The 72089-nt window shown below is 41.4% G+C and overlaps 1 protein-coding gene across 1 annotated transcript; it reads right to left on the bottom strand.

Annotated features, from left to right (window-relative positions):
- Positions 1 to 17580: 17580 nt before the first annotated feature.
- LOC126285228 (cytochrome P450 6j1-like) lies at positions 17581 to 54740 on the bottom strand. Its single transcript, XM_049984527.1, has 7 exons — positions 54353 to 54740; positions 49395 to 49654; positions 47457 to 47559; positions 43976 to 44197; positions 41321 to 41564; positions 35325 to 35436; positions 17581 to 17694 (listed from the first exon to the last, which is right to left on the bottom strand). The coding sequence occupies exons 1-7, from the start codon at positions 54738 to 54740 to the stop codon at positions 17581 to 17583; spliced, it is 1443 nt and encodes a 480-aa protein (XP_049840484.1).
- Between the last annotated feature and the right edge of the window lie 17349 nt (positions 54741 to 72089).

Below are 72089 nucleotides of genomic sequence, written 5' to 3'. Positions count from 1 at the left end.
TGAGCTGCATTTAAACAGCAGGGAAAGAGACCCTTAGTTAGTGCCGCCAAGAATTGCGCAAGAGGCGTGCGATAAGAATGTTTTCATCGGTACTACACCAGAGATGCAGTGAAGCCTGTTATCTGAGGTCGCCGCGTTTACTTACACGGCTCACAGCAAAGTCAACTGTTCTAGTAGCTGCATGAGCATGACAACGGTTGTTTATTGTCAGCCACGAGATTGCACCGCTCACGTCGATTCAGCTGATTTCCTAAACGGGGCTTCTTCTGACAAATGAGTCATGGTGAGAATCTAGAGTTAACCTTCTGCTTGAAGCCAGAAAACTTGCATGAAAATTTTGATTTTGGAAAGTGATTCAGTGTACGTGAGAACTGTTTCTCCCGACCGCTGGCCAAAAAATGGGGTCATTTCACCTTAATTCCTGTGGTACAAAATGCTCTGTAAGTTGAGTCTGATACGAAAACATAGGTTCACTCTTCACGAGACGAAGGATTTTCCTCTATCGTTGACGCTGCTTCTCTGTCGGTTTAACCTCATCTTCTTCAACAGAGAGCCTGGGGGGGAGATGTTATAAAGATTTACATTTCGGTTTTCTATTGCAACAAATTTCCCAGTGCACTACAAGTGTCTGTGAACTGCTGAGTCAGGTAATGTAAATAAGGCACTGTCGGAGAATGTATCCCAAAACGGCGAAGGAGTTTTGGCACATAAACAGAAGGTTGTAGGCATGTTTCTACATCTGAAAGATTATGTCTATTCCAGTTTCGCACCAATCGATACATTGCGCCAATATGAGGATGCAGATCAGGACTTCTTTAAATACACACTGCAACTGTCATCAGGGTTAGTTATCTTTGCGACTGGAGGTGGTCAGTCGATGTTAGTCAAGAATGCCTTTAACGCCGAAACGACGCCATTATGAACACCTTACTGTGTTTGACTGAGGTACTGTAACAGGCAACGAGAAGCTGGATGTCCCATCTGCGATCTGCGGTACTGCAGAAAAACTTGCAGGAATGTAACCATTGTACATGACTGCTGCCAGCGGTGGTCACTAAAATGTACGGTCGCAAGAAAACCAGTCTCCGGACGACTACGTCTCACTACCTAGGGGAAATACCACCGTCTTCCGTGTATGCCTCTGGCGCATCGTACTGCATCTGAAGTAGCAATCTGGGCAGAAGTTGGTACCATAGTGACACAACGGACTGTCCCAAATCGGTTACGGACAGCTCCGACCAAGACACCCTTTAGCGTGCGCTCTACTGACCTGAAACAACCGCAGTTCGTGACTTCAGTGGCGTCAAGTGAGAGCTCGTTTGAGGGAGGGGTGCAGGTCTGTTGTGTTTTCCGATGATATCTGGATCTCCCTCGGTGACAGTGAATGCCATGTGATGTTTAGAAGGGGGCGACTTGAGTTCCAGCAAACAACCTGTCGGCGTGCTGGACGCACTGGACCTTCTAACAACCCTACCACAACAAAGGTCAAAAATTAATTAAGATTGTAGTATTGCTATCGCTGCTAAATATTGCATTTTCGGGCAACAACAAAGTTATAGTATGTGGCAGGTGTCATTAGATCACAGTTAATAAAGTCATTTCTTGAAATAATGGATAAACAAGGCACATCCCCCGTGACTCAGAAGCATGAGTGTGGTGTAGACGCTGTAGGAAGCATGCATAACAGAAGTTCAATAGTTCTAAACTTTGTACCGTAACGGCTCTCCTTGCACTTCGGTTTGCTTGGTACTACTGGTGATATACTGAAATAGTGTCGAACTCTTGATTTCGAGTATTGTGTCCATGAAGTGTGAGTAGTTCATAATGAATGAAATGATAAATTATCTGAAAAATTAGTAACTCTCCTGCTGGAGTGTTCAACAGGTCATTGTAATCACAAAGGCCTGCTTCCATTCCCAAAAATCCAGCAAGGCGTTTCACACACGCTACGATACTCATAACGTAGCACTCAAATGTTTTGAACATAAAAAATTTTTGCTGTCTTATATCAGAAATACTGTTTTAAGCAACTGGCTTGTGCTGCTGGGACTGACCTCCAGGTTAGATAGGAGGGTGTAATTGTAAATTTGGAATATACAGACGTGACAAAACTCACTGAATACGTTCTAACATACGGTCGGGATTCCATCTTCCCAAATGTTCAAATGTGTGTGAAATCTTATGGGACTTAACTGCTAAGGTCATCAGTCCCTAAGCTTACACACTACTTAACCTAAATTATCCTAAGGACATACACACACAAGGAGGACTCGAACCCTCGCCGGGACCAGCCGCTCAGTCCATGACTGCAGCGCCAAAGACCGCTCGGCGAATCCCGCGCGCCCGTTCTTTCCGACATAATACGGAAACTCAACATGACATGGACCTAACAAGTCACTGGAAGCATCTTTTTGCCTCTGTAGCTGTCAGTTACTGCAAACTTGTTGCCAGTGCAGGGTTCTACGCATAAACTGACCTGTAGATTATGTACCATACATTTTCGGTGGGTTTCATCTCGGGCAAGCTAGGTGGCCAAAGTACTCGCTCGAATTGTCCAGAATCTTCTTCAAACCAGTAGCGAACGCCTGTGGCCCTGCGACTAGACGCCTTGTCATCACAAAAAGCTCATTATGAAGGCCATTAATGGCGAAAAATAGTCTGCAAGTAGCGAACATAACCATTTCCAGTGTTCGGTTCAGTTGGATTAGGGGACCCAGTGCGATCCACATGAACAGAACCCACACCATAATGGAGCCACACCAGCTTGCCCAGGGCCTTTTTGACAACTAGCCACCACACTCGAACCCTACGATGATAACTTACTAGCTGAAATAGGAATTCATCTGACCACTCCACCGTATTTCAATCGCTTAGGGTCCAGCCGATACGGTCGCCAGCCAAGGAGAGGCGTGGCACGCCATGTCCTACAGTTAGCAAAGGCACTCGCGTCGGCCATCTGCTGCCGTAGCCCAGTACCGTCATATTTCGCCTCACTGTCGGGCGGTTATTTCACGCAATGTTGCTTGTCTGTTATCAGTGACTGTTCTATGCAAACGGCGCTGCTCTCGGTCATCTGAGTTGTCCGTAGTGAGAGGTGATGCCTGAAATTTGGTATTCTGGGCGCACAATTCAATCTGGTGATCTCCATATATTGAATTCTATAACAGTTTACGAAACTGTTTCATGGATCTATTTCCAAACACTATTCCAAGTTCAGAGTCTGTCAGTTCACGTCGAGCAGCCATAACCGTAAATCTTTATATATGAATCACCAGAGTACAGTGCACGAACCTCGTATACCTTGCGCAAGCGATACTACTGGCGTATGTGTTTGAGCATATCTTTATGATACTGAAACGCCCTGCTAAACCCGCAGGGCAGGACAGACAGTTGGAATTGTGGAAAGGGGCCAAAATGAGTACACATATAACTTTATGCATTTCTCCAAACATTACAGTAAAAATTCATGAACTTGGTTATGGGCTGAATACGCAACACAATCTTATCTTAAGGGCGCAACCACTTTAACTTTTTAAAAAAACTGCTAAACGACCTAACTCAAAATTCAGGCACCAAAAAGAATATTTAGAAGGCTTCACGTTAAGTAAGTTCTATAATTTGGCTGAAGGCCCAAAAATCTAACACTTGAAAAGCAACAATCTTAATTCAAAAACGGCTGAAGGTCGATGATGGCATGGACTGGACTAAAGTCTGATGTAGTGCTGGAGGGAACCGACGCGAAGAAGCCAGCAGGACTGTCAGCAACTCTAACACTTGAAAAGCAACAACTTTAATTCAAAAACGCCTGAAGGTCTATGATGGCATGGACTGGACTAAAGTCTGATGTAGTGCTGGAGGGAACCGACGCGAAGAAGCCAGCAGGGCTGTCAGCAAGTCCGTAAGAGTACGAGCGTTTGGAGACCTCCTCTGAACAGCACCTTGCAAGGCACCACGGATACGCTCAATAATGTTCATATCTGTCGAGTTTGGTGGCCAGCGGAGGAGCTTAAAATCAAAAGAGTGTAGCAATTCTGGACGTGTGGGCTGTCGAATTGTCCTACTGGAATTGTCTAAGTCCGTCGGAATGCACAATGAACATGACTGGATACAGGTGATCAGGCAGGATGCTTACGTACTTGTCACCTGTCAAAGTCGTATCTAGACGTAGCAGAGTTCCCCATACGATTACAGAGTTTCCACCAGCTCACACCTGTCGGTGTCCCAGCATTAAAATTTGAAGCAGTTTGCGGAAGGATTACACTTCTGTTACGTTGAACGATTCTCTTCAATTGCCGATGGTCCAGTTCTTATAGGATCTTTTTCCCGCCGCAGCGATGTCGGAGATTAGAAGTTCTACCAGATTCCTGATATTCGCGGTACTCTCGTAAAATGGTCGTGCGTAAAAATCTCGATCGCTAATTCTGAGATGCTACGTCCTATCGCCCTTGCACCATTATAACACCACGTTCAGACTCGCTTAAACCTTGATAACCTGCCATTATAGTCACAGTAACTGATCTAACAATTGCACCAGAAACTTGTTGTCTTATATAGGCGTTGCCGACCGCATCGCCGTATTCTGCCTGTCTGCATATCTCTGTATCTGAATGTGCATGCGTATACAAGTTACTTTGCCCTTCAGCGTACATACTGCTGTTGCACTATTTTTATTGGCATTATATAAATTACATGCTTATCAGCTAGACCGAAACAAATTATATAGAATCTTCTTAACAATTGTTAAGCTTTCACTTCGCTGTAACCTTAGAGAAATCTTTGTATATTATGTTCTTTATATTATTTTAAAAAACATTAACAGCTGTATACCAATAAGTTTGTAACAATGAGAAGCCTTTGCTGTTAGATTTAGAAGCATCCGACACACCTTTCATTTCAAGGTTGTGGGTTACTCTGTAATGTTAATTAAATGAATAAATGTGGCAGATACTTGCAGATGACATTCTGGCCGCCATGGGGTGTGTTAATTTAAAAGTAACAGAGTATATTACGAGTCGAGGCTCTAAGGGATATCAAAACTGTCCTGGCGTCTTACTTACTAAACCGCACATCGCAGCTAATTTAGTTTGATATGCCACTGGGGTTGCTAGATCTTCAGTGATACGTTGGTAAGGTGACTGCTAAAACGTTGCTTTAATAGCTTGGTAATTATATAGTAAATAATAAACACGAGCTAATCACTTAACTGGCACCATGTTTCTTTAGTACGAACGAAACTAACATTGCAATGGAAAGTATCTGAAGACATTATCATGAAGCTCGATGTTGACGACAGTAGCTTACTTTTTTTCTTACAAAATGTTTTGTTGTCCACGGTATATAATCATCTGTGGATTTTCTTCTGAAAGGTTCGAGAAAATGATGATCTAACTCTGGACATAAACCGCGCACTCGGAAGATTCCGTCTCGAATTGAGTGAGAGATAGGCAGTTCTGGCTGTGTAACTGTAACCGCTGTTACCTTAGTTTTAGTTCTTTATGGTTTGTTAAGCTTGATTCATAGATCTTTTCTCAAAGTCGAAAGACACGGTTCCATGTCTCTTCTCAAATCCCGCTGGTTAATCTGTTACTTAAGCAACGCATAGTATGGAAGAAAACTGTTCGAGCACAGAATGATAACAAAGCTGAATTGACTTATCACAGAATCATTCCTAAATTCTCTACAGCTTTTGGATAATAAGTAACAGGGGTCCGAACATCAAAAATGTTAAAAAGAATTACGATACTACTTTTCGTAATATCTCCATAGGCTCTAATTTTTGTATGAGCCCGTTTAAAGTACACTTTCAGTGCGCTTGAAGAGTCAGATTTTGCTGCTGCTGCTTTTAATGCAATGCGAGTGTGTATTTAAGTATCAGATTAAGTGAGCCGATATCATAGGGAAAGAGTCGTTCAGAATGGCGATTAAACGAAATTTGTACATTTACACCTAATTAGAAGAAGATAAAATTTCTTAGGTAAACCGTTTAACACAACAACAGACATGAAGCGGCGCAAAATGGAGTGATAAGCATTGCTATCGGCACTCTAAGTTCTGGTAAACAGAGCGGAACGTGAAAATAAGACAGAGATAACGAGACAGTCTATGTTGTGATGATAAAGCAAATAGGGAATGAGAGTGTCATCATTATGAGAGCATTTCCACACGTGCTTATTCTGCTCTTACTTGAAAGACACGTGCAGTCATCACAAACTAGAACCTGCAAGAAACGATGACTTGGAGATAATTATTCACGAGTAACTATTACCAAATACTCATTTTTGAGACTAAAAATGTTGAGGATATGTGGTTATAGTACAAGAGTATTCTACGACGCTCGGTAGACAGTTATGTGCCTCGAGTTTCGATAGCCATATAAAGTGGCCAGTTATAGACCTCTTAGATCTTAAGACAAATGAGCAATTTTTTTTCTGATCTTCACAGAACTTCGTGCGTTGGCTGATTGCCTTCGTCTGTTCGTTTGACATCACCCTCCTAAGTTGCGAATTTCGTTGTTGGACACGAAATTTTGTCGTATTGATCAGTACTCTGAAACTTTCCCTGTTCTGAATGGTGTCTTCTGCGACGTTATGATTTTGAAATCCTTTATTGTTATTTATAATACGAGTACTGTACAGTGCCCTTACTGACTGACTCACCATCTCCCACAGCAAACCATTAAGGATAAACTCTTGAAATATGGAGACGGTGTTAATCTTATATTGTAGGCGTCGTTCAATAAGGGCTTTTTCGAAATTGCTCCCCTATGGGATGAAATAGGGCATGAAGGTTTTTTTGATAATATGTCACAACTAAGACAATTTTGTATCTACAGCAACCGAAAATTCGTGTTTGGAATCTCGCTCAGACATAAAGAAGTATATGTTTCAGCACTTTTGAAACTTGGGGGTGCAACAGTGGGTGAAATACCTTGTTTTTAAATTAAATCATTATCAAAGAACAACTAGAGCGTTTTTAAAGCTACATCTACAAAAACTAGTAATTGAATTCTAGGTTGCAAGTTAAAAATTAGTCTTTCAGTGTTTTTAGAAATTCTGCCTCTGAGGGGTCGAAATATGGGATGAAATGTTTTATGAAAACATTTCGTTACGAAACCATTTTCAAGATAAATCCATAAAGATTTGAATTTTTATTCTCGGCTACAGTTTTAAAAATTACATGTTTCAGTAATTTAAGAATTTCAACCCCTAAGGGGGTGAAACAGGGCCTGAGTGACTCACTGATTCATCATCCCCCGACCTAAACTGCTCATGATGGAAACTTGAAATACTGAGGGTGTTGACCTTATAAAGTAGGCATCGTTTAGAGAGATAGTTGTAATTCCTTCCCTAAGGAGGTGAAACAGGCAATGAATTGTGCTTTGAAAAATGTTGTTAGTAATGAAATTTTTAAGCTAGAACTACGAGAACTGGTATTTGGTTTCTCGGTCAGAAATTTAGAAATACGTGTTTCGGCATTTTTGGAAATTCAGCCCCTAATGGGGTAAAATAGACAGTGAAACATTATGTTGAAACTAAATCATTACTGAAGTAAGATTAAAGCATTATGATATTTGACTTCTATGGAGAATTTTTAAAAAAGTACGTGATCAGCTCTCTCTGACAATGCAACGCCTCAGGGGATGAAAATTTGTTCAAAACTATTTCATTATGAAGGAATTTGTATTTTACTTCTTGGGCGTTAGAAAGTAACAAAAATTATGATTTAGTGTTTTGGAAGTTCAACCTCCATGTTGAATATATTTCATTATTTTAGAACACATTTAAAGCCTAATCTACTAAAAGTGGTATTTGAATTCTAAATATATGTGTTAGGGAACGAAATTTTTTATGGAATTGTCACTTGAACTCAAAAGGCAGGGTTCACAAAGACATCCAATTCCAGGTAGCAACATCACCTTGTGTGCAGAAGTATTTTCGGAAATGGCCATTAGCACAAAAATTTTACAGGATGAGCAGTTTGAGAACAACGTAAAAATTAGATTAAGGAAACATATCTGTGACAGACTATACGACGCGATCAAAGTAGTGGGCCTAAAGCTAGTACGAACTATAACTCAATAGAGACCAAATTGAGGTAAGGACAGCCATGGTGAAGCAGAAAGTTAAATGAAATTCGATTCTGTGTTAAATCAGTAAACGTGTCGAAGTCGTGTGTTTGAACATACACTGATCAAATTCAAATGGCTCCAGGCGCTATGGTACTTAACATCTGAGGTCATCAGTCACCTAGACTAAGAACGACCTTAAACCTAACTACCCTAAGGACGTCACATACATTCATACCCGAGGCAGGAACGTGCGACCGTAGCAGAGGCGCGTTTCCAGACTGAAGAGCTTAGAACGACTCCGCCATACTGGCCTGCTACACTGATCAGCCAGAGCATTATGACCTACCTAGCATCCGGTGTGTCCACCTTTGGCACGGGTAACAGAGGCGACGCGTCGTGGCGTGGAAACGAACTGCGAAATTAAAGAATAATTGATCGTTTTTGGCGATAGATATCACAGGGTAAGAGTAATTTGGTACGTAATTGAGATGTAGTGAATCTTTTCAGTGCATGTGTAGTGCAAAGTACGCAGAGAGTGGATGAAATTTGCAAAAGAATAACATTTCCTAAAGATGATCTCTCACGCGGTAAATGGTGTGCATGGACTGGAATCCTACGCCAGATACGAGAATAAATGAACTGTTTTCACAAGTTTTCTTTGGGGTTCGTGTAGTTGTTTTCCGAAAAGTTGAATGTTTTCTCTATTAAAGTTTCAGAAGCTTTGAACGAATTTATTTTGCCCGTAACCCATATACAATAAAGTACTTGATAACATGAGGTTAATCGAGTTGACGAATTTGAACCTACCTCACAAACATGGCTATACAATAGCTATACAATCGAGCTATACAATCGAGCTTATATGGATATTTCACAGTTCCTTTTACAGGATTCTCGGGATTACACGCAGAAATTAGGAATGCAGTAGGCATTCTGGATCAAATTTGGCCTTTGTTAATCGGATTGTCTCCATGCTGTGGCATGAGCCTGTCGACGGGCAGGGGCAGGGGAAAAACATGGAATCAGTGGTGTTTCTTACCTTGGCCAAAGGTCCATCCTACTAAAGTTACATGGGAGAGTTACCACCGATGTTGCGTGGTAGAAGATGCTTCGTACAGAAGTTGCTCTCCGGGGACTGCTTTCCGCTAACGTTATGTGCGAGAGAGTATTTCATAGTGATGTCACATTCCATAGAGTGCTTCAGGGATATGCTGTGTGGTGGAGGGTGCTTCTTACCTAATTTAGATATCAGAGGAACCCTACACAGCTTTCACACACACACATTCAGATTACGCTCTCTCAATAACAACCCAGTAATATCATCCATTAAAAGAAAAATCTAATAACAGGACTGTATTTTACCAGTCATTAAAACCAAACATCCAATCAGTTTTTCTCTTTACCCCACCTGCCTTCAAATCACAAAAATCACAGTGATTGTAGCTCTGTCTTTTCCTCCTCTTTGGAACGCACAATGGATTCTCAAAATTAAACAGGTTCACGTCGAACTTTTCCACGACATTTATCAAAATACATGTGACACTACCGATCAAACCTACAGGTCAAACTCCAATTCAGATCGAGAATAGTTCGAACCTTGTACCTCTCTGGGTGTAAGGCACAAATGAAGCGTCATAATGTTATTCTCACGTATCAACTGTGTGTAATATATAAGAAAATACAACTTAATTACAACACTACTTTAACATACAGATTAAGTGGTGTATAAAACATGACTTTCCAACCCTGACATTAACTGCCGTTTTCTCTGCTACTGTTATACAGCAGAGCAATCACACATGTGGTTAAAATAATACGAGAAGGGAAGGCAGTAATAGTAGACCGTTCCTCATATCCTTAAGTGAGGCTATGTTACTAGTGGTACAAAAAGCATCTTTCATCACCGGATGGAGTACCATCTTAAGGGGAAGATGACAATGCAACATGATTGTGACGCCAGGAAGTATTTTAATGGAAGGTTTGAAAGTTTTCGTTGTTTTACTGAACAAGTTTAACATCAATATTTATTAGGAAAAAACGAAACCGAACCTTACATATCACTGCATGAGACAGTTCAAGCTGACTGATCAAAGCAGATCTCGAATTTATTACATGTTGCTGTAAGACAACAAATCTTTAACCTTATTACTGTTTTCAAAATGTATGGTTGTAATCTTTCATATACTTTTTCTAAATCAACAAATAAGGAAATCAGGCATACACAGATTATAACAGCACAGTGACTGTGTGGTAATAGCATATATTAAAACACATCGAGACAAATATTTCAGGAAATTCTTTAACGTGAGTACTGATGCAAAACTCTACACAAGAATGTATACGGGTGTCTACATCAGTTCACTTGAGACAAATTGGAACTCTTTAAAACTTTAGCGCAACTGGTGCATGAAACCTTACATTGTGACAGAAAATTCTACAGAAGGACATACAGAGCGTGTAAATCAGTTAACTTGAGACATGTGGAAGTCTTTCAGCAGCCGGCACAAGGAACGAGTTAGCTAATGTGGACGCAGTTTCGTGACGTCTCTTCCTGCTATTTCATTTGAAGAAGACGTCTCTTCACACGAAACACAGAGTAAGTTCTTCGGTGTTTCGGTGACGTAGCATTTAAAGTAGGACCAACAGGAGTCAAGGACGGTCACTATGTCGAAAGCAGAAAGCCTGACGCACGCAGAGAGCAAGACGCCGTTTGGTATTTGTCGCGGTCAGTAGAATTCTATATTCGGGTGTATTATGTTGCATCTTACCACCACCACATTGAAGGTGTCGACAACGTATCGTTATTACTACAGTTTGTTGTAAGACAACGACTGGAAACGTCGAAACAATCCTAAAGGAATTTTCTTAATTACTTATTATAACATTATAATTTGCGTGTTAAGAGAGTAAGCCGTTTTAAACTTTTCTGAATATTCATGAGAAACCTGTCGTTATAAGTACCGGGTGATCAAAAAGTCAGTATAAATTTGAAAGCTTAATAAATGTCGATAGGGTGGTAAAAATTTACGCACGTGTTTGGAATGACATGGGGTTTTAGTAGAAAAAAAAAAAAGTATTGCTAGACGCGTGAAAGATCTCTTGGGCGCGTCGTTTGGTGATGATCGTGTGCTCAGCCGCCACTTTCGTCATGCTTGGCCTCCCAGGTCCCCAGACCTCAGTTCGTGCGATTATTGGCTTTGGGGTTACCTGAAGCCGAAAGTGTATCGTGATAGACCGACATCTCTAGGGATGCTGAAAACAACATCCGACGCCAATGCCTCACCATAACTCCGTACATGCTTTACAGTTGCGTTCACAACATTATTCCTCGACTAAAGCTATTGTTGAGGAATGATGGTGGACATATTGAGCATTTCCTGTAAAGAACATCATCTTTGCTTTGTCTTACTTTGTTATGCTAATTATTGCTGCTCTGATCAGATAAAGCGCCATCTGTCGGACATTTTTTGAACTATTGTATTTTTTTGGTTCTAATAAAACCCCATGTCATACGAAGCATGTGTGTCAATTTGTACCTCTCGATCTACATTATTCGGTAATTTATTCAGTTTTCAAATTTATACTGACTTTTTGATCACCCGGTATTTGTAAATTAATAACATTTCAGTGATCAAATCCCATAAAATGTTATAGGATTAAATTAAAAGTCTCTAATTATGAAGCAACAACCCACCATCGTGGGTAGAGATACCACGTTACAGAACAGAGGTCGCGTCACCAGGGGTTTGAGCCCTACTATACTAATTTTTCCCATCTTCACGTTTCCTAAAACGTTGTCGGACTGTCTTACGAAATTAATAGAACCAATTTTCTGTAATACTTGATGATAAGAGAACCGTAAGTACGTTCTACGTCAGGAGTGAGTTTGTTAGATCTGGTGAACTTTTGTAAGCTGATTGGACATGTAGCACGTTCACGGATACAGAACTGTTTATGTAAGTCTGACACAGGCACGATTAGGAATGTTAGTGCTCATGAAATCGACAGCAATATATTGGTAAAACATCAGGTATGTGTCCAATTTGTGCTAAGGAAAAGTGCAAGTTGCTGACCTACAATTACTCCAGTTTGCAAAGTTCATCGTTTTCAAGATACGCGTGGTCTTTTGCTTATTTGTCAAGTATCACAACAAATATGGGCAGTAAGAAAAATAATAGCGGTTCAATAACAAGCTGTGAAGTCAGACTATAAGATAGAGAAAAAAAATTGCTGTCGAATGTTGTAGTTGTTGTGGTCTTCAGTCCTGAGACTGATTTGATGCACCTCTCCATGATTGTCCTGTGCAAGCTTCTTCATCTCCCAGTACTTATTGGAACGTACATCCTTTTGAATCTGCTTAGTGTATTCATCTCTTGGTATCCCTCTACGATTTTTACCATCCACGCTGCCCTGGAATGCTAAATTTGTGATCCCTTCATGCCTCAGAACATGTCCTACAAACCGGTCCGTTATTCTTGTCAAGTTGTGCCACAAACTTCTCTTCTCCCCAATTCTATTCAATACCTCCATATTAGTTATGTGATCTACCCATCTAATCTTGAGCATTCTTCTGTAGCACCACATTTCGAAAGCTTCTATTCCCTTCTTGTCCAAATTATTTATCACTCATGTTTCACTGGCATACATGGCTACACTCCATACAAATACTTTCAGAAACGACTTCCTGACACTGAAATCTATACTCGATGTTAACAAATTTCTCTTCTTGAGAAATACTTTCAATGCCTTTGCCAGTCTACATTTTATATCTTCTCTACTTTTCCTTTGTCGTATAATTTCCTCAAAAATTGAATGAAAAAAGACGTAGCAGAGATTACTCTGCAATCCCATAACAGTGGTTTCAGTTTTTACCCGAAAAGCAGTTTTACTGAGAAATTATCTTCGGGATAGGATGTAGCCTTGTTTCATCTGTGTAAAACAGCTTTTTTATGCGCGTCGGACGACTTGAAATTAACTAGCGGCAGCACGCCAGGTGAACGGTTCCGCCAAGCGTTCGACGGACATGGCCCGGACTACGAAGTGACTCGTCCCCGTGACGGCATCTCTGTGTGAACTGTTCCATTTGTTAACATGTAACGAGGAGTTGGCACTAAACAGCACCACGTCATTTCTGAGTGAATTGCGCCTTCATTCCAGAACAGTCAATGTTGCGATTCCCTCAGATTTTTTAGACACTGTCCACGCTCGACGTTGCTTGCTGCACAAGTTCTGCCACCAGCCACGCCGAGTCAGCAGGGTCTGGGCGCTGAGGCAGCCCACGCCGGCGCAATGGAACGGCTGGTACAGCCGTGTCCACTTGCTTGTCGCTGACGCCGCATCATGTCCTATTCGTAGCGGGATATACTAGCCACCTGTCTTTTCCTTTCCAGTAAGCTGGGTAGTAATCCCTTTAGGTTGTCTTACAATGAAATAACAGAATAGAAAAGAAATGTCAATGCGTCTTGTGACAGTAATGATTTCTTCAAATTTCAGTTTCAACCCCAGTGTTACTTGTTCTAATTGTGTCATTTCTGTGAATATCACTGTCAGCACCACATGGTACTGAAGACATATTGCAAGTACCATTGATTGGGTACACTTGAAATGATGGATCATCCCGCAACTAAAGGTCACCTTTTGATTCAACCTCCAAAATTTGTATTATTTCTTCATCACTAACAGTCTGGCGTTAGTTCTTACTTCTTTATTTGAACGAATTCTACTGTCCTCGTATAACTTGGCTGAATAATATGGCCCGTCTGTCATCCTAAGAGAATAATACTGCTTTACCGACTTTATGGATATAACTACGCAAATATTGCGTGTAAGTAAGTTATACAGAACTGCAACCAGTCACTATTTTGAATAATTATGTTTTATTCCATGAACCGATTTTCGAACCTTTTTAGGTTTATCTTCAGATGGTTTCAGGAAGTTACATTATTATTGGTACCATAATACTGTGTGCTGGCTCTATGGCAGAAAGATGGGTCACACTTTAATGTATCGCCATGACTACAGCTTATCCGTCGATGTGGATGTAAATTTAGCCTATACTTACTGTGACAGTATAGGCGGCTTTTTTCGGCTAGTGTCCATCTGTCTGCCTCCATTCTGATGACCAGTAGGTATATCAGTACACACACTTCCACACAAACTTTATTAATTTACTATTTGACAGCGAGACTTTTCCAGCATCCAGCATGCGCTTTAAGACTGTTGCTTGTAACAAAGATCTTGACAGAAAGATATGGCATAGGCCTACTTTGTACAGAGATGTAAGTTGTTGTTCTTTACATATATTAAAGTCGATATAAGGGCAAGTATTTTAATCAGAATGGCGGTAACATGAGAGCACAAGATGAAATAAGTAAATAAATTATTACAAGAACAAACTTCAGGTGATCTGATACCTTATTTCTAATTGTATATTACAGGCAGTTTATGACAATTTTGTAAGCATGTTTGGCATTAACATGAATACCCAAGACTCAATAATAAAGAGTTATTGTATCTGCAGTGAGATCCAGCTGTCTGTATGACGAGGAGTTTTATATTTAGGTTAATAACAAATCTTCAGATGAATTGCTGACTTACTTCTGTTGTTATGTTAACATGATCTGGAGTATTATCAAGAGCAGATTCTATTTATTTTAACTGAAGGTATATGTAAAAATTTATAGTGATTGTAATAGACTAAAGCTGTTTGTATGGCTGTACACTCTATATTTAAAAAATCATGAACAAAAGTTCTTTAACTGTTGACTTATTTTTATTATTACATTAGAGTGATCTGGAATGTTGGTAAAGGCAGCTTCTGTTTGTTCCAACTAGAATTAATACATAGTATCACTATAACTAGACCGAATTTAACTCCCTGAAACCATCTGAAGATGAACCTGAAAAGGTTCGAAAACCGGTTCATGGAATAAAACATAATTATTCAAAAAAAGTGACTGGTTTCAGTTGTGTATAACTTATTTACATTCAGTACACAGTCACGGTTCTAAAATATCCGTAATACCCGAATATTATTCATTATGCATGAATATGAAATTAACTGTCTGAGGTTTGGCAAAAAGCAGTATTTACGTGTAATGTACACCTCAAACGACTACATGACTGACTGCTATATAAGAAAATATGGTGTTATAAAACCATAACGGCGAGGAAAACCAAAATTTTATATCAGCTGAAAACAAAAAAGGAAGGTCATCTTATCATATAAAGCCGTCATACACAAGTAATTATTAAGAAACAATCAATGTTTATACCATTTAGATAACGAAAAGCCATACGGATAATTTATAACAATAAACTTATTACAACACATGCTCAAAATAGTTCAGATGGCTCTAACCATTATGGGACTTAACATCTCAGGTCATCAGTCCCATAGACTTAGAACTACTTGGACCTAAATAACCTAAGGACTTCACACACATCCATGCACGAGGCAGGATTCGAACCTGCGACCGTAGCAGCCACGTGGTTCCGGACGGAAGCCCCTAGAACCTCTCGGCCATACCGGCCGGCACGACACATGCCTATGCAAAGGCAGCAGTATTGTTAGCTTAAATCAATGTGAAACTGTCACAACACATCTTCGTGGCCCACCAAGACTGGAATAACGAAACTAATTGTCCGCCGAGGCCAATGAGAAAGACAGGACTTGGTGCGCACCTCACAGTATGTGACCCTGCACGTCTTACGACTGCAATCAGCCGCCTCTGACGGTGGGTTGGGGGTTGAAGCGACCAGTCTACAGAGGCCATCGGTAGGGAGTGAGAAACTATTTCAGGCGAGTTTAATAGTTCTTCACAGCACGTTGAAATCTATCCAAGTTCTCGACAGCACACGACAAAGTTAAGACTTTTAGTAGGTATCTTTTCAATGATACATTTTGATATCCCGTGGGCTCTGGATGGGGGACGAGCTTTCGCAAAGAGCGACGGCTAGTCAACTGGCGTGACATCGAAAGTTCGTTGAGAGGTCGGTATTTACTATAGATGTTCCCGTTGGACACGTCTTCACATAAACCGTTGCACTACCATCTTGCGGACATTCTTGACACGATTCCTCGTCCTCATACAAGGTACGGGGTGACAATTATTCAACTGCATGAAATAAAATCGTCATAACTTCTCAATGATTTGCTTAACGACGTTCACTGTGCACGGTTGGGCGCGGGGGCACCATGGGAATTAGTATGCGCATTCGTGGTTCAGTTTAGCGACGAAGTTCACTGTCCAGTGGATGGGTCTTTCAATAAGCAAATTTTGCGCATTTTGGGGACCGAGAATCCGCGATCGAGAAGTCTCTACACCCTCAACGGACGACTGTGTAGCTTGCAATGACCAGTCACGGACGAAAGGGTGCGATATTCTTTGATGGTACGGTGACTACCGAGCGGTATGTGAAAGTTTTGTAACATAATTACACCCCCATTATCCAAAGTGACCCTGCTTTCGACAGTATGTGGTTCATGCTAGACGGATCTCGACCCCCCACGAGCGCAGGAGAGTGTTTGATGCCATAGAGGACCACTCTGGTTTCGACTCTTGAGGAAGAATGGGCTGCCAATCCTTCCCGGACGTTCAAATACGTCACGGAAGTGTCCGCAGCAGAGTTCTTGTCATAAATGTGACTGGGGCCCCCGTTGTGCACACAGTTCTCCGGGTGCAAGTCTTTCTATTTGACGCCACTTCGGCGACTTGCGCATCGATTGGGATGAGATAATGATAATTAGGACAACACAACCCCCCGTCCTTGCCTTGCGAGGAGAAAATCTCCGACCCAGCCAGGAATCGAACACGGTATCATACGACTGACATTCTGTCGCGCCGACCACTCAGCTACCGGGGGCGCTCAATTCATGTGATCATAAAGTATAAGGGCAGACACGTGTTATATTAGTGGTCACTAACAGGAGTACGATTACTTTTGATCATGTAGTGGATATTTATCAACTTAAAAGATAAAGTGTGAAAATGAGTTGTGATTCTATTGTGGCACTTCATTTTACAAGTCCGACATTATCATGCAAACTTTTACACGTCACTTTTACCGGCTCGGTACTTCCGTCTTCAGATCATAAAATATTCTGACATAGGGATCAACGTGAGATTATACTGGCAGGTAGATAGTAATTGTTGCCATGTCCTAAATGTTCAATTTGAACAACAGGATATTTTTCGATCAGAAGATAGTAGTAGCAAAAACCGGTTACAGTGAAGTGTAATACCCTGTTTCATCAAGATGGACCTGTACATTAAAGGTAGTGCATACTATCCGTAGATGGACCCAAAGAGTTTAAAACAGCCGAACTAAATTCCATGAAAAGTCAAGACTTAATGCATAAAATTCGCGAAATAGCTGAGAAGATGAAATTCGACATTGTATACTTACAGGCACTGAACAGAAAAGGTGAATAATTCTCTGGAATGCCACCAAGAGCTCAGGTAATCGTGTCGCGTGCCTGTACGTTGTTTGAATAATATTTTGATCCCGCATCAGGGGCGAATGTTTACAGCACAGAGTGGAGGACCCGGAGGTCCCGCCTGCGCCGGCAGCTGCTGCGTTCCCCCACCTCCTACCTGCCCGGCACTGTGCGCCAGCAGCTGCAGCTGAATCAAGAGGCCAAATCTGCGCTGCACCTCCATTACCCCTCCGCCACACCTCGAGTACAATCTCAGTGTACTAAGTACTGCATAGCTGATCCATCACGGTAGTATTTGCTGTAACGTTATAGTAACAACAACGTATTTTTTTGGGTGCAATGTGGAGTAACTTGGACATACTTTATGGGTGACTGGAGTCACGCATTTTCATGTTAGTTGTATGTTGCTGTATCTTAGCCGGGGACCTAGAAGCGACGGCGAGGCTCCGTCCCCGCTGCAGCGGCAGTGATCAACAACTCTCCGACGACTACCGCAGTGCACTTCACCCCTCCACCTCCCAACAAAGAACCCAGGGTTATTGTGCGGTTCGGCTCCCGGTGGGCCCCACCTTCCACCCCAGGGAACGTCTCACACCAGACGAGTATAGCCCCAATGTTTGCGTGGTAGAGTAATGGTGGTGTACGCGTACGTACAGAACTTGTTTGTGCAGCAATTCCGCTCACGCGGAATAACAGGAACCATCCCGCATTCGCCGAGGCCGATGGAAAACTGCCTAAAAACCAACCACAGACTGGCCGGCTCACCGGACCTCGACACAAGTCCGCCAGGCGGATTCGTACCGGGTACCAGGCGCTCTTTCGTACTCCGAAAAGCCGTGCGTTTCTTTTATTTTTTTTATTTTTTTTATGGCAGACGCTTTGTCCGACATTTTTTTCATGGTTGGGGAAGGGTAAATAAACATTTGCTCCAATTTGTAAAGAGAATAGAGTGAACAAAATATATATCATTTCCAGGCTGGCGTTGCGTAATATAAGAAATGAAATGTCTTCTTGAGGTTTTTTTCTTTTTTTTGCCAAGTAGTAAATAGAAAATATTATGCTACACCAAGGACTATAACTTAATTGGTGAAGGAAAGCTGCTCCGCTGCTCTGCGAGAGAACGAAAATGTTAAAACAAAAATGGGAAAGAAAAAATGCCTTCTGCATTGGTAAGCGTCTGGATATTACCTTAAAATTCCGATAAGAACCAAAGTCCCAGGAAGCAATTAGGATTCAAACATACAGATTACTGGCAACCTCTGCTATCCTAAATATTGGATTTGAAGTATTTAACCGTTATTTATGATTTTCAGCGTATATCAAATGGCCTCCTGTAGTCATAATGTTGGCTCATTTTAAGGTGTTCTGTGTCTATGTAACAATAATAGTGTAGGAAAGTAGCATGCCTATTCTCCATAATAAACGATGCTGTGTGGCCCATGATCCACGTCGCATCGTTGTATTTTGCTCGTGAATATCTCAGTTTTTGTGTCTGAATGATCTCTAAAAGGTCTACATCATTAGGCGTCGAACGGTCTATCACCGACAATCGTTGACGAAGAAATGTTGTAATTTCTGCATAATAAACGCTGCTGTGTGGCCCATGATCCACGTCGCATCGTTGTATTTTGCTCGTGAATATCTCAGTTTTTGTGTCTGAATGATCTCTAAAAGGTCTACATCATTAGGCGTCGAACGGTCTATCACCGACAATCGTTGACGAAGAAATGTTGTAATTTCTTCATGTCCGCACGTGATCCTATGAATAAGCGTATCGACTCTTCCTCATGCGTCACAGTTGGGCGTTGGATGAAGGCCTATCTTATGCAGCTTTTCTTTCGTTGCTGCTATATCGTTTCATTAGACCGCTCGGCTAACCATGATGTTAGTTGCAGGAACATTATATTAGCGTAGCAAGACCGGAGTCTTTATTGCGGTGAAGTGATAAATTTTATAACCAAGTTCTTTTTAAAGGAAATCGGTAAACACCATTGGAACACGTTATCATGTCAGATATAGAATACACATAATGTTAGTGGAAATGCTGTTTGAATGGGCTACACGTTAAGAATGCCGACTGCGAAGACTCTAATGAGCAGTGGGGGCGATGATGATGGTGGGGGAACTACCAATAGCAGAACAGTGCGGGCAGCGTGCTGGGGAAGACGTCATTCTTTTAGTTATAAATTACCATGACTAAAAATGCAGTTATCACTTAACGCTAAAAGCATTAAACACCTCCGTAAAAATGGAGCCATGTTCCCCACTAGCTAGGCGTCCTGCCCGTAAATTATGGCAGTTGTCATGACAGTTATTGACCACTAATTAATGACCATTAATCATTGATTAAATAAACCAAACATCAGACCAGGTGAACAGTTTCTTTCAATAAGGATCATTACATTAGGCCAGCGCAACTGGGTGGTGAGTTTACTTACTGAGAACAATGCCCCATCGAGGTACTACTAACATATGTAAGTAGGATGGTTAGGTTTTTTTATTGGTAACGCCGCCGCCACGTAGCGCTCTGTATGAAAATCACTGGCTGTGCCCTGTGCAGTCTGTGGATGGTTTGCATTGTTGTCTGCCATTGTAGTGTTGGGCAGCCGCAGATGGATGCTAACAGCGCGTAGCGTTGAGCAGTTTGAGGTGAGCCGCCAGCAGTGGTGGACGTGGGGAGAGAGCTGGCGGAGTTTTGAAATTTGTAAGAATTGATGTCATGAACTCATATATATATTATGGCTATTAAGGTAAATACATTGTTTATTCTCTATTAAAATCTTCCATTTGTTAACTATACCTGTCAGTATTTAGTGCCTTCCGTAGTTTGAATCTTTTATTTAGCTGGCAGTAGTGGTGCTCGCTGCATTGCAGTAGTTCGAGTAACCAAGATTTTTGTGAGGTAAGTGATATAAGACATAATTAACTTGGCTATTAAAAATATAAGTTCTGCTGCAGACAAAAGGAGAAAATTACACAGTATAGGTAATGCAAAGAAATTATAAATTCGTCAGAAAGTTCTCATTAAAGCTCATTCATTGTCATATAAGAAGAAACACTTGAGTCACAAATTCTTTCTATTTCACAATGGACCTTACAGAATCCGACGTATACCAAATGATAATTGCGTTGAAGTTGAAACTCTGCGTACTAGGAAGAGTAAAGGTTTACACCACATTTCACATGTAAAACCGTTTATTGAAAGACAATCTGCTTTTTAACTTTGTCTTTGCAATAAAATTTTCGCTTCACGCTACTAGTACGCTTTTTCACACTTAGAAACTGTTAACATGCAACCATGTTTGAAGTTAAATATCCAGTCAAGAACCAAGAGAGCTTATTTAAACAGAAATTACGAAAGCATTGTTATAGTGAACAGATGTCACAGTGTTATTGTGTGTGTACATTCTTGCTTGTTAGTTGCACGATTACGTAACGACTATAAAGCTGACATAGAACATTTACCAGTACTGCTAATGAGATTTTAATGCAACATTTTGGTTTACTTGAAAATAAATTCTGGATTTAAAGTACTTTCTGTGAGATACCAGATGACTCAATGGTTAGTTTATGTGACAGCTACACGATTTTATCACGACGCTACTAATGAGTGACTTTTGCACTGTATCTGTTTTATATCTGAACAGTTTTTCTATATTATTCTGGAAAGTAAAACATGTTTTAGTAGTAACGTTTGTGGTATAGCTACAATGAGACAGCCTTTTCTGTAGCACAACAATACGTTACAGTACAGTACTTACTTCATCACGGCAATAAGCGTAGTAACTACGATATCTATACGCAAAGCATTTCGTTTTTGTTTACAATGAGGTAAGTACATTGACTTCTGAAGAACTTAGCTTTCGGAGGACGATAACTACGACACTTCCACAGGGATTATCTTACAACAAGACGCACAGTTTAGTGCTACCGTACACGTATTTGAGTGATTAATTTTGTACTTAAACATTTATTTTTAAAGATATTTGAAGTATAATGATACAAAGGTTTTCCATGGTACATTTCACTCCATTGCTGTAATCTGTAACACCTGAGGATATAATTACATTAAGATGACCTCAGACTTATGAAATTGTATTTTGTCTGTACTTTGTGAACTGTTCATATTTTTTCCGAACCAGTGTGATACTATGAGAGCTTTGAATGATGTATTTGGTATGGGATCACGATTTTAAAGTACGTTTGAGGTAGACGACACTTTTGACAAGAGCAGAGAATTTTTTTTAGGTTTTGAAATTATTGGAGGAAGCTACGACGATTTTGAGATTTGGCTGAGGTTTTATGATGTTATAATGACGATGTGTATTACGCTGTTGTGGTATGTTTATGGTCAATAAGGTGATGATATATGAGGAATTTAATTATGCTATGTATTTATTATGATAAAATATTGAAGAAGTATCTACGAATATGTATATGTGTAATAAAGCAACGAATAATGAGTAGTGGTTAGAGACTCTGGTTTGTGAAAAAGGCTGTTGTAAACCTAGAATCGTACTTTAAGAGCTATGAAATGTATGTAAATGCATGAATGTATTACAATGCAGACGAAAATTTTTTGGACACTGTTATATCAATAGGATTTTGTTTCTACAGATGTGTAACGCAAATTCTTGACCTGTGAAATTTTTTATATGAGACTGCCACTGTAGCGGAAACTGGTGTCGTAAATATTTCGGTAAGACAGTTAAGTGACCACCTGCACGTAATACGTCGTGGGCACCCAGCTACGCGACAGCCACCTGACAAAAGAAAGCCATTAGGTGAAAAAAAAGAGGCCATTATCCTCGCTATTGACAGTCCTTTGTAGAAAGCATCGCAAATACGACACGCTCATTACTTGGAAAGATACTTACATCTGCACACTTGATTATGACAAGCGTCTTTCTACGAGAGTTGAGAGAATTTCTACTAACTTATGAAATGTCACATGACTATTGAATGATATTTTTGTGCTTTGCTTTTCATGGTTGCTTATTTCATTTAATATCTGTTTTCCAGCCATGTTGCATCACTGATTTTATAAAATAACATTAAATGCATTTGCTAATGTGAACACTTTCTGCCAACAGATCTATTAAATAATAAATTTATGATCCATATTCTTCGAAAAAGGAGCACTTTGAATAGAAAGAACAATAAGAAGGGATTAATAACAGTAACTGAATACATAATTTTCTTTTCAAGTACATGGTAATATTTTTTTACAATACGTTTTTGTGGTGTACCATTTTAATGACGTAGACATTAAGATGTGAATAGACGTTGTCCTTATCTGCATTGTTGTCTTTACTATAATATTTTTTCTGCTTGAGCTTTGTCATGTTTAGGTATAAGTTATAGCATTTGCTGCTGCTGTTTGCCATGCGTAGTGCTACTGAATGTCACTTTGTATTACTAGGTTAAGCCAATTTTATTACTGATTTTTTTTTCTGTTGCTGCACATTGGCTCATATTAGTTGTGATGTTGCTTTGCTTGGTAATTTAGATTTACTGTAGCTTACTTTGCCAATTTCCTTTTCTTTGGTCATTGCTGTTTGTGTTAATTGTTTTGCACTGCTGCATTACCTCGTCCCTTAGTTTAGCATCTGCGCTCAGTAGATTTAAGTTAGCTTAAGAGGGGGTAGACTATATAAGAGAATGAGTTGCGATGAATTGGAAGGAATGCATTGAGAATCTATAAGAAAATGGTTTGGCCAAAAAGAAGTATTTCGAAATAGGATATGAACAAAGCAGTAGGGTTTAGAGACAGCATGTTTAGGTAGGATTTTCTTGGAAATAAATGATGAGGTAAGATAATGGAAAATAAATAATGAGGTAATAAATATGTGAACATATAACTACAAAAAGCATGCTTGGATAGGATTTCTTTTGGTGGAAACAAATTTTGAAATAATGGTGACGATCTATGGAATGAATTTTTGGGTTTGACTGCAGTACCAAATCTTACACTGAAAACAAACCCTGTCCTTTCCTTTTGTGTAATCCCACTATGCGTCTGTGTACCCTTGCGTATTTGTTTTCTTCATGTCTCTGTGTACTTTTTCTCTTCTGATACTAGGCTACATTCACTATGATGAGGAATACTGTTATCCTCAAATACAATTTGTATTAATAATATGTTATTTACTTTGTAAAGATGTTTAGCCATTATTAGTTCTGTTTTGTTTTAATGCTCATGTGTGAAATTGATGTTTCTAAAGTTATTCTGATCTTTTATGTATTTACTTATGTCGTAATTCCTGTAACACTGATGTATATGTTTATTTCTATTCTTTCGTAAAGCCCCTATTACTACAAATGTTGTCTGTATTTTATGTTCTTTAATGATGTATTTTGTACCTTTGTTATTGTTTTCTTATGTTATATAATTGTAATTGACACCAGTTCATCAAATTAAGTAACTTGTAAGTTACATTTCACTGTACACGTTTCTGTTGGCCATAGTATATGGATAATATGTGAGAAGTAGGGACTGATGGTGTTTGCACGTGTGTTAATAATTCAGCAAGAGACTGGTTAACAGCATTGCTGGTTCTAAGGACAATTAAAAAAAAACCTTGTGAGTGCACAAGTGACGATGGTGATTGTGCACCTGCACAGTCGCAATAGATGGCTGCTTGCCATCTCTGCAAGGACTATAATGGGTCTGCATCTTTGATGGCCCACCAATACCATTATTTCTACATGGACTCCAGTGGGTCTGTACCACTGGTGGCCCACCAATACTATACTCTCTACCAGGACTACAGTGGGTCTGCTCTGTGATGACCTATCTACCAATAGTTTTCAACTTCGACTGACTCTACTGTTCGTTTGCTCTGTTGTGGCCCATTACCTGTCTGCATATCAAGAGTCAGCACTGTCTTTCCGTTGGAAGGACAACACTACTTCTTCAAGACTGCATGGAAATCCACTACTTCCTTGTGCATTTTCTTTTACTACTCAGACTTTGAGACTTTGAGAAAAAATTTTACTTTGATAAATGATCAGGACTGTCTTTATGGACTGTGAGAAAATTTTAGCTTTTGGCCAACATTGTATCGATAAGTGTGTGCATTTCATTTCTTTGTTACTGTATTTATGAAAAAAATTTCAAATCTGTATTGGCCAGTGCCCAAAACAATATGTAAAATTTTTTGTGTGGAGCATGGGGGCTATGTAAGTAGGCTGTTTAGGTTTTTTTATTGGTAACGCCGCCGCCACGTAGCGCTCTGTATGAAAATCACTGGCTGTGCCATGTGCAGTCTGTAGATGGTTTGCATTGTTGTCTGCCATTGTAGTGTTGGGCAGCGGCAGCTGGATGCTAACAGCGCGTAGTGTTGCGCAGTTGGAGGTGAGCCGCCAGCAGTGGTGGACGTGGGGAGAGAGATGGCGGAGTTTAGAAATTTGTAAGAATTGATGTCATGAACTGATACATATATATTATGACTATTAAGGTAAATACATTGTTTGTTCTCTATTAAAATCTTTTATTTGCTAACTATACCTATCGGTAGTTAGTGTGTTCCGTAGTTTGAATCTTTTATTTAGCTGGCAGTAGTGGTGCTCGCTGTATTGCAGTAGTTCGAGTAACCAAGATTTTTGTGAGGTAAGTGATATGTGAAACGTATAGTCAGGGCCATTCTTTTGTAGGGATTTTTGAAAGTCAGATTGGGTTGCGCAAAAAAATATTGTGTGTCAGTTTAAGCACAACCGTGTACAATTTTTCTAAGGAGACATTTCACATACTCTACTTCTTACCTACGTGTTTCATATCGACTCCACTTTCTTCTTCTGTCACGTTATCAGACAAGTCCTTCCCCTCATAAAGGCCTACAAACAGACTCTTCCCACTCTTCCAGTTTCTCCTTGTTTGCTTATTCTTAATTTCAGCAAAGATTGTTGTTACGTTTATATATATTGACTTAGTCTGCCTAACAATAGTTCCCTTTTTCGACTTCTTCTCATCATTTCTGCACCCATTTTGCCTATACTGTCTTAAATTTTTAATTATTTCATCGCGAATGGATTTTTGTCGCTATGCTCCTCTCTTCCGTGAACATTCTTGCTTCCTTCTTTCTTTGATCAACTGAAGTACTTCTTCTGTTACCCAAACCTTCTTCACACTTATCTTTTTGAATCTATGTTTCTGTGTCTAACAGCCGTCACTTTACTCTTTAGAGATGTCAGCTACTCTTCATCTGAACCGATCACCCTATTATTCCTTATCGTAGTATCCACATAATTAGCGAATTCCAAACGCATCTCATCATTCCTCAGTACTTTAGTACATCACTTCGTTCTGCACTGATTCTTCTGGACGATTCTCTTAAGCTTCGGTCTATTTTTCTTCATTATTAAGTTGGGACCTGAGTATTTGCACCTATTTATGCCTTACTCTCCAATATCTGATCTCGGAATCACTGTCTGACCATGATGAAATCCAACTGGAATCTTCTCGCTTCTCTAGGTCTGAGAGAAGTATCTTGTTATCTGGAACAGAGAATCTGATATTACCAAGTGAAAAATATCGCAGAACTCAGTTAGCCTTTCCCCTCTTTCAGTTCTGCTGTCAAGCCCATATTAACGAATAAATATGTTTCAACTGTAAAATCTCTTTAATCTTAGACACTGCCAGATTCGCAGCACTTCCAGTTGCATCTTCAAGTGTAAACTGGAGTCAAGTCGTGTTATTCATAACATATTGTGGAAAAATGAGATTTTATTAGTCTGTCCCATCGAAGAGCTGAGGAAAATTAGTTGCATGGGACTGGCTATGAACGCAGAGATTTTCACACAGATGTTGCGTGTAGAATGACTTATTCCAATTAACATCTCGATAAGCAGCCGTAAGTGCTATGTAATGAGTAGTACCTAATAATAAGTGTTTTACAGCTGAAGTGGTTTTATTTTCAGCGTGATATATCGTGGCTATTGCTGCCCAGACTATAAGGTCCATTTTCTCTCGTAACCCTTTCTTCTGATCTTTGAGCTCCAAACACGGTGCAGTAACGAATTATTACTATATCTTGATCTCCCTGAACTGTCCGCTCAGTATCGTCACATGTTTCCTCTACCGCTTCATCTTCTGCTTGCAACGATAGCACGTGAACCGGAGCTAATGTTGTCGGTCGTGGTATGCTGTCTAATATTGTGATAGAAAACCTATCACAGTAACCCCATTTGTGCCCTACTTTCCTACTGATAACGATTTTTAATCCTTTCATACTCTTTCATGCTGCAGTTGATGCTACTCTGCGTTCGTCATTCCTTATCTTCTTTCCGTTATACTTCCCCCCCCCCCCCCCCCCCCTTACTATACCTAGACTCACTCTTTGCATTTCCCTTTTAAGATATTCTAGATTTTCTACTACGTTCAGACGTCTGACATTCCAAGCTCGGACTTATAGATTATTATCCCATCGCTGATTGTTCCATCTTTGATGTAACAGAGGTTGATAGTCCCCTACGAGTGATCCAAAGTGAGACTATAATTCAGAATCGTTTGCAATTAAGAGATTATAATGACACTTTTTAATTACACACCACATGTCCTCTGGATATACATTATGTGTCTACAGTGCTACGTTTTCCATTGTCTTCTGAACCCTCATGTCGTTTATTATTTCTGTTGCTTCCTCCTATTGGAAGTAGTTTCCCACCCCAAGACAGAGAGAATGCCCTGAACGTCTGTCTGCTCCTCTGCCTTCTTTGAGAAGACCATCAACTTGGGCGACATCTTGTGCTGAAAGTCTTTGGCTGCTATTGCTTATTATCTTTATCTATGATTTAAGGTGTGGCTGCATTAGAAATGGGGAACCGCGACATTTTGGTTACTAGCTAGAAGATGGCTAACCGTTCTGGCTAGCCACATTTCGTCAATGTAAGTGGAAATGGAATGGATTAGTACGTTAATAACTATTAAATGCGCTAGTTGCACTTAGAATGTCAAGGAGGAAAACGACAGTGATTTCAGTGCCATTACTAACTCTCTGCGCTTTTGTATTGTGGAGAGGTATGATTTATGATATATAATGATGTGTAGAGACAGACAAGGTGCTTTCAGGGGCGAGTGAGCTCTAGTGAGGGTGGGGGTTGCAATGTGGGTCGTTCCCTTAGGAGAGGGGCGGGCAGGAATCCTGCACGTGTGCGATGCACTTGCACGTGTGCAGTTAACAGGTGTTCTGCGTGCACACAGGGGCAAGCTGGCCACCCGCTTCTCTCCACTCCCCAGCCTACCGTCTCTCCGCTTCTTCCTCTGTAATGCGTTTTGTTTCCTGGCCTGTTTTACTGAAATAAGGAATAAGGTTAGTAGGAGTGCTTGAAAGAAATCGATGGTTTTGAAATTTGTCCACTGATCCTCAACACTATCTGTACTTGAGACAAAACTTTTGTGTTGAGCTGTCAGGTACTCTGAAATCTGCTTTTTGTCACTTTTGCTAAACAGAAAAATCTCCCTACCTTTTTTAATATTTCTATTTACGCCTGAAATCACCGATGCCGTGACAGCTTTATGTTCTCTGATTCCCTGTTCTGCGTTAACTGTTTCAAATAGTTCGGGTGCGTTTGTCACCATAAGGTGTAATATGTCATCTCGTCAATTACATATGTTGGAAATTGGGGTTTCTTTTGTGCCACAATTTCAAGCAGTTCCGCCTTCCTTAAATCTTCTCTGAAATCTACTTTTCGCCGTTTCAACCACTGAATGATATCGTCGTTTTTTGTTGCCAAGGTTGGTGCCTTATCGTGAACAACGGAATGATAAGGCGCATTGTCCATAACAATCACTGATGAACTTGTCAGATTCGTCATAAGCGATGTCTCGAACCATTCTTGAAATACTACACTGTTCATTTCTTCGTGGTAATCTCCCGTCTTTTTTGACCGAAACATTTTCAAGCAGTTTGGCACAAAACCTTTCGATGTTCCTGCATGTAAGACAATAATACGCCCCCCTTTGCCAACAGGCACTGCCATTGTCCCCTCGGGCGTTCCATCATTCCAGCCTCTACGCAAAGAATGGCTGGCATTGACCCAAGTTTCATCTAACCGCACTATACTTTCGAATTCCACACCCATGATCCTGCGCAGAAATCTGCACCGACATGCAACTACATCTGTCCTTTCCATTAATATTTTTCGTCCGTTAAACAGTGAATAGGTGAAGCCTATGTCTTTCAACACTGTACGCAATGAAAATTTGCTCCCTTTAAAAATATCGTCTTTCTGAAGCGACACCAGAAATTTAGGTAGAGTGGGATGTTCCCTTCTCTTATAATAGCTGTATATATGACGACGAATAGCGTCTTTCTGAAAATCGTCCAAAGCTGTCACCTGCTTATTTCTCGGTCGCTTGTTTCCTGGTGTGTGCAGCTTTGTTGAGCCACTCTCGTCACAATCTACACTATACTGTTCTTTCCCTACCTTTACAACAGTGTTCTTACTTATTTTCAATGCTGCTGCAGTTCTCTTCACAACCTGAACAACAGGAATTAAGGGCCCACCTTTGTCCTTTTCTTTCTCAAAGTAATCCCTCACAGAGCACACGAATTCACGGGCCTGGGTGTCTAGCACACTTTTCTTCCTCCGTTTCACTTCTTGTATTGGGCTGGTACTACCCGCCGCACTAGACATTAGTTACAACGAAACATAAACAAAGAAACACTAAAAACAACAAAAACGAAATAAACTGCGAATTCAACTTCAGACAAACGACGAACGACAGCACCGCCTGCACGCGAGACACTGGTAAGTTTCATAAGCGCGCGCGACCGGGTTTCTGAGCGGCAACGTGGCCCTTGCTACCCGCTCAAAGTCAGGCCGTCATTGGCTGCCTGCCTGCGGTCGCTAGGCAACGGAAAGACGCTACCGAGCTGTCAATACCAAAGACTCGTCTCCCAGGCTATAAAAAAAATTCACTGGATTCTTTGTACCTGCCACCCGCCATGAACTTTTGAGTCTCTCAGTCTATATCCGGCAGATTAAAATCTCCACCCAGAACTATTACATGGTGGGGAAATCTACTCGAAATAATTTCCAAATTATCCTTCAGGTGCTCAGCCACAACAGCTGTTGAGCCAGGGGGCCTATAGAGACATTCAATTACCATGTCTGAGCCTGCTTTAACCCAGATTATTTCACATTTCGGATCTAAGTCAATTTCCTTCGATACTACTGAACTTCTTATCGCTATAAACACGCCTCCCCCTTCACTCTCCAGCCTGTCTCTGCGGTGTACATTCCAATCTGAGAATAGAATTTCATTACTGTTTACATCTAGTTTCAGCCAACTGGCCTTCTTCCCCAACCTTTCCTCTATTTCCCTAAGGGGCTCCATTACCCGCCTAACGCTGGAGCTCCCAATCACTGATAAACCCCTCCCCTCGTGTGCCTGCTCGGACCTTGCTGAAGGAGCTGCCACATGTCCACTCACAGGCAGAGCGGGCGATGCCACACGGCCAGCCTCCACATTGACCCTCCACCGATCTATGCACTCACGTGACGCTCTTCCACGTTGGTTTATTTTAGATACTTGATAATTAGTCAAGGCTGAAATTAGCGAGAAGCAAGATTTAAATAAAGCACAATACAACCTACAACAGAAAATGTATTCTTTTATTGATACTGGTGACTGGCTGGAAACTTTAGGTACGCGAAAGACAGCCGCCGATGGGTGGGAAGTACACATATTCATGCTTGAATATCGACGTGCAGAGATTCGAGCGTTAACATTCTGAGTGGAAAATCGGAAATTAGATTCGGAGACGGTTTGAGTCAGAGGTGTACACACCCGATCAGCAGAGACGGATGGCCCCCATCATTTAAACCACTACACTTCGACCAGCCGTACTTAGCGATCAGAACACATCGCAACAATAGTATAACAGGGATGAATAGATACAGTAACTTATGAAGTGACCAAAACTCTATCAGTCGTTCTGTCCCAGTAACACGTTTGTTTTCCCTTGTTGTCATCGCCACTTCTTGCATTCGCTGCGTGCTTGTCATGTAACTTCGCGATTAAACAGCAGTGCTAGTGAACTGTCGCAAACAAAATGCTACTCCAAACCGTCTCAGAACGTTGCCTACAATTAGTTACTTTCATGAAAGTGACCAGCACCCTACTGATTGAAACGAAACTACTAGTACTGAAAGTTTGTTCCCTCCAAGAATAAATAATTATAGATTTTGTTTATTTATTTAATTGAACTCATTCGATTAGGCCCCTCAGGCGCGATGTTACAACGGAACGGGCAACTTGGGAATAAATTACATGAATCCCATGCCGATAGGAACAAGCACTACTCAGTTGAGACATAATCAGAATAACGGTGCTCAGGGCCACATTAGTTACGTTTTATTAAATTCCACTGCATGACACAATTAATCAGCACTCGCTGTTGTTTCCGTAGCTGTATCAGTCACATTAGTCAGGTGAAAAACCAGACGACGTGCTAGACCATGTGGCTCTATCTGCATCTACATAATTAGTCTACAAATCACAAATGTCTTGGAGAGGGTTCATCGAAATCCATTCAAGCCATTTCTCTACCAGTCAACTGTAGAACAGCGCTGAGGGAAAATGAACATGTAAATCTACATGTGCCAGCTTTGATTTTTCTTATTTTATGATAGTGATCATTCTTTCGTTACTAGGTGGGCGCCAACAAACCTATTTCACGCTCTGAGGAGGTAGTTGGCGATTGAAAGTTGATGATAAGGTTCTGCCACGACGAAAAACGCCTTCGCTTTAGTGACTACCGCACCTTTTTCATACCTCACATCTGTGGCACACTCTCTCTTCTATTTCGCTGTAGTACAAAACCTCCGTCAATGCCAGCTGATGCGGATCCCAAACAACGTAGCTGCACTCCAGCAGAAGGCGTATAAGTGCACTGTAAGAAGTGTCTTTAGTGGACCTGCTGCATTTTCTAAGTGTTCTGTCAAAAAAATCGAAGTCTTCGCTTTGCTTTCCTCACAGTATTATCTATGTGACCAATCGAGTTTAAGCTATTTGTGATAGTAATCCGTCAGTATTTACTTGAATTTACAGCCTACAGATTTGTGTGTTTTACCCAGAAGCCAAAATTTAGTGGACTCCTTTTCATACTCATGTGGATGACCTCACACTTTCCATTATTTAGAGTCAACTGCCACTTTTCACACATTCCTTAAACGAATACGGATCCTGTACGACTCCCGCAAACTGGATCCCCTCCATCCTTTGGTTTCCCCCATCCTCTCCCACCCTAGCCCGCTGCCGCACCTGTACCACAGGTGATGTCCTCGAGCCTTCCATCAACCCCTCCTACCAGATCTAATCCGTCCTTCTTCTCCCACCCCTCCTCAGGGCTCTCTCTCTCCCTCCCTCTGCCCCTTCCCTTCTTCCTCCTTATCCCCTGCTGACCACCTTTTTTCTCCTTTTAATCCCCCCCCCCCGGGCTTCCGGCTCCTTTCCTTGTCTCACCCCATCCCTTTTCTCCCCCCCCCCCCTCCTCCCTTTATCTCTGGTAGGTCCCCTTTCTTAACGCTTTGCGTTGTGGTGTCAGTGTTTCGCCAGTGCCCTGTGTAGTACTACGTTCCACCTGCACCAACAGTGTCACCAGTGTGCACTCATCTGTGTTTCCACTGTGGTGGTTGTTTGGTTTCATGTCGACTCACAGTGTTTATTCTCTGCATGTGTGTGTGGCTCTCATCTATGTTGTCTTTAAATCTACCATTTATTTTTGTTCTTGTTTATTCATCAATTTATACCATTCTGTGTTGTGTGTTCTTTCGTAATTTGACAAGGTCTTTTTTTGAAGAGTGAAATAACAAAAAAGAAAAATAAGCACTTTTCAAACATGTTGTTTGCTGTCTTCTCTAAATCATTTTGTAACTTGCTTTGATCATCTGATTACAATCTAATACGCTTGCTCAGATTGTGTCCTAAACAGTTTATGTAGACCAGGAACGGCTTATGGCCTGTAACACTTACTTCGTGAACGGCAGATATCACTTTTCGTCGATTACTACATACTGTAACCTTTCAAATCCAGTTGCATAACAGAGACGGTGCTCCAGAGGGGCATAATTTGAAGGCCCTTGTGAAGAACGGTGTCAAAGGCCTTCTGGAAAACTAAATGTATGGAACTAAATTGAATCCGGTGTCGATAGCACCCATTACTACGTGAAAATAAAGAGCTAGTTCCGTTCTCCTAGAAAGATATTTTCTGAATGTGTGGGGTATTCGTCAGTCAATTGCTGTCTTCGTGGCAATTCATGATGTTCAAACACAGTGTTTGTTCCAATATCCTACTGCCAATCGACTTAGCGATATGGGTATGTAATTCAACGGATTATTCGTATATCCTTTCTTATTTATTGGTGTGGCTTATGCTACTTTCCATTCTTTATGTAGCGATCTGTGTATGAGCGATCGGTTGTACATGATTGTTAAGTATGGATCTATTGCATACAGATACTCTGTAAAGAGTATGACTTGGATACAATCTGTACTGGAGGTCTTGCCATTATGAAATGATATAAGCTGCTTCGCTATACAGACAATACCTACTTGCAAGTTACTTATGTTACCAGTTGTTCTAGATTCGAGGAATATTTACTCCTCCAGTATCTCCGCATTAGTGGTACTGTCACCCGTGACACCACAATTGTTATTGCAAGGTGAAGGTAGTAACTGTGTCTTTCTCCTGGTGTACTTTGCACAGGACGAGGATCACTTTTTGATTTTATGCAAGTTTTTCTTATTGCATGGTGAAGGTAGTGACTGTGTCTTTCTCCTGGTGTACTTTGCACAGGACAAGGATCTCTTTTTGATTTTATGCAAGTTTTCGAGACAGAGTTACTAACACTCTGTATTTATACTTGTAGAAAGTCGATGTTCCTCCATCTAGCGAAGGAGTAGTCAATAACTGAAACTGAAAACTGAACTCCGTCGCAATTTGCTTAGGAAGGCCCAATGCTACGGAACGACCACCGTGATATCCCCAGCGAGTAGGTATCATGGGATGTGAATATGGAGGGGCGTTTGGTCAGCACACTACCCTTCCGGTCATTTCAGTTTTCTTTACCGGAGCCACTACTTCTCAGTCAGCTAGCTACTCAATAGGCAACAGAAGGTCTGAGTGCACTCCGCTTCCCAACAGCATTGAGCCGACTGCGACTTCACGCATCCTAGAGATCGTTAAGCCCAACATCGTTTAACTTCGGTGATAGGGTGGGAACCAGTGTCACCACTGTGGCAAAGTTGTTTGCGTATATTGCTCAACAGTGGTTGTTTCTTCTAGGCTGCAACTTCACGTTCTCTGCATGTGGGAACGTGCTTATAGACAATACAGTAGGAATATTTTCGAGGAAAAGATAGTATACTCTACAAGTGGCCCACTTCAAGTTGAAATATGTCACGAGACTTCGATGTAAGTGTGTTTATTTTGATTTTGCACTGAAAGTGAAACACTAATATAACTTGTATAGCCGGACGGGGTGGCCGAGAGGTTCAGGGCGCTACAGTCTGGAACCGCTACGGTCGAAGGTTCGAATCCTGCCTCGGTCATGGGTTGTGTGATGTCCTTAGGTTAGTTAGGTTTAAGTAGTTCTAAGTTCTAGCGGACTGATGACCTCAGACGTTAGGTCCCATAGTGCTCAGAGCGATTTGAACCATTTTAACTTGTATACTTGACAGGATTGAAGTATGGAGATAATATACAGTAATGAGAGACAAAGAAGTAAAATAGTGCAACAAGCGTGGTTGTTAATTATATTTAAATTTTGACTATCCAAAGCCGGTCATCAAAATAAAATTATAGCTTGCGATCTTGGCTGTTCACTTGAATAAAGCGCATGTTTATCCTGTTGTCATAAATCTATCTGTTAATGGTTCAAATGGCTCTGAGTACTATGGGACTCAACTGCTGTGGTCATCAGCCCCCTAGAACTTAGAACTACTTAAACCTAACTAACCTAAGGACATCACACACATCCATGCCCGAGGCAGGATTCGAACCTGCGACCGTAGCAGTCGCACGGTTCCGGACTGCGCGCCTAGAACCGCGAGACCACCGCGGCCGGCTATCTGTTAATAAGAACAATTGTTTTCTTACTACTGCTATTGCTACTCGAAACAATGAAAAGTTACCTTTCGTAGAGAAGTATCACAAAGTCAGATAGCTTAAGAGGCTGTTGGTTGCGGTTGAAAAATCTAGTTTCACATCTGAATGCTCAATCGACACCTATTTCTGTTTTGTGCTAAGTGATATTCTAATTATTTTGAAGACTATAAGTACTTTGTTAGAGAAAGTATTTCACATAATATGTCAGAAACTGAGTTCAGTGTGAAGTGTGTCTGTAATTAACTCTTTCCATTGCTTCACTTCCGTTGCACTACGTTTCTAAATACCTGAAGCAACGACGTCCAAATTAGATGAAATATGAAATTCAACAAGACATCTAAGGTAGAGAGGATGGAAATAATGCGTCAAACCCACAAGGGGTGAAGAATTTATCAGATGTTTTTATTACAAAAACATAAAAAAGTACACGTAAGTACACGTAACTGAAAACGATACAACACAATACTTGGGTCTGGAAAAGTATCCATATTGTGCAAACAAGTCAGTACTGCAAATACAATCAGACTCAATGATACTGTTTGGCTAAAGACAGGAATACGGCAATCACTTTGCCACGCCCAGGAAATTACTGATGTTATCGGTAAATGATGTAGCAGCTACACGCTTGCGAACTGCTGAGCATCATGAAGAGCTGGTCTTCTTGAAGAGTAGGGACACATTTACAGCTGGAGTTCCGACAAACCTGGATGGATGGTAAGTCAAAGTGGTAGGGGTCGAAGGCGCTGGGTGCACTTCGAAGTTGTTGAGAATGTGCACGAGAGCCACTTTCACTTGCATGTACGCGAGTCTCATACCTGAAAAGAACAAAACAACGGGGTTATTGATAGTAATGGGAGCAAATTACGAACAATTCACTGTGAAAAGAGCTTAGATACTAACGCTGCGTGCCATTATAATGTGTATCTAGTGCTTGCAACCGGAATTTCATTACTGCCTAGATATGAACTTATTAAATAACGCATCTGTACTGTATAACCGATGTTCATATAACTCATTAAAAAAGATAAGCACTGGACGTAGAAAAGAACTGGTCATCAGGTACAGCGTCACAGACAAACGGACGGTTGTATTAAGCTTCAGTACACTTCAATGTGAAGAAAAAAAGTAGAGTAATAGGACTCAGACTACTGGAGGTGTAGATCATCTTATTCTGTTCCCATACCAACCATATTCCGTTGATGGAGGTTACCTTCCAGTGTCAGATTTCACTTCGACTACTTCCGGCTCTAGTGACTGATCACTCTTCTACTCCTTATTTATCTACACCTCATGTTGATAAGAACCAGGTCTCTAACCTGGCGCCTGAAGCGGTCGTTTTGCTTTCTCTTGAAATACCTGTTGACTTTTTGGTCAGCTACACTAATAGAGTTACGATTCTTCGCTGCTCCTCACTTCGAAACAAGTATTTTTTAATAGCTCTGTTCTTTGAGCGTAAACAGTGTTTAAACTGGCACAGTCTCCTCATTTCACAGCACGTTTGATGTTGCTGGGATGTAGGTTATTTGCATCTTAGGAAACTAAGTTTGTTTGACAATATCTGACTTAATGACTGTAATTAGAAGAACCAGATTTGCCACTGTATGCAAGATTCCTTTGCAGATAGAACTCAACACGTCACTCTTAGCAGAACAAAGCCGCCGTATGTAAAGGTAGGCTAATTTATGGAGTGCCCCAAGGAAGTATGAAACGACCGTTTAGAGTGTACGTAAATGATCTCATAGAAAGTGTCGGATGCGGTTGTCTGTAAGGAAGTGGCAACGCAAGAAGACAATACCGATTTGAAGAATGACATGCAGAGAATCGATGAATGGTGCAGGCTCTGAAAGCTGAGCACTAACCTAAATAAATGTTACCTATTGCGCATACATATATAAAGACAGCCAATACAGTGCAACTACAGAACTACACTGTGGATGGGAAACTGTCGGAAACAGTATCTACCGCAAAATATCTAAGTGGAACGACTATATAACACAAATAGTAGGAAAAGCAGTTGCCAGACTGGGATTCGTAGCTTTACTACACTTATTGGAAGAGACCACATTCAGGGAAGAGCCGGAAAATACAGTACAGGGTGATTATAATTAAACTGTAAAAACACTGTGTAAACAACACCACTGGCCATAATGAAGTCAAATCGCAACAGAAAATTATCGGAGAAAACTGGTCAATAGATGGCTCTATATGTAACAGTATGCGTAAATGAAAACACATGTCATGCGCACGACGTATTGAAGTTGATATAAAACACGCCCGGTGCAAGGCTTTTCCTACTCTCGTATCTGCGACGTTCTCCATTACTGTCTCAATGCAGGATCGCGCTCTGCAGAAGTTCTGGACACTGAAGTGTTTGGAAAATGGCATTGGTCGAATGACTAGCGTGAGTCTGGACAAAGTGATTCGGAAACTCGAAAAGGCGGGTTATTATGGTGTGCTATGTGTTAGAGGGGGGAAATGAATTGATTGGACGTAAGTGGAAGCAGTGGCCACAGCATTGCACGAGGAGGCGAGTGGTAGTGTGCGAACGTGTAGTGCACGGAGAATTCCACGAACATTGGACGTAACCCGTGGTCACGGCGCGTAAAATCCTATGAAACATCCTTATTAGCTATCCATTCAAAATTACTCACGTGCACCAGTTGCTTCCTGTTGACCTGCCAGCAAGAGAGACCTTCGCTTTAGAATAACTTGCTGTGGACAGTGATTGGCTGTGGAAGATTTTGTGGACAGATGAAGCCCACTTCCATCTGACATGATATGTCAATACACGTAATTGTCGAATACGCGCAACGGAAAATATACACACAAATCAACCAGTATCACTTCATCCTGAAAAGGTGTGTGGTGCTGGATTACAGCTTCATTTATCATAGGCCCATATTTTTTTCGAAGAGACAGGTGTTTCCGGTCCTGTTACCTGTACCGTCACTGGTAAGCGCTATGAGCGTCTTTTGCCTAACCACGTCATTCCATCTCTCCAACAGCGTGGATTTGAGGATGGGATCATTTTTATGCAAGATGGCGCACCTCCGCAGATTGAAAATCCTGTTAAGCAGCTGCTGCAGTGCCTTTTCGAAGATGCTAGAATGATCAAGCGCCATTTCCCTACAGCCTGGCCGTCCCGATCACATGATCTTAATCCGTGTGACTTCTGACTGTGAGGGTATCTGAAATATGTTGTGTTCAGTGTTCCGACTGCAAAGTTAGTTGCATCGAAGGCACGCATTGCGCAGCACATTCCGAACGTGACCCCGGAAGCACTTCGATCAGTGGTGGAACATGCTGTTACTCGATTTCAACTTGTTGCGGAAAACGGTGGACAGCATGTTAAACATGTTTTGCGCCTGTCTCACGTAAATTAATAATGCTATTTGATTTTGACTGACGCTTTTTAAGCGGTTTTTGTCCTCAGAACAATTAGAATCCGATGTGACTGGTGCTTTTTATGCGGTTTTCAGCCTCACGACAATTAAAAACCGATTTTTCCCATCCGATGAGATATAACCTTGCCGTGGGGGATGGGCTTACGTAACTAACAGTAGCACCTCAAGCCACGCTTGTCACTGAATGTTGAAACTGATACTTGATGAGCTGTTTGCCCATTGAACCACTTTACTTTTTATCCACTACTCCCATTACGTTAGATGGACGGCTGGTGGGACTTGGTAACTTACACACTGCGGTCACAAAAGTCATTGGATACCTCCTAAAATCCGGTCGGACCTCCTTTACCTGGCGTAGTGCAGCAACCGTCGTGGCATGGACTCAACAAGTCGTTGGAAACCCCTCTAGAAATACTGAGTCATGCACCCTGTACAGCCGTTCGTAAATGCGAAAGCGTTGCCATTGCACAGTTTTGACACTAAATGATCCCATAAATGTTCGATGAGAATCATGTCGGGTGATCTGGTTGGCCGAATCGTTCACTTGTACTGTCCAGGATGTTATTCAAAAGAATCACGAACAACTGTGGGCTGGTAACATGGTGCACTGTCATCCATAAAAATTTCATAGTGGTTTGGGAATATGAAGTCCATGAATGGCTGCAAATGTTCTCTAAATAGCCGAATATAGTGGAGGACGCACTACATTCCATGTAGACTCAGCCTACACAAGTATGGGGTCATCAACAGCTTTCACAGTGCTTACTTGCAACTTGGGCCCACGGCTTAGTGGGGTCTGCGCCACACTCTATCCCTACCATCAGCTCTTGTTAACTGAAATCACAACTCATCTGAGAAGGCCACCGTTTCCAGACGTCTAAGGTCCAACCGATATTACCACGAGCCAAGGAAAGGCGCTGCAGGTGGTATTAGTGTAGTTCGTCTGGAACCGTAGCCCATTAACGCCAACTTTTGCCGCAATGGCCTAACGGATACATTCGTCGTTCGTCACACGTTGATTTCTGCGTTTATCTCACGCAATATTGCTGGTCTGTTAGCACTGACAACTCTACGAATACGACGCTGCGCTCAGTCGTTAAGTGAAGGCCGTCGTCCGTTGCGTTGTCCGGGGTGAGACGTAAGGCTTGACATGTGGTATTCTCGGCACACACTTGACACTGTGGATCTCGCTATATTGCATTCCCTAACGCTGTATACGTGCATATTCCATAACTTTTGTCAATTCATTGTAGTTCCCTCCACTGATTTAATACGATGTTTACAAGCAAGCTCTGCAATGCTCGACGGCTCCCCTCCGTCTGTGCTTCCGGTTCGTCTGGTCCTGGTTTAGCAGTCACTGTTCCTTCGCGTTTCGACTTCACAATTACGTTACCAGAAGTCGACCTCGGCACCTTTGGAAGTGCTGAAATGTCTCTGGTGGATTTATTACTCAGATGACATCCGCTGACTAGTCCACATTAGGAGCCACTGAACCCTCTTAACCGAAGCATTCTGATGTTAGTGTTTCTGTAATGGAAACATGATACTCCCCGCCTACTTTAATAGTGGCGGGCCCATCTCCCATGATATCTGTTGGTCAGGTCCTTACTACACGGCAGTGTACAGAATATTTTGATCACGTAGTGTATTCTTTTTAACCCCTCATTTATAAGAGGAGACATTAATACGCAATGCTCGATAGCCTGTTTGGCTTCTAATCCTTCAGTATATTTGACCATTAATCATTGTCTATAGTATCCATGTCACTGGTTGCAACACTCGCAATAGTCTCATCTGTGTCTGTTCCAAATTACGTGAGATTGTTCTTCGACTTCAGAAATAGTGCTCAGCAGCTCATATTTATGCCCAAGTCGATGGTAATCATCTTACAAAACCTGCACCTGTGCCAGCTTTCGTGTATCTGCTTTCCAGCCGGTTCTATAAACGTCTGCTACTAGTGTAAGCGAGTTCCAGCCCTATGTGGCGTTACTCGAGATATACCGCGCCCTAACCGACCTCGGAGAATGTAGATAAGGTCGAACTGAACCTATGGCCAGAGATTTTCCAAGATTTAGGGCTCTCGATTGGTTTCTTCTAGGACGTGTCAAGAATGTTCTAAATCTACATCTACATTTGTACTCCGCAAGCCATCCAACGGTGTGTGGAGGAGGGCACTTTACGTGCCACTGTCATTACCTCCCTTTCCTGTTCCAGTCGCGTGTGGTTCGCAGGAAGAACAACTGCCGGAAAGCCTCCGTGCGCGCTCGATTCTCTCTAATTTTACATTCGTGATCTCCTCGAGAGGTATATGTAGGGGGAAACAATATATTCAAAACCTCATCCAGAAACGCACCCTCACGAAACCTAGACAGCAAGCTACACCGCGATGCAGAGCGCCTCTCTTGCAGAGTGTGCCACTTGAGTTTGCTAAACATCTCCGTAACGCTATCAGGCTTACCAAATAAACCTGTGACGAAACGCGCCGCTCTTATTTGGATCTTCTCTATCTCCTCTGTCAACCCGACCTGGAACGCATCCCACACTGATGAGCAATACTCATAGGTCGAACGAGTGTTTTGCAAGCCACCTCCTTTGTTGATGGACTACATTTTCTAAGGACTCTCCCAATGAATCCACAACCTGGCACCCCCTTACCATCAATTAATTTTATATCATCATTGCACATCAAATCGTACCGCTCACATACTCCCAGATATTTTACAGAAGTAACTGCTACCAGTGTTTGTTCCGCTATCATATAATCATACAATAAAGGATCCTTCCTTCTATGTATTCGCAATACATTACATTTGTCAATGTTAACGGTCAGTTGCCACTCCCTGCACCAAGTGCCTATCCGCTGTTGTGTGTGTAATAGAAGGTAACAGCAGTTCTGAGCTGACTATCGGAATTATTTACCCATTTCCCCACACTGAACAACACTAGAAACATCTGAGCAGCTACTACTGCTAAGACCTAATACCTGTTGTAAATTTATGATGACATGCCTGTAATAATACGAAGGCTGAGTATTGTTATTGATATCCACTATCAAACTTACATGGTTTTCATACGACTGCCAAGTAAAATTTGTCTCAGAAAGACTATTTGCTTAAAAAACAAATCATTCTGCAACCAACTGTTCCTCAAACTCCAAAATTTTACGGTCCGGACATAAGTAACCAGTGTAACTGTCATACGGAATTGCGTTGTATATTCTATACTAAAGTTTGGTGTACTGTAAAAAGTCGCGGTTGGAAGCGGAAACTGAGTGTCTGGGGACTCACCTATGCACATCCTGGGACCCTCGCCGAATGGCATGAACGTGTGGCTTGGGCGGTCCCTGGAGTTCTCCTCTCTGAAGCGGTCCGGCCAGAACCTGAGCGGCTCCTTCCAGTACTTGGGGTCGGAGTGGAGACCGGCCACCGACACGAAGACAGCGGTGCCCTTGGGCAGCACGATGTCCGTCCCTTCTATCCTGTAGTCGCGAGACGCCTCGCGGTTCAGGAAATTCACTGTGGGGTACTTCCTCTGCGTCTCTGAAAACAAAAAAATAGGTCATGTTATTATTGAGGGGGCTGACGTCTGCTTCACAAATAAGGTGTATAGTAAAAACTGACAATCTACCCCATTTCCACTTCTCTCCCTTTTCCCCTCACTACCGATCCACAATTTTATTTTATTATTTGCACTTTCAGTGTCACATTGTGTCCTTTTGCGGTGTTCCTTCATGTCAGGGTCAAGTTAACACATTAAGTACTGCGCCTCTTCTTCAATGATAGTTTTTCTTTAAAGCGTTTTTCCTTCCCTCATGCTTCTTACAGTTGCATATTGAAGCATACGTGCTTCTCGTGCGTTTTTTGCATGTATTGTAATGAGTTTCTCTATTTACTTGAATCTGCGAGCTCTTTTGTAAGACAAGACATATGGCTTTAATGGCATTCTATTATACAGCTGTTGGCTCTCCATATTCGCAGCTGCGAATACGTTTCTTATATTCACTACAAGAGGAAAAGAGCTGGACGGAAGGAAGTTAAAAAATTCTGCCTTTAAAGTCGTATGACAAAATCTGTAAGCTCCTCCCCTCCACCTTTTTTCAACTACTAATGAATATAAGATACGTAATCGCAGCTACGAATATCGACAACCATCTGATGTATAACAGAATGACGACAAAGCAAATTTGTGCCGGACTGTGTCTCTAATCCTAATTCCCCGCTTATGTCGAGCGGTCGTTTTACCATTCGGCTATCTGAGCACGACACACTGCCAGACACAAATTTCCGCATGTCATCAATCATGTGTCTACGACCTGTACTCGTACATCCAATACGCTTATTCCCCTACAGGGGAGACATTTTACTTGAAGACGCTCGCCATGTACGTGAATTAATATGATGTTGCAGTGCCTGTGTTACGCTGAATTACGATGCAGAGCTCCTTCGGACACGAATGCATGCGTGGCGCCTGGATACAGCTGATACAGTTTATGATTTAGTCAGCACAATCGCTATTTCTCTTCAGTCGGACAATGTGTAAACAGCTTCAGTCTAATACTTCTATGTAACTTTCACTGTACAGAAAGACACTAGACCCAACGTGAAAAAAAAGTTTTAATATACATCCCTATAGTATTGTCTACATCCGATGTGGGAATCGCTGAACCTGTGTAGTGCACGCATGTGTCATCCACTTAATGACCAATTAAAACAACCTATTCAAGTAATGTGTTTTAATTAAAATAAATACAAATAATTTTTTAATTAAGACACTAAAATAATTTGTAAAGATTTCTTGTAATTTTGCTTTTGTAATGATACCATGCTTGTTCCACATACAGTGTTATAACATTTGTTAAAAGGTGCAGTACCTACTGAACCAGACAGTTTGGAAACTGTGGGAGCCATCGCAAAGGTAGGATAAACATGGATTTTCCAACTAGTTGGCTGTTACTTTCAATCTGCCTTTTTCGTGTTTACAGCACAATTCGCTGCTAAGTAAACAAACACATGAAGTATTGCTCTGTGTAATGGAGGATATTAGCAAAAAAGAAACAAAAAACAAAATCTCTCCGTCTTCGGGCCACAAGTGGTCCATCGGTTCCATCCAACGCTCGTGTCATCCTCAGCTGAGGATGTGGATAGGAGGGGCGTGTGGTCAGCACACCGCTCTCCCGGTCGTTACGATCGTTTTCTGTGACCAGGGCCGCTACTGTTCGGTCGAGTAGCTCCTCAATTGCGAGGCTGAGTGCACCCTGAAAAATGGCAGCAGCTCATGGCGGACCGGATGGTCACCCATCCATGTGCCGGCCACACACGGCAGGGATTAACCTTCGGTTATCTGACGGAAACCGGTGTATCCACTGCAACAAGACCGTTGCCCATATTAGCAAAAACAACAATAATAAATTGTTTTAAGTTACAGTCGTGCCGTATGGTCTTCCGACGTTCTTGATGGAGCTATAGAACACAGAGAAATGGAACAGCACGCTACAAATATCTGGATAATGTAATCACTGTGGCTTTTTATAATGAACTACTTTGGCGTGGGTACCCCAAAAATAACGTAGCCAAGTGTGGTTACTGTTCCATAGCTAACTTATTGTGTTTCAAAACTACTGACAGCAGAAAGTTTACTTGTTGAGATATTTTGACTGCTGTAAAGACACTGAATTACTTTTGTGAGCAGCAGTTTTGCGTCAGTGACGGTAACTGCACACAACACACTAGCGTCAGAATATGGCGATCTCTATAGGAAGAGGAATTGAAACATAATTTTTTTCGTAGTCCTCTTCTCAAGCACACACTACAATTTTTGAATGTGTTATCTTTAATACGCAGGCTCATACACTGACCTTCATGTTCTGAAAGTTTTTGCAGCATGCTGCTGAAGTAATCGAAACGTTTCAAGAACATGACTTCCAGCGTACCCGTTGCTAGGTAGCACTCACCGCTGACGACGTTGGTGAGGTCCGTCATCTCCGTGACAGCCTCGTACGTGACGTGGCCGCCGTGTTTGCTCAGCACGTGGCGCACGTGCTGGCGCACCTCCTCCTGCAGACTCTGGTTCCACGCCAGCTCGAACAGGGCGAAGGCCAGTGTCGAAGACGAGTTGTCGAAGCCAGCAGCCAAGAACGACATCAGCTGGCCTGCGATGAGCTCGTTCGTCAGCTCTGCGGAAATACACGCCATCACAGTCTATGATAAAAACTCTTCACTCAGTAGTAGGCAGGAGTAACTTATAACTAATTTTTTACATGAGTCAATGCCTGTATAATGGGAATGAAGTCAAGGAAAATGTTGTTGAGCAGAATCGAGGAGGGACATCACATCGTTTTGTTATGCAAGAGGAGTTCTTGATGCTGTGTACTACGCTGTACCTTGATTGGCTTATTCTTTCCTTTAGTTGTCAAAGCTACTTTCAGCTAAACAAATCTGGACATCCATAAACATATCATGGACGACGAGAAACATTACATCTCACTACTCAGACCCATTAGCTATCATGAGGACTTACTTGTTGCGGCGGCGCGGTTCTTTCCGTCCCTTTTATGACGAACCTGCACCTACCTGCGAACATTGTCTCAGCAGATCATCAGCAGGAAAGCCGAGTGAAACCTACTGTACTTCGACGTGAACCAGGCTGCAATTTAAGTCACTAATTTACGTTTCGAGAGAAACAGGAAATGAAAGTTTGGAAATTTATTCCTCGATTAATATATTTTGAAACTTAGGTGAACAAGTATCACTGCCAAACCCGTGCTAGTCTTAACACACTCATAATCCCTTTAACTCACGTTAGCAAGTTTATTGTGTTGCATTTCCCGAAAACGTAATAGCTATAAAAATACTGATTGTTTTTTATTTAGAATGCTGGCTAAATATTAAGTCTGTCGGTACCAAATGCAGTCACGGTTTTTAGCCACCGACCTGCTCAATACGCCACGAATAATTTATGTCTTTTCTCGTCACAAAATTCACTTAAAAATTCCGAAATTTCTACACACCCATCGCAATAATTATGCCGTCACTTTACACACTTTTGATGTATGAAACACTGCTAGATTCGGCAACTTATCATTTCCATCGGAACTACTACTACAGACGTCCAATCTGTTTCATGGCTAGGATTCGACTTCTCTCTAGAATACTGTAAGTATTCTCTACCAGCAGAGAAAGGCGTACGAAGAATATTACTTTGCCATTGGTCAGTTCACTCAACAGCCAATAGCAAAACAACATTCTCCCGCGTCAGTCTACGCTTTTCATCAATAACCAATGGCAAAATAGTAAACCTAACGACTGCACCTTTTACCGACGTAATTATCTAATATGCTGACGTTTTGTTTATGCATAAAGTTATTTACTATTCTTATTTATACCTGAATTAACTTTCCCTTTATCATAAACTTACTTTACAAATCTATTCCACAAAAATCCCCTTTGTTCTTATCCACACTTCTTCAAAATGTTCCCACACTAAATCCTACTACACAACTCGTTAAACAATTATCTTCATATTAACCTTAAACCACACTCACGCATCATTCATACTGCTAACACACATTTATACATTTTAAGTACACAAAAAGACGTATTAACACTACATGAAAATATTAGAATATTTTATTAAAAACATTCTATTACTTTAGTGCACTCTAGTGGACACAATCGAAAGTAAAATCACAGTACCCCTATCCCATATTGCCCTCTATCGACTGATACATAAACTACGTGCATGTCCAGTCTCGCGTCACCATCTGTCACTATCCAGCTCTGAGACACATCTCCCACTTAACCGCCTCCAAGGCAGGATCGTTATATGGCGCTACGCCTCATTGTAAGCAGCCTATTATACGCTGAAGATTCAGCATTCCTATCATATGCTCAGGACGACCTTCAACGGCTGATGGATAAATCTACTGCTGCATCCAAACTCTTTTCAGCATCTCCGAATGTGAAGAAGACCGTGATTATGGCGCCACGATTTACGGATATGGGTGCGATAAGATCAGATGGCACCTTACGAATTACAGCCGACAAATTCTCCTACCTCGGCACTCTTTATCAGTTTTCTGGGCGACGAAACAAACGCGAAAACTGGGAAACCGACAAATGCCAGGCGAGCTCTTCAAAATTGTATGGGACGATAAAGACCTTACTGTAAACACAAAAATACTTAACACACCCGTGGTTGGTGCTGCGGCTTGGACATCGTAAGCTAAACAAGAACATAAACTCCTTTCATATACGGTGCTTACTAAACATTCTATGTTGGCCGGATCATGTGACAAATGAGGTGGTCCTGAATTCTGGGAAGCTGCCGAGTAATACCGTAACTCTCAAGCAACGTCGGCTGCGGTGGCGAAGACACTTACATCGTACTGAACACGCGCTGTTTCCCTGTCGTACTCTAGACAGCTCTTATCAAGAGACCGCGTGGATGACCGTCTCTCTGTTGAAAGACTGCTACAAGAGTGATATGGGTGCATTTAATATTGTCTGCGAAGACCGCAGCAGATGCACGAAAGTCGTCAAGGACGGAAGCAAGTTCTGCGATGGCACATGACCCAAGAATTTAGCTGCGTAACAAGTTTGTAGACAAGTGACTCCGACGAAGCTCTGTTTCCTAGTGATACGCGCCTATGTAACTGGACTATTTGGACTCTCTTCACCGGACTCCACAGTGACCAAAGAAAGTGCCTACGTGATGCTACTTGAATTTTTCGTTAGTAAGTATAGGTCATTGATGATGATAACATAAATTATCCTAAGGACAAACACACACACCCATGACCGAGGGAGGACTCGAACCTCCGCAGGGACCAGCCGCACACACTTTTAAATGTTGGACTCTGTAAATTTCTTAGTTAAGCTTATTATTTTCGTTTGAAAATGACAATCTTATTCCTCTTATGGGATAATTATACATCGCAGTACATCTAAAGAAGACCGTAATGTAAGCACGTAAGCATGTTAGCACTCTACGCAAGGTTTTTAGAAGATTGCACTAAGTTGTCTTTACTTTTGAGATTCATATTTTTAGTTACGCTAACGATTTGAGACGCAAATAGATGTAACCATAATTATCTAAATTCGAACTTGAACCTTGCGGAAACAGATATTGTACTTTGGTTAAAACAAAAGTCAAGATCGGAATAACGTTTGTTTATTATGACTGGTTTCGGCTTATGTTAAAGTTATCTTCAGACTATGACAGTGTACGATCGTTGTATCACGTGACAAACGAAGGAACCGCAAGCACCAGCAATAGGGGCCTAAAAAAATCTGAAGATGATTTAACACAAGCCGAAACCGGCCATAATAAACAAATGTTATCCCGATTTCGACTGTTGTTTTAAACAAAGCATGGCACCAGATCTCTGTGCTCCCTGGACTATATTGTCTAAATTTATGAGATACTGTACTCACTGAGTTGCTCGTTATCGCCCTCTGGCTGCTCTTCCTTTATTTTCGTGAGCATGTCAATTACGTCGTTCCGAACAATCCCAGTTTCCTTCCGGTGCTCTATTAGCTGTGGAAAAAACATGGGTGTTAATAGAACTTGTTTGCCGGGGTTTTAGGAGAATATGTCAACAATTTTTATTTTTGACTAGAGCATTAACATAATTAACATAATTTGAAGTCATTTATTGTAAAACGAAAATCACAGTCTCGTAGTCTAATGTTCAAATGTGTATGAGATCTTATGGGACTTAACTGCTAAGGTCATCAGTCCCTACGCTTACACACTACTTAACCTAAGTTATTTTAAGGACAATCTCACACACCAATGCCCGAGGAGAACTCGAATCTCCGCCGGGACCAGCCTCACAGTCCTTGACTGCAGCGCCTGAGACCGCTCGGCTAATCTCGCTCGCAGTGTAGTCTAATATTACCCTCTTTTCAATAACTGTAATTAAATGTGTTTACAGAATGCACATAATTAGCTGATGTCCGCAAGTCTGGTAAAACGTTCAAGTTCGTGAATACATGAAAGAAAAACAAGTGTGCCTTCAGAAATTGTTTAAAATTCACTTGTAGTTACGGTAATCAAATTTATGTCAATGCTTTCAAAGTGAGGGTACGCGACAAATGTATTGTAGTTTGCTTTCATATCACTTGTGTTCGCTGTAAGTATCTTTGTATAATAACACGCTGTATAATTTCCGAATGATCTTCACGAATGAACACTACAGAAGTTTGTCTTCCGAATTTTCTTTTTAGTCACACCAGTCAACTGAGGAACATTCTGATGTATCTTATGTAGCAAGTAAGTTTCATCTGCTCTCCTTCTGGTGACTCCAACTCACCAATCGTATCACTCACTGGGTCAGACAAAGCCTAAAATAGGTGTCTAAGGCATTTATGTCTCATTAGTCATTACATGTAAACATCACAAATCTTGCGAAACAGTAGATTCCGGAATAGTACCTTCAAATCAACAGGTCAATCACGGTCACAGACTAAAGGCCACAGGAGACAAAGAACTAACTTCAGATGTTCCTCAAATAATACCAGCTCTTCTGTCATATATATAGCATGTTAACGTCTGCATTTTACCACGTACTTTAGTATCCTTTTGCAAACGAATACTGACATTCAACTACCTACAAGTGCCACAACTCAGCATAATCTTTGCTACATAAAATCCAGAGACTGGTACTCCAAATCCTACATTTATAACTTTTCTCTCTCATATATTACTTAAAATACAGCACATCTAAATAAAAAACAACTTTACCACTGATTCATTGATTCCCATTTAATGAGCTACGTAGTGCGCAATAGTTCCTCTCAGGGTAATAAGTGTTCATAGATAAAATTAAGTCCCCGTGCGTTGAGCAGGCAGTAGACTGTAAAATATCATGCGCGGCAACATCTGAGGACCAACTCATTTCTCGGTTTCCAACGTCAAAGTACGTTATCCCTTGTACTCGTAAATGTGGCTTTGCTTTTACTTCCCAGTTTCTTTCAGTAAATCACTTATTGTGATTTTTTATAGGAAAAAAGTAACGCAAGTTTTATTCTACTTTCTCCTTACCTCCTTTAGTTCCTTCTTCCACCCTGTTTTTGGTTTTTATTGTATGATTTGTCTTGCACTGAATGTAATATAAATCAAAATTTTATCCTCATATATTAACCGTTATGTAAAAATATGAACAGGGCATAACACTATAGGTAACCTCTTTCAGTCTCTGCGGGCAACAGTTCGCTATACCCTGCACAACTATGGCTTAAAATAAAAAGTGGCTTGTTCGATTGAGCAGAAGGGCTGAAGGCTTGCGTCGGATCATAATGTGAACAAATAAATGTTGCTGTCCTCTTGTCTGGTTGGTACTTAAATGAATCTGAGTTGGTAGTGCGTACCTTAACAGTGTTTTGTACAAAGAAGTCCTCTACTTTCTTGCTGCCAAGTCGGATGCGGAGTGCGGACAGGATCTGTGGAGCGAAGAACGCCAGCGTGGTGACGATCCTTCCAACGACGGTCTCTCTCAAGATTCGCCGCACGTGCTCTCGCAACGGAGACTTTGGGTTCTCGAGAGAGTTAGCGTCCACTCCCATGAAGATAGAGCAAACCGCGTCGGTCGTATAACGAGCCATGACGTCCTTCAGCTGCACTTCAGTGCCTAAATAACAAATACATCACATGTTTTACATTTTAAGTTCGTTTCTTTTTACCATTAAAATATCATAAAAACGTCATAAAAACATTATGAAAAAATGGTAAGCACACTTCTACTCCATTAAATGAGTGAAGTGACATTGGCATTAGACGTTTTTCTCTGAGTCTCTTAAAACCACCTTAATTAGACTTTCCGTACATAAAAAGACCAATCCTTTTGAGGCTGCGGACTCAAGGTGATTGGCCAGTTTCTGTCCAGTTTCGTTCAATAGGTTAAACATGAGCTTCATTTTGCCTGAAGTGAATGCTGGGGTTAGTGAAGTACGTAATTTCCTCCACCTGAAACAAAACATCAAAAACACTCTCTTTCTCTCGTTGGGTGGCTTAGCGTTTCACAGTTAAATTCAAAACCTAATAGCTATTTTCCTACATATGGGACTAATAAATGGGTGTTTCGATTAATAAAACAAAATCTATATACTTGCTGAGAAAAATGGGCACCACAGTAAACTTGTTATTAAAATTTTGGATAATTGTGAATTAAACGGAAGCTTCCAGAAATGTCTTTACCCATTGATACAATAACGTACAGACAGTACAGTGGTTTATAGATTCCTGCAGTTACCCTATATTAACAATATCTCAAGATTCAACACAACTGCTGAAGACTTTTAGCAAACATATTTCCTTTCTGTGAGCAATAAAAACCTTAATAGAAAGGGTGGAACAAAAAATTTTACAGTAAAGAGGAGTGTATCGAAGACTGTAATAATAATGAATTACAGGAGGGTAATGAATCGGGATGCCTCTATGTAGGTGAGTTATACATTAGATGTACGAAAAATATCAGAAAATCTCAAGAAAATGGCTCTGAGCACTGTGGGACTTAACGTCTGAGGTCATCAGTCCCCTAGAACTTACAACTTCTCAAACCTAACTAACCTAAAGACATCACACACATCCATGACCGAGGCAGGATTCGAACCTGCGACCGTAGCAGTCGCGCGGTTCCGGACTGAAGGGTCTAGAACCGCTCGGCCACCGCGGCCGGCAAAATCTCAAGAAAGAAGCGATCTAAATTTTAAGGAGAAATAGACAAAAAATTAATTGAAACAAAATAGAAAAGAAACTTAGTAGTTTTTGGACATTTATGTAGAACGAATAATTAACTCTCACAAACAGACCATTTCGTATCTTTGGTAAAATAAATTAAAAATAATTTCTATGCAGCAAGCTGGAAAAGGTATAGTTTCACGCAACATAAACTCAGAAAATGCAGCAGGAAGATATACGTTGAGAAAAATTGTCTGAAGAAAGAAAAAAAAGACATGATGGAAAAATGAAGCAATTACATTAAAAGAACAAATTTGAAGGAATTCGAATTATGATGTTGTTCCTGTTGTTGTTGTGGTCTTCAGTCCTGAGACTGGTTTGATGAAGCTCTCCATGCTACTCTATCCTGTGCAAGCTTCTTCATCTCCCAGTACCTACTGCAACCTAAATCCTTCTGAATCTGCATAGTGTATTCATCTCTTGGTCTCCCTCTACGATTTTTACCCTCCACGCTGCCCTCCAATACTAAATTGGTGATGTCTTGATGCCTCAGAACATGTCCTACCAACCGACCCCTTCTTCTGGTCAAGTTGTGCCACAAACTTCTCTTCTCCTCAATCCTATTCAACACTTCCTCATTACGTATGTGATCTATCCATCTAATCTTCAGCATTCTTCTGTAGAACCACATTTTGTAAAGTTTCTATTCTCTTCTTGTCCAAACTATTTATCGTCCATGTTTCACTTTCATAGATGTCTACACTCCATACAAATACTTTCAGAAATGACTTGCTGACACTTAAATCTATACTCGATGTTAACAAATTTCTCTTCTTCCGAAACGCTTTCCTCGCCATTGCCAGTCTACATTTTATATCCTCTGTACTTCGACCATCATCAGTTATTTTGCTCCCCAAATAGCAAAACTCCTTCACTATTTTCAGTGTCTCATTTCCTAATCTAATTCCCTCAGCATCACCCTACTTAATTCGACTACATTCCATTATCCTCGTTTTGCTTTTGTTGATGTTCATCTTATATCCTCCTTTCAAGACACTTTCCATTCCGTTCAACTGCTCTTCCAAGTCCTTTGCTCTCTCTGACAGAATTACAATGTTATCGGCGAACCTCAGTGTCTTTATTTCTTCTCGATGTATTCAAATACCTACTCCGAACTTTTCTTTTGTTTCCTTCACTGCTTGCTCAATATACAGATTGAATAACATCGGGGAGAGACTACAACCCTGTCTTACTCCCTTCCCAAAGACTGCTTCCCTTTCATGTCCCTCGACTCTTATAACTGCCATCTGGTTTCTGTACAAATTGTAAATAGCCTTTCGCTCCCTGTATTTTACCCCTTCCAATATTTCTACGGAAACCAAACTGATCTTCCCCGAGGTCGGCTTCTACTAGTTTTTCCATTCGTCTGTAATGAATTCGCGTTAGTATTTTGCAGCTCTGACTTATTACACTGATAGTTCGGTAATTTTCAGATCTGTCAACACCTGCTTTCTTTGGGATTGGAATTATTATATTCTTCTTGAAGTCTGAGGGTATTTCGCCTGTTTCATACATCTTGCTCACCAGATGGTAGAGTTTTGTCAGGACTGGCTCCCCAAGGCCGTCAGTAGTTCCAATGGTATGTTGCCTACTCTGGGGGCCTTGTTTCGACTCAGGTCTTTCAGTGCTCTGTCAAACTCTTCAGGCAGCATCGTATCTCCCATTTCATCTTCATCTACATCCTCTTCCTTTTCCATAATATTGTCCTCAAGTACATCGCCCTTGTATAGACCCTCTATATACTCCTTCCACCTTCCTGCTTTCCCTTCTTTGCTTAGAACTGGGTTTCCATCTGAGCTCTTGATATTCATACAAGTAGTTTTCTTTTCTCCAAAGGTCTCTTTAATTTTTCTGTAGGGAGTATCTACTTTACCCCTAGTGAGATAAGCCTCTACATCCTTACATTTGTCCTCTAGCCATTCCTGCTTAGCCATTTTGCATTTCCTGTCGATCTCATTTTTGAGACGTTTGTATTCCTTTTTGCCTGCTTCATTTACTGCATTTTTATATTTTCTTCTTTCATCAATTAAATTCAATATTTCTTCTGTTACCCAAGGATTTCTACTAGCCCTCGTCTTTTTACCTACTTGGTCCTCTGCTGCCTTCACTACTTCATCCCTCAAAGCTATTCTTCTTCTACTGTATTTGTTTCCCCTATTCCTGTAAATTGTTCCCTTATGCTCTCTCTGAAACCCTGTACAACCTCTGGTTCTTTCAGTTTATCCAGGTCCCATCCCCTTATATTCCCACCTTTTTGCAGTTTCTTCAGTTTTAATCTACAGGTTATAACCAACAGATTGTGGTCAGAGTCCACATCTGCCCCTGGAAATATTTTACAATTTAAAACCTGGTTCCTAAATCTCTGTCTTACCATTATAAAATCTATCTGAAACCTATCAGTATCTCCAGGCTTCTTCCATGTATACAGCCTTCTTTTATGATTCTTGAACCAAGTTTTAGCTTTGATTAAGTTGTGCTCTGTGCAAAATTCTACCAGGCGGCTTCCTCTTAGTCCCAATCCATATTCACCTACTACATTTCCTTCTCTCCCTTTTCCTACTACCGAATTCCAGTCACCCATGACTATTAAATTTTCGTCACCCTTCACTATCTGAATAATTTCTTTTATGTGATCATACATTTCTTCAATTTCTTCGTCATCTGCAGAGCTAGTTGGCATATAAACTTGTGCTACTGTAGTACGTGTGGGCTTCGTATCTATCTTGGCCACAATAATGCGTTCACTAAGCTATTTGCAATAGCTTACCCGCATTCCCATTTTCATATTCATTATTAAAATTACTCTTGCATTACCCCTATTTTATTTTGTGTTTATAACCCTGTAGTCACCTGACCAGAAGTCTTGTTCCTCCTTCCACCGAACTTCACAAATTCCCACTATATCAAAGTTTAACCAATCCATTTCCCTCTTTAAATTTTCTAACCTACCTGCCCGATTAAGGGATCTGACATTCCACGCTCCGATCCGTAGAACACCAGTTTTCTTTCTCCTTATAACAACGTCCACTTGAGTAGTCCCCGCCCGGAGGTCCGAATGGGGGACTATTTTACCTCCGGAATATTTTACCCAAGAGGACGCCATCATCATTTAATCATACAGTAAAGCTGCATGCCCTCGGGAAAAGATTACGGTCGTAGTTTCCCTTTGCTTTCAGCCGTTCGCAGTACCAGCACAGCCAGGCTTTTTTGGTTATTGTTACAAGGCCAGATGAGTCAATCATCCAGACTGTTGCCCTTGCAACTACTGAAAATGCTGCTGCCCCTCTTCAGGAACCACGCCTTTGTCTGGCCTCTCAACAGATACCCCTCCGTTGTGGTTGCACCTACGGTACGGCTATCTGTATCGCTGAGGCACGCAAGCCTCCGCACCAACGGCAAGGTCCATGATTCATGGGGAGATGTTGTCCCTATCTGGCGGAAACATAAAATAAAAAGGAAGCAGTGAATTAAAGGGGAATGCTCTTCTTTTATTCTGGAATAATACACAGAGTCTGTACGGTGATTTGAAATTTCTTATCTTTACAATTTGTAGGTTGCCTTCCTGTTCCATGACATACTCACCCTGCACCATGTTGGCCAAAAAGAGAGGTGGCGAAGACCGGGTCAGTCACTGGGTCGATTTTAGCATTTGTGGCGTAGAACGTGGAGAAGTCAGTGGTCATGATGCGTCCTATGAGAGCAGGGTCCTTCACCAAGAGGATGGGCTTGTCGAAGGCGAACATGCCCATGAACGGAGCGTCTCCGGCCTTGCGGTAGCATTCGAAGACTGGTTCCCCCATGTGCTTCCGACCGCTCACCACGCTGCCCATATTGCCTACGTAGGGAATGGGCTTCATGTAGGGGATTCCCAGCTTCTTCCAGAAGTCGAAATTCCGCGTCGCGTACCAGTAAAGCAATGGTACCAACAGCAACGGCAACGCAGCGTCCAATAGCCAACTGCCCGTTATCAGCGTCATGACGTGGATGTTTTATTACTTCAGCACCTGGCGATAATCGTATAACATCAGTATTAAACAGTAACTGTCGTAAATCTGAGAAAAATATAGAATAGTGTTATAATTACTCACGCCATTTTAGTGTACATCAACGTATTGTAATTATCTACATCTACGTATACAGGACTACATTACATTTCACACTTAAGTGCTTGGAAGAAAGTTGGTAGGAACATTTTCACCTTATTTCACAAGCATTCCGCTCTCGTGTGGCCGGCTAGAAAAATAGGCACTTAAATCTTTCTGTGCGATATCTGATTTCTCGCATTTAAGTACCATGGTCATTTCTCCCTATTTATGGGGAAGTCAACAAAATATTTTCTCGTCCTAAAGAGAAAGTCGGTGAAGGTAAGTTTTGAAAAGATATCACCGCAAAGAAGAACGTCTTTGTTTTGATGGTCGTAACCCGAAATCGCATATCGTATCTGTGACACTGTCTCCTCGATTTCGTGTTAACACCGTTTCTTGAAACTTTTCGTAGCTCTCCGTCATTCCTATCGGATACAGAACCTATAGGACACAGAAATGCTCCAGAGGAGGACGGAGAACTATAGTGTAGCTAGCTAGTATAGTTGTTGCATCTGCTAAGCTTCTTGTCCGTCAAACGTAACCTTTGGTTTGCCTTCCCCATCACATTTCCTATATGTCTGTTCGGATTTAAGTTGTTCGCAATTGTATTCCACGGGTACTTAATGAAATTACAGCCATTAAATTTGTGTGAGTTACCGTGTAACGGAAATCGAACTGATACCTTTAAGTATTCATGGGGTGGCCCTAACACTTTTTGTAAATGTTGAGTCAACTGCCACTTTCATTTCATAAACACATCTTGTATCAATCATTTTACAGTTGGTTTTGATCTTCTAATGACTTAACCAGACCGAAAGCGACGACCTCATCTGCAAAAAATCACGTTTTTTTCTACATCGTTTACAAAGATTATGAAAATACTTCGTCGATAACATACACGACTTCGTGTAAATAAAAACAAGAATGATATTTCCTGCATCCTTGCTGCATATGCATCTATATATCGTTTTATTCAAGGTATTTCGTAATTTAGAACATTGTATGTCTTGTAATATTTTTGGTGTAAATCTGTGTCAGTGATATGGGTCTATAATTCGATGTGTGTATTGGTGTGCCCCGTGCAAGTTTCCGTTCTTTAAATATGGACGTTTCCTCGAGCGAGTGGTTGTACATGATTGTCAAAAATTGAGCTATTTCATCAGCGTGGTCCAAAATGTACTTAATTGGTATGAAATCTGGTGAGGAGACTTTTCTGTATGATAAATTGTTTTACTACCCCGAGAGTTCTACTTGTATGTTACTCATGATTCTAATTCTGGAATATTTACTGCATCTTCCTTTAGAATGAGTTCCGTAAACACTGCTTAGTAACTTTGCTTTACCATTGCTATTACGCTGTGAAGGTACTGATGGTGCCTTGTCGCTCGTGTATTTAACATACAGCCAGAACCTCTTTGGATTTTCTTGCAGGTTTTATTTAACGATTTCGTTGTAGATACCATTTAAAACATTGAGTTTCTGTTAAACATCATCAAGCCTGGGGATTTTGTGATTTTTCGTTAATACTGCAACAGTGTTCTGACCTATTTCCTGTACTACAGATAATCAGTTCTGTCTAATATTATTTTAAATGAAACGGAAGCCTCAACTGCCGTCAGTACTATTTCCCTGAATTAAAGCTACAGCTGGTCTATGCTTACATAGTTACTTTGGAGATGGTGGAGATTGTCTCTTACGAAGGCGTCAACTAAAGGTTTATTAGCATATTTAAATAGCTATTATTTTGTGGATTTGCGTGTTTTAACTAATTCATCAAAAGAAATTTAGGATAAAACATTTACTGCAATACCGAATGATGTTTTAAGCCTGGCTTAGACAAGTCTTATGACATTAATTAAGACATTTATTTTTTCCAACATATTGAGGATAGATTGACGTCGTCATGAACAATACGTGTGTGAGTCACACACCTATTTGAAATGAGGCTAAAATTTTCCTTGAACGTTTCAGCAACTATTACATCTGTGTCGCGGGTCAGTAAAAGGAGCCGATAATTAATTTGAGGTTTCTAGCACTGAAAATTTCAGTCTTATCGAGCGACTTTTATAACAGCACACAATAATGGCAATTCACATACAGACTTTAAATCTGACAGTTTTACTACTTGTCATCATGTATGAACGAAAGCGAGTTATGTCACTTTGTTTCCTGAAGTTTCTTTTTTTATTTTGTTTTATATGGCGTATTTAAATGTTAGGAAATATTAGTGAAATTGCAGCAATATCCAGGTATGTGTTAATAACTGGGGCCCTAGTGCAGCCGTTGGCCGTTTTAATGTTCAGAATTGTAATTTGCAAGCTTGCCGTGTTCTTTCACTACAGCGATAATATGTCATAACTGAAGCTAGTCACATCACGCTCATACCATAGTGAAAGAAGAGAGAATATGTCATAACTGAAGCCAGTCACATCACGCTCATACCATACTGAAAGAAGAGAGGATACGTCTTAAAAAGGCTGTGCTACTGATCATAGGTTTCTGGGTGACTGTATCAGAAGTCGTGCAGAACAGCAGCTTACACACACGAAAAGTTGAAAACTGACGCTGAAGATTATGACGTATAGGGGCTAAAATAAATACTGTATAACACCTGTCTTTCTCTTTGGTTTAATCCCACTTCTCTCAGAATTTCGAAGCTTTTTCAGATCGATGAATGAATGTCACAATGTCAGAACAGCCTCTCTGGGACACTTACATTTCGGAAAGCCAAACAGATCGTTGTCTAATAGATCCTTAGTTTCATTTTCCACTCTTTTGCCTACTATTCTTTTCAGTAACATGAGCGTATGAGCCGTTAAGCGGATTTTTCGATAGGTCTCGCGTAAATCAGCCCTTGGTATCTTCGAGATTTTGTGAATGATATTTTCCTCAAGTCTCATAGATTCTACACACCTATTTAAATACTCTGTGGGACGTCACTTCGGCCTATGATTTCAGAAATTCCGAAAGAATTTTATGTATACCTTCACTACAGCGATAATATGTCATAACTGAAGCCAGTCACATCACTCTCATATCATAGTGCAAGAAGAGAGAATACGTCTTCAAAAGGCTATGCTACTGATCATACGTTTCTGGGTGACTGTATCAGAAGTCGTGCAGAACAGCAGCTAACACACACACGAAAGGAAAAGTTGGACGCTGAAGATTATGAGGTATAAGGGCTAAAAAGTTTGAAATATAGGGACAAAATCACAAACTATGTTGTCTTGCAAAATGCGATTTATTCGCTACATTTACTTATGGTACACTTAACAAGACATTTAGTATGCGAAAGAGTACATTTCGTTACTTTGAGGAGAAGACCCTTTCAACATGGGAAAAATAACAATGTAAAAGCGTGACGACAGAGCAATGAAAGACACAGTTAGTAGTTAGCAAACTTACCAACACGAACCGCTCTGGTGAGGGATCCTTACTGCACTGAGTTGCCGTAGATCAGTGGCCTTTATGTACCATTCCGCACCCGCTGACACCCCCCCCCCCCCCAACTTCTCTACGGCGCTGTATAGCACTGCCACAGTGACGAAGCGCCTTTGATAATCTGTAGTAGAGTGCAGATGTTTAGGAGGGCACGACACCAGCAGAGTTCTTGCGACAGTCGCTACCACCGAATTTCACATAAGGAACGCGTACAAAGTAGGAAATGTGTGTCTGGCTTAGTACTGGCTTACTACCATCGTCATGAGAATGTTTAGCCTGTCTTTTGCATGTATAAAAATAAGTAACATAAGCTCCACTTATTCGGGCCAAGTTTTCGGATATTCAATGAGAATAGCAATGTCATCAGCAGATCTTAACATTGATATACTTTTAGAATTTTACTTTGCGTACTCTGACTCTTGAGTCTGTAATTTCCGGCATCGCTTCTTCGATGAACAGACAGAATAGTAATGACAACTGCAAGGCTGCATCCCTGATCGTACACTCAATGTGAACACAGCGTTCCACGTCTTTCCTTCGTAATGTTCCCTCAAGGTACCTATAAATACTGTATAATACCAGTATTTCTCTATGGCTTAATCCAACTTCTCTCAGAATTTCGAATGTCACAATGTCAGAACAGCCTCTCCGGGGTACTTCCATTTCGGTACTTCCATTTCGGAAAGCCAAACATATCATTGTCTAATAGATCCTTAGTTTCATTTTTCATTCTTTTGCCTACTATTCTTCTCAGTAACATGAACGTATGGGCCGTTAAGCGGATTTTTCGATAGGTCTCGCGTATATCTGCCCTTGGTATCTTCGAGATTTTGTGAATGATATTTTCATCAAGTCTCATAGATTCTACACACCTATTTAAATACTCTGTGGGACGTCACTTCTGCCTATGATTTCAGAAATTCCGAAAGAATTTTATGTATAACTTCACAACACTTACGCAACTCTATTAAATTCAGTCCCTAATAGTGACTACCCTATGCCTTGAATATTCACTACAGATTGCTCCTCAATAACATCAACAGACAAGTTATTCCCCTCGTACAGGCCTTCCTGTACCTATCCTGTAAACACAGGAACTGCCATTGAACTCATAACGATGATGTTCATGGTTTCAATATCACAAAAGACTGTTTCGACTTTTCTCTATGCCGGTTCGCTCTTCCTGACAATTTCGTTTTTGTATATCTTCACATCATTTCCGAAATTTTGTCTTGGTCTCGCTGCACTTCCTAATTGTTTCATTCTTAGGTGGCTTATATTTCTGTCTCAATTCTTATACTTGCTTCTTTCGTTGATCAGTTAAAATATCTTTCCTGTTGTCCAAAGTTTGTTCGCAATTGCCTTCCTTGTTTGTCTTTCTAACTTCTGGTACTGCCCTTTCTAGAGATGTCTATTCCTGATCAGCTGAATTGCCTACTGTAGTATTCATTATCACTGTATCTACAGCGTCGGAAAAATTCAAACGCATCTCATCATTCCTCATTATTTCAGTATCCCAGTATTCCGCTCTTTCCGGAAGAGCCCTTTCAACTTCAGCCCACTCTCCATATTTATTAAACTATGATGCTAGTCTATATCTGCTCCGGGGTACCCTTTATTATCCAGTTCTGATTTCGAAATCTCTGTCTAACATTACGTAATTCAGCTGGAGTCTTCCCATGTCCCTAGCCATTTTGTTCCTCCTGTTTTTTGGACAGCATTTTCGCTATTGCTAGCTGAAATTTAAGTAGCCTATCTCCTCTCTGGTAACTGTTTCTTCTATTCCTTCCCTTACTGCCGCATCACCCATGATCATTTCATTATCGTCTCATTTGCATAAAGAATTACCTGTCAGCATCCTCTAATGCTTCCTCTTGTGTAGCATTCTCGTAATAATTTCGCTGTAGGCAGATGGATTGTGTCTACATCTACATCTACATCCATACTCCGCAAGCCACCTGACGGTGTGTGGCGGAGGGTACCCTGAGTACCTCTATCGGTTCTCCCTTCTATTCCAGTCTCGTATTGTACGTAGAAAGAAGGATTGTCGGTATGCTTCTGTGTGGGCTCTAATCTCTCTGATTTTATCCTCATGGTCTCTTCGCGAGATATACGTAGGAGGGAGCAATATACTGCTTGACTCTTCGGTGAAGGTATGTTCTCTAAACTTTAACAAAAGCCCGTACCGAGCTACTGAGCGTCTCTCCTGCAGAGTCTTCCACTGGAGTTTATCTATCATCTCCGTAACGCTTTCGCAATTACTAAATGATCCTGTAACGAAGCGCGCTGCTCTCCGTTGGATCTTCTCTATCTCTTCTATCAACCCTACCTGGTGCGGATCCCACACTGCTGAGCAGTATTCAAGCATTGGGCGAACAAGCGTACTGTAACCTACTTCCTTTGTTGTCGGATTGCATTTCCTTAGGATTCTTCCAATGAATCTCAGTCTGGCATCTGCTTTACCGACTATCATCTTTATATGATCATTCCATTTTAAATCACTCCTAATGAGTACTCCCAGATAATTTATGGAATTAACTGCTTCCAGTTGCTGACCTGCTATTTTGTAGCTAAATGATAAGGGATCTATCTTTCTATGTATTCGCATCACATTACACTTGTCTACATTGAGATTCAATTGCCATTCCGTGCACCATGCGTCAATTCGCTGCAGATCCTCCTGCATTTCAGTACAATTTTCCATTGTTGCAACCTCTCGATACACCACAGCATCATCTGCAAAAAGCCTCAGTGAACTTCCGATGTCATCCACCAGGTCATTTATGTATATTGTGAATAGCAACGGTCCTATGACACTCCCTTGCGGCACACCTGATATCACTCTTACTTCGGAAGACTTCTCTCCATTGAGAATGACATGCTGCGTTCTGTTATCTAGGAACTCCTCAATCCAATCACACAATTGATCTGATAGTCCGTATGCTCTTACTTTGTTCATTAAACGACTGTGGGGAAATGTGTCAAACGCCTTGCGGAAGTCAAGAAACACGGCATCTACCTGTGAACCCGCGTCTAAGGCCCTCTGAGTCTCGTGGACGAATAGCGCGAGCTGGGTTTCACACGACCGTCTTTTTCGAAACCCATGCTGATTCCTACAGAGTAGATTTCTAGTCTCCAGAAAAGACATTATACTCGAACATAATACGTGTTCCAAAATTCTACAACTGATCGACGTTAGAGATATAGGTCTATAGTTCTGCACATCTGTTCGACGTCCCTTCTTGAAAACGGGGATGACCTGTGCCCTTTTCCAATCCTTTGGAACGCTTCGCTCTTCTAGAGACCTACGGTACACCGCTGCAAGAAGGGGGGCAAGTTCCTTCGCGTACTCTGTGTAAAATCGAACTGGTATTCCATCAGGACCAGCGGCCTTTCCTCTTTTGAGCGATTTTAATTGTTTCTCTATCCCTCTGTCGTCTACTTCGATATCTACCATTTTGTCAACTGTGCGACAATCTAGAGAAGGGAGCACAGTGCAGTCTTCCTCTGTGAAACAGCTTTGGAAGAAGACATTTAGTAATTCGGCCTTTAGTCTGTCATCCTCTGTTTCAGTACCATTTTGGTCACAGAGTGTCTGGACATTTTGTTTTGATCCACCTACCGCTTTGACATAGGACCAAAATTTCTTAGGATTTTCTGCCAAGTCAGTACATAGAACTTTACTTTCGAATTCATTGAAAGCCTCTCTCATAGCCCTCCTCACACTACATTTCGCTTCGCGTAATTTTTGTTTGTCTGCAAGGCTTTGGCTATGTTTATGTTTGCTGTGAAGTTCCCTTTGCTTCCGCAGCAGTTTTCTAACTCGGTTGTTGTACCACGGTGGCTCTTTCCCATCTCTTACGATCTTGCTTGGCACATACTCATCTAACGCATATTGTACCATGGTTTTGAACTTTGTCCACTGATCCTCAACACTGTCTGTACTTGAGAAAAAACTTTTGTGTTGAGCCACCAAGTACTCTGAAATCTGCTTTTTGTCACTTTTGCTAAACAGAAGAATCTTCCTACCTTTTTTATTATTTCTATTAAAAAAATGACTGGGACCTTTCACTACGCTGTAACCTCCTTAGCTTAGCTTTGCACATCACCCTTGTTAAGAAAGAACGTCCAAAAGGAAAAGTCACTTGTGTTCGGTGACCGCTTACGTAGAATCATGTTCAACAAGGACATGTCATGGAATCTCTAGGAGGCAATTAAGATAAATGTGAAGGTGCGTTGTCTTGCTGAAAGTACATGTCTATGGTGAAGTAATGTACAGTATCAAAGGTTACACGCGATTTGTGGCCTGGCTCTTTCATGGTTCACAGCGATTTTCATATATCTACAGATACTTGGGCACAGGCTGCTGGGTAGTAAGGACCCATCAAATACATTAACACACACTGAAGTACAGCTCTAAATCTATTTGTTACTTTTATCCCTGCCACACGTATTAATCCAAATCACATCTGTTAACTAAGGAGCTAGCGAAAACAAATGTAGGGTTAAGGAAGATCAAAACGTTATAGCTGCAGATAAAGAATATTTCACAATGCCATGGATAGTGTACAAAACATACACCTGTTGCAACGGGTAAATTTAGTTCCAGTAAATAACGAAGGTCTTCAACATGAGACCCATAATCATAAAGACGCTATGCTCTAATCATTCAGCTTACATGATTATCGTTGTTGTGACAGCTCTCCACATCGGCAGTGGAACACTGACATGCAAACTTACTTTGAAACATGGTCCATAAAGTCTTTGTACAGCATCTTTACTTCCTGTAAGATAAAAATGAGAGAAATGTCTGAACTTTGGCATTAATATGCAATGCATCAAGGAAGGTCTGGCTTAGGTACCACACGTTACAAATGCTACGGCACGATATGGTTAGAAATATTAACCTCATTAGACATAACCAAACTTTCTACCCCACAGAATTAGCGCTCTTTAAATTCTTAATCATCGCACACCCTTTCCATGGAAAGGCAATGGCGGTTACCAAGGATCACTATAGTTCGAGGGCTCGTCGACCGTGAAAATTCTGTAACGACTCCGACGTAAAAAGTGGTAATGAATATGAATTCAGGCTTCGTGGAAATAAATTCTCAGGTTCGATTTGTGGAACACGTCTCGACGTGATAAGCGGTAGGTAGTTTCGTCAACAAATAATGTGAACACAATTTTCTGGTCCGTCTACCTGAAAAATATAACACTATCAAATAAAAGTAATTACGTACTAGGAAAGCGTTGCTACATTAACTGCGGACACCACCATTCGTAAATAAAATTATTATTATTTGTTAAATCAGACATTACACAGGAATGACAACTAGTACCTCCTTATCCATCGAGTGGTAGAAAAAAGTGAGTAAACAGAAGAGGAAGTCTCAGCTTCCTATACATCATCTCATTTAAAAAAAAAGAATTCTCACTTATTAGGCATACTGCTTGTGAATTACACTTAATATCTGTTCTTCTATCACTGATATTCCATTTATATTTTGTGATTTTGTGATACAAGAGTTTCTTACAGGTTGAAGGTATCTTCGTAAATTTGGTAATAAAAATAAACAACTTTTATTAGATACGATTCACCTTGCGTAAGTGATGAATGACATTTTACCACCATAGGTTGCTGAACAAGACTATACCAGTCATTGCGGCAATATGTCATTGGCCAAACACTCTGATCTCCGTATGATGCAATTAGCACCCATTAGTTTTATCGTAATTGAGGCGATGACTACCTTTAACTTTACTACACAATACTCATGACACGAAACTGAGTCTCAAGCTTTCTCTGCCCCTACAACGCAAACTCTTTATTCACGTTGCCCCAGTTGGGTACATCCAGTGTCCAGTCGTTATGCTACGCAGTAATGGTTCAAATGGCTCTGAGCACTATGGGACTTAACATCTATGGTCATCAGTCCCCTAGAACTTAGAACTACTTAAACCTAACTAACCTAAGGACATCACACAACACCCAGTCATCACGAAGCAGAGAAAATCCCTGACCCCGCCGGGAATAGAACCCGGGAACCCGGGCGCGGGAAGCGAGAACGCTACCGCACGACCACGAGCTGCGGACTGACACGCAGCAATGCTGAGCCCCCAATCACGAGCTGGTAAATCTCTCTACGCACTGCTTTTCGTTGCTCGTAAGACATTGATTGCACTTTACGAACTACATCTACAAAATTCTGTGTTTTATTAACGTTTGTCCGTGCTTCCACCCTCACCTTCCCAACAGCAGCATGCCGTCAAATACGTCTTTACAGTGTATATATGTCAAGCAACGTAATAGTAATACCATACATATACTCTTCCAGGGACTAAAACGTGAACTGCACATTATATATATTCAGGGTGAGTCACCTAACATTACCGCTGGATATAAGTTTCTTAACACAAACCTACGTTTTTTTAAATGGAACCCCGTTAGTTTTGTTAGCACATCTGAACATATAAACAAATACGTAATCAGTGCCGTTTGTTGCATTGTAAAATGTTAATTACATCTGGAGATATTGTAGCCTAAAGTTGACGCTTGAGTACCACTCCTCCGCTGTTCGATCGTGTGTATCGGAGAGCACCGAATTACGTAGGGATCCAAAGGGAACGGTGATGGACCTTAGGTACAGATGAGACTGGAACAGCACATTACGTCCACATGCTAACACCTTTTTATTGGTCTTTTTCACTGACGCACATGCACACTACCATGAGGGGTTAGGTACACGTACATACGTGGTTTCCGTTTTCAATTACGGAGTGGAATAGAATGGGTCCTGACATGTCAGGCCAATAGATGTTCAGTGTGGTGACCATCATTTGCTGCACACAATTGCAATCTCTGGCGTAATGAATGTCGTACACACCTTAGTACATCTGGTGTAATGTCGGCGCAGGTTGCCACAATACGTTGTTTCATATCCTCTGGGGTTGTAGGCACATCATGGTACACATTCTTCTTTAAAGTACCCCACAGAAAGAAATCCAGAGGTGTAAGATGAGGAGAACGAGCTGGCCAATTTATGCGTCCTCCACGTCCTATGAAACGCCCGTGGCCCGTGTTTGTTACAACACGGAACTGAACGTCGGAGGTTTCAAGCGTCAACTTTTGGTTACAATATCTCCGGATGTAATTAACATTTTACAATGCAACAAACGGCACTGTTTGCGTATTTGTTTATATGTTCAGATGTGCTAACAAAACTAACGTGGTTCCATTTAAAAAACGTATTTTCGTGTTAAAAAACATACTTCCGTCCATTTTTGTATGGTTTGTATTAGACAATTATACAAGCCCCTCTCCTCACGTTCGGTCTGTGGAATGGGTTCGTCAGTGTTTGATGTGGTTTACGAAATATATCCAACAGTAACATTAGGTGACTTATATATATATGTGTGTGTGTGAAATTTTTAAGTAAAACTATAGTAAATTGCCTTATAGTCACAAAGTATGTAATATTTTATACATTTTCTTTATCACATTTTATGGGGTACTACATCAAAACAGTAGTTCCAGAGCAATTTTCAAATGGTATCGTAATATGTGGCAACAAGCGGACGGTACATAGTGCACCTTAAAATGTGTAGGTAGCCTCTTACCCCTGGCTCACAATCATCATGCTTGCTACACATGTAAGTGTGTCAAATATTGAAAGAAGAGATGAGTTTGAACTTAAGCTAGATGTCTGTCACGGCCAGGTGTGATAAGAGCTACCCTTATTTTCAGAGTGAATTATAGCAAACGATATGAACGAAAAATTTACGAAACAAAACAATCCCTAGTTTTTAAAATGACCTCTAGTTTCTAATGGAATAGTAAGTATGTTGGTATACAACATACGGCTATTTAACGCTTTATATTTCAGCAATATTGATTAAATTTTGACTGGCAGTCGGTTTCGTCTAAGCAGATATCCACTGTTTCGGAGGTTTGGTGCAGGAACGAGAGGATTTATTTGAAATATTGTGACAAAAAAAGGCGTAAACACTAATTTCATATGTAGCTACAAGTTTTGTTGTTGTTAAGTTATACGTGCTACAAACGTAGAGATATTCCTACAGAATATTACGGAATTTTGTCAGCAATGTTTTTAATGTATCAGCCTCCATTTCACGCTCGTGTCGTACGAATATCGGCTACATTAAAAATAAGGACTGGAGGAAATTCGTTAACAGTTTGTAGCAGATTTGTTATCGCTTCACCGTCGAAGATCGTTCAGATTTTCAGCTCCGATCTTCTGCCTAAATACTGTGTAATTTATGCAGACCGTTTAACACTACTGATTATTTATCAGATTTCATCCCCCGTGTTGGCTAACTTATCTTAAAGGCTCCACAACGTATACTAATAAGTACGTCTACAAACAATTAGGAATGACATACATGCGTACCAGATGCGTTAGCAAAGCTATAGACTTTACAGCGGTTTATTTTTCGTGTCCACCAATTGTTTCCAACATCACAGTAACTTTCTCTTCGCACCTCTAAAAGACACTAGCTGTGATCAACACATGGAACACATATGCTTCTTGTTCTCTGTGTTGTACTATCAATTTTGTAAACGGCAGAACTAACTACATCTCTTCTTTACGTACAAAGAAATGTAGTGTCTTTTAAATGCTACACACGACATCCAGAAAGACAAGTTCTTAAAGTGTTGTTGTTGTGGTCTTCAGTCCAGAGACTGGTTTCATTCAGTAACAGTGGTATTAATACAAACTGTAGTATGAACAGCTGTTACAGCTCCGCTGAGTTGCATTAAAACAGCAGGGAAAGAGATGATAGCTTACTGCCGTCAAGACACGTGCTAATAGGGTGCGATAATAACGTTTCCATCGGGGTTCCACAAGAGAGGCATTCAAGCGTATTATCTTAGATTACGTACACAGCTCAAAGCTAGATGACCTGTAGAGTAGCCGTGTGAGCATGACATCGGTAGTTTATTACTAACCACGGATGTTCACAGTTCATGACGATTCAGCGAGTTTCTGTAACGTGGCAGCTGTTGACAACTGACTCATGGTGAGAATCTAGATTTATCCTCTTTACCATCTGCTACGAAACTAGTATGAAAAATCTGGATTTTCAAAAGTGTTTCACTATCACTTCCTCCAATTGTTAGCAACATGTACGATCGTTTCACAGCATAAGCTAAATTATTGTGGAATCAAATACTTCGTAACTTGCGTCTGGCACAAAGACATCAGTTCATTCCGGAGGAGACGAAAGACATTCGTCGTATCGTTGACGCAACTTCTCTGTCAATTTATCCCCAACCTCATCCTCTCCTTCAATAGAGAGCGTATTGTCAACATGTTCGAGGAGGGAGAGAGAGAGGGAGAGAGAGAGAGAGAGATTTTATAAACTTTTAGGTTCTCGACTTTCTCGTACATATATTTTCCTACAAATCCACTGACGGAAAAAATTGTAACTCCAAGAAGGAGTTGTGGGACATACACGAAAGATGACAGGCGTGTTTCTACATCTGAAAAACGATGTCTATTTTAATTTTGCATCAGTCGCCCCATAGCTGCAATACGGGAAAGCAAACCACGATTGCTTTAAATACACGCTGTAGCAGCCATGAGCGTTTTTTACCTTCGAGACTGGACGTGGTCAGCCAAAGCCAGTCAAGAATGCTTTTCAGGTCACAAAGACACCAATTAAGCAGGCCGCTGTGGCCGAGCGGTTCAAGGCGCTACAGTCTGGAAGCGCACGACCGCTACGGTCGCAGTTTCGAATCTTGCCTGGGGCATTGATTTGTTTGATGTCCTTAGGTTAGTTAGGTTTAAGTAGTTCTAAGTTCTAGGGGACTGATGACCTCAGATGTTAAGTCCCATAGTGCTCAGACCAATTTGAACCATTTGAACACCAATCAAGACATTAGTGAGTCTGAAGAAGAACGTGTAATAGAGCTGCGAGAAGCTTAATGTCCCTTCTGCGATGTTGCAGAAAGGCTTGGCAGGATTGTAGCCACTGTGCATGATTGCTTACAGCGGTGTCCACGAGAAGGTACGGTGGCGAGAAGACGGGAATGAGGATGGCCACGATGCACTGCCGAGAGGGAAGGCCACAATGTTCGGTGTATGACTCCGGCACATCGTACTGTATCTGCAGCAGCATTCGAGTAGCAGCTGGTGCCACAGCGACACATCGAACTGTTACAAATCGGTTATTTCAAGAACAGCTCTTAGCCAGATTCCCTGTAGCGTCAATCTTCAGTGGTGTCAAGAGAGAGAGAACTCATTAGAAGGCAAGGTAAATTCATGTTGCGTTTTCTGGTGAAAGCTCGTTCTCCATCATTGGCAGTGACGCCCGTACGATGGATAGACGGATACTAGTTGAGAGTCTGCAATCAACCTGTCTACGTGAATGAGGTTGTCACTCTGCAGCGAAGTGTGCGCTGATATGAAACTTCGTGGCAGTTAAAAACTGTGTGCCGGACCGAGACTCCATCTCCGGACCTAGCCTTTCGCGCCAAAGTGCTCCACCATCTAAGCTACCCAAGCACGACTCACGCCCCATCCTCACAGCTTTACTTCCGTCAGTATCTCGTCTCCTATCTGCCAAACTTCCTTTCTTCCAAGAGTGCTAGTTATGCAAGGTTCGCAGGAGAGCTTCTGTGCAGTACAGTAGCTTCACACCTTTGTAAAAATAAAGTTTTAACAAAATGTCACTTTGGTTTCCAGAAGGGTTTTTCAACGGAAAATACTATTTATACTTTCACTAATGAAATATTAAATGCTCTGAGAGATCTATCAAAGGCTTTTGATTGTGTAAATTATGGAATGCTTGTAGATAAGGTCAAGTATTGTGGTATGAATGGGACAGTGCTCAAATGGTTTAAATCATACCTAAGTGGAAGAGTGCAGAAAGTTGAAATAAACATTTCACATAATATGCAAAAAACTGGTGATTTCTGAAACTGGGGAACAATCAAGAGTGGGGTGCGGCACGGTTCGGTCTTGGGTCCTCTGCTGTTCTTAATATACACTCCTGGAAATTGAAATAAGAACACCGTGAATTCATTGTCCCAGGAAGGGGAAACTTTATTGACACATTCCTGGGGTCAGATACATCACATGATCACACTGACAGAACCACAGGCACAGAGACACAGGCAACAGAGCATGCACAATGTCGGCACTAGTACAGTGTATATCCACCTTTCGCAGCAATGCAGGCTGCTATTCTCCCATGGAGACGATCGTAGAGATGCTGGATGTAGTCCTGTGGAATGGCTTGCCATGCCATTTCTACCTGGCGCCTCAGTTGGACCAGCGTTCGTGCTGGACGTGCAGACCGCGTGAGACGACGCTTCATCCAGTCCCAAACATGCTCAATGGGGGACAGATCCGGAGATCTTGCTGGCCACGGTAGTTGACTTACACCTTCTAGAGCACGTTGGGTGGCATGGGATAAATGCGGACGTGCATTGTCCTGTTGGAACAGCAAGTTCCCTTGCCGGTCTAGGAATGGTAGAACGATGGGTTCGATGACGGTTTGGATGTACCGTGCACTATTCAGTGTCCCCTCGACGATCACCAGAGGTGTACAGCCAGTGTAGGAGATCGCTCCCCACACCATGATGCCGGGTGTTGGCCCTGTGTGCCTCGGTCGTATGCAGTCCTGATTGAGGCGCTCACCTGCACGGCGCCAAACACGCATACGACCATCATTGGCACCAAGGCAGAAGCGACTCTCATTGCTGAAGACGACACGTCTCCATTCGTCCCTCCATTCACGCCTGTCGCGACACCACTGGAGGCGGGCTGCACGATGTTGGGGCGTAAGCGGACGACGGCCTAACGGTGTGCTGGACCGTAGCCCAGCTTCACGGAGACGGTTGCGAATGGTCCTCGCCGATACCCCAGGAGCAACAGTGTCCCTAATTTGCTGGGAAGTGGCGGTGCGGTCCCCTACGGCACTGCGTAGGATCCTACGGTCTTGGCGTGCATCCGTGCGTCGCTGCGGTCCGGTCCCAGGTCGACGGGCACGTGCACCTTCCGCCGACCACTGGCGACAACATCGATGTACTGTGGAGACCTCACGCCCCACGTGTTGAGCAATTCGGCGGTACGTCCACCCGGCCTCCCGCATGCCCACTATACGCCCTCGCTCAAAGTACGCCAACTGCACATACGGTTCACGTCCACGCTGTCGCGGCATGCTACCAGTGTTAAAGACTGCGATGGAGCTCCGTATGCCACGGCAAACTGGCTGACACTGACGGCGGCGGTGCACAAATGCTGCGCAGCTGGCGCTATTAGACGGCCAACACCGCGATTCCTGGTGTGTCCGCTGTGCCGTGCGTGTGATCATTGCTTGTACAGCCCTCTCGCAGTGTCCAGAGCAAGTATGGTGGGTCTGACACATCGGTGTCAATGTGTTCTTTTTTCCATTTCCCGGAGTGTATATTAATGACTTGCCATTCTTTATTCACGAAGATGCAAAACTGATACTTTTTGCCGATGATACAAGTATAGCTATCACACCCGACACACAAGAATTAACTGGTGAACTTGTAAACGATGTTTTTCAGAAAATCGTCAAGTGGTTCTCTGCAAATGGGCTCTCATTAAACATAGTGTATACAGTTCCACACAATAAATGGAATGAACCCATTAATAAATATAGACTTCGATCAGAAATCGGTAACTAAGGTAGAATATTCATAACTTCTAGGTGTATGCATTGACGAAGGGTGGAACTGGAAAAAAACACATTGAGGATCTGCTGAAACGTTTGAGTTCAGCTAATTATGCTATTAGGGTCATTGCAAATTTTGGCGATATACATCTGAGTAAATTAGCTTACTACGTCTATTTTCATTCTCTGATTTCGTATGGCATCATATTCTGGGGTAACTCATCATTGAGTGAAAGAGTGTTCATTGCACAAAAGCGTCTAATCAGGATAATTGCTGGAGCTCATCCAATATCATCCTGCAGACACTTATTTAAGGAGCTAGAAATCTTCACTGTAGCCTCACAATATATATATATTCTCTTATGAAATTTGTTATTAACAATCCGAACGAATTCAAAAGTAATAGCAGTTTACATGGCTACAACGGTAGGAGAGAGGATGATCTTCACTACTCAAGGTTAAATATAACTTTGGCTCAGAAGGGGGTAAATTATGCTGGCACAAAAGTCTTACCTAATAGCATCAAATGTCTGAAAGATAGCCATATTGCTTTTAAAAGGAAATTAAAAGAATTTTTTAATGGCAACTACTTCTACTCATTAGATTAATTTTTGGATATAGTAAATGGGTATTTATCCAACCTCCAAAATAAATAAATAAATAAATAAATAAATAAATACATAAATAAATAAAAAATTATAGAGTGTCACGCAACATTTTGTCTAATGTAATATCTGGTATAGACACCTTTTATTAACCTGACAAGTTCCACATCATTACGAATCTATACCCGCATCTCGTGGTCGTGCGGTAACGTTCTCGCTTCCCACGCCCGGGTTCCCGGGTTCGATTCCCGGCGGAGTCAGGGATTTTCTTTGCCTCGTGATGGCTGGGTGTTGTGTGATGTCCTTAGGTTAGTTAGGTTTAAGTAGTTCTAAGTTCTAGGGGACTGATGACCATAGATGTTAAGTCCCATAGTGCTCAGAGCCATTTGAACCATTTTGAACGAATCTATGGTACATGTACTAATCTAATGTAATCTGGAAAGTAGGAGACGAGGTACTGGCGTAAATAAAGCTGTGAGGACGGGGTGTGAGTCGAGATTGGGTAGCTCAGATGATAGGGCAC

Source organism: Schistocerca gregaria, chromosome 8 (genome assembly GCF_023897955.1).
Source record: "Schistocerca gregaria isolate iqSchGreg1 chromosome 8, iqSchGreg1.2, whole genome shotgun sequence".
Classification (NCBI taxonomy): domain Eukaryota; kingdom Metazoa; phylum Arthropoda; class Insecta; order Orthoptera; family Acrididae; genus Schistocerca; species Schistocerca gregaria.
The sequence above is the reverse complement of the archived record's forward strand: the minus strand, read 5'-3'. Positions and strand labels throughout refer to the sequence as shown.

Bases quoted from the DNA above. Each gene is read 5' to 3' on its own strand.
- LOC126285228 (XM_049984527.1), bottom strand. From the start codon at position 54,740: ATGACGCTGATAACGGGCAGTTGGCTATTGGACGCTGCGTTGCCGTTG. The intron at 49,655-54,352 runs GTGCAGGGTGAG...TTTGTTATTTAG, and splicing joins CTCTCTTTTTGGCCAACATG to GCACTGAAGTGCAGCTGAAG. The intron at 44,198-47,456 runs GTGAGTACAGTA...GTATTTCCGCAG, and splicing joins GGGCGATAACGAGCAACTCA to AGCTGACGAACGAGCTCATC.